The sequence below is a fragment of the Neolamprologus brichardi genome, chromosome 8, assembly GCF_056152115.1.
Source record: "Neolamprologus brichardi isolate AB-2024 chromosome 8, ASM5615211v1, whole genome shotgun sequence".
Lineage (NCBI taxonomy): Eukaryota > Metazoa > Chordata > Actinopteri > Cichliformes > Cichlidae > Neolamprologus > Neolamprologus brichardi.
This window is the reverse complement of record NC_142111.1, coordinates 17,288,275-17,360,363: the sequence shown is the minus strand read 5'-3', so window position 1 is coordinate 17,360,363 and position 72,089 is coordinate 17,288,275. Positions and strand designations below refer to the sequence as shown.

Sequence of the window (72,089 nt, the reverse complement as noted above, 5' to 3'; positions counted from 1 at the left end):
GTATTTAGGAAACAGCAACTTGGAGGCGAATAATGACCTTGGATGTGTGCCCACGTCTGTTTCACTCAGCAGACTGTGTACTGCTGCTGTGAGTGCGGCTGCTACGACACCTGAATGAGCGTGAAACAGCAAGCCATCACAATAATGTTCGGCTGAGAGGAGGTGGGTGTGCGGGGGAATTTGTAGGAGAGAGGAATCATTGATATGAAGATTACAGACAGCTCTCCGTGCAGCGTTCATGAATTCTTATCTTCGCATTACTCATTCTGACTCAAAATAAGAGCACAATGTCAAAATGAAACAAGTCATTTGTGGCGATAAGAAACAAACCCCTGTGGTGGTTTTTAATTTGTGCTCTATTTAAATGTGATCCCCAGCAGGGAATAAGATCTGTCTGAGAAAATCCTGTCTTGGAATTAATTCTGTATTTTTAACCTAGACAAATTTTTAAACTTTACTGAAATGATGAGAGGAGAGAAGCTATAAAGATGTTCAACATCTTTCAGATCTAGCTAGCTGAAAAAGCAATTTGAAGATGTGTCATAGTAAAAAGACCAAGTGATTAATCAGTTTATGTCTAAATTGTGAACAGATGGACCATTAAAGAGTCTGCTTGTGCTTTTCACGTGTTCTTTTCAGTGACATTTTTCTATTTCCTCCCAGGCACTTTGCATTAATGTCTCACTTTTGCTTTCCAGCGGTGAGGTAACACTAGGTAAGGTCAGCTTACAGAATGGAGCACTTGACCATTAATGTCCTCAAACAACCGACCGATGTTAGCCAGCTAGCTTTTGGGCTGGGTAGCTAGGAATTTGTGTTCATTTTCAAGTAAGCTAAGAAAAAAGAAATGTAGTTAAAACTATCCAGCCAGGCGGTTATGTTATGCTCAAGGGATGCAAATACACGCTTCAAGCAGCTTGAGCCCTAATGGCTTCCTGAATATTACGCAGAGGACCTTTAATGAAAACAATCATTTCCTGCAGCCAGAATCCTCTTAATCCTCATAAACCCAATACGGTGAAATTTGTTCAGTTTTCCAGTTTATATGTGAGCATAATACTCAATTTTGCCAAATTCATGTGATGGGTACTCTATGTCCACTTTATCCTCCCCTCCTTCTACATTCTTCCAGTGGTGAATGAAAGGGATTCACTGTTAATGGAGAATGTGAAGTCACTCCACTGGCAGAAGAACACAGGCTAGCACCTGGATGGAGCATCTGTGTGTGACTGACGAATTGCAGTTTGTGAAACACGGCCAGACAGACAGTACACTGGATACCAGCCATTCGATTTAATCCCACCACCATCAGTCTCATGGCCATTATGACTCAGCCACTACTACTCTGATGGAGATTTACTCACCTGTGTTCCCACTTCAGACCAGAGGAGTGGAGCCAGCTAGACGATATCTTCCTTTTCCATTTCTCCAACCTGGGATAAACACAGTCACATCCAAATGATTTGACAGCAGAAATGGATACACAGACCTCTATATCTCTCTAACAGAATAACATTTGACAGATCCCACAAGGCAAGTCCAGCAGGATGTAATTCCAGTAATACAAACCAACTAATCTTTTCCACAGAGGCTTACTTTGGTTCTTGTGCACATATGAATAGGTACATTTTCTCAAAACATTAACCTCGTAGTCTAAAGTTGCAGTATATGTCTCCATGAAAGCCCACAGTCTGTCATTTAGATGACCCATATCACCTTTCATTTGTTTTTACCATGTTTAATTCAAATACTGAAATGGTAAATGTTTCAGAGAGCAAAAACAAATCATAGTGGGTTAGTAGACAGATATTTCTTGAATAGTTTTTGGGTCATTGATAGGATGGTCTCCGCTGATATGGAGGAGAGAATGAAGGTAGATACATTGTCTGTACAAAATACCAGGTGGAAGGGAAACAAGGCCAGGAGCACTGGAAGTAAATTCAAGCTGCTGAAATTGAGTAGGGGTAATCTTGGAGGAAGAGTACATAAAGGGCACTGAGGAGATGAAGAGAGTGTCAGACAGGATCATGAGTTTGAAGTTAGAAATACTAGAGGTGATGTTGAATGTTGTCAGTGTCTGAGCCCCACAGGTTGTGAGTTAAAAGCAAAAGAGGAATTCTGGAGTAAGTTGGATGAAGTGCTAGAGTGTCCCCAGGGTGAGAGTGGTGATTGGAGCTGACTTCAATGGATCTGTAGCGATTAGAGGGGTGATGAGAAGGTGTTGGATAGGTATGGTGTTAAGGAGAGGAATATTGAAGAATAGGTGGTAGTGGATTTTGCATAAAGCATTGAAAAGGCTGTGGTCAACACAGATTTCAAGAATATTATATGGCGAAGGGGCAATCTGAAGGAGACAGGAGACTGCAAGGTGGTGTCAGGGGTGAAGGTGGCTCGGCAGCATAAGGTAACTGTCTGTTGGGATAAGTATGAAAATCAAGAACAGGGAGCAAGTGAAGGTAGAGGCAATAATTAAAGGATGAAAGTTTTATATATTGCAGAGTTTAGAGAGGAGATGAGACAGACTCTGGGTGTTAGGGAAGAGTTAACAGATGACTGGGAAAATACCACTGAAGTGGTGAGGGAAACTGCCAAGAAGGTATTTGATGTATCATCTGGATGGAGAGAAGAGGACAGGGAGACTTGTTGGTGGAATGAGGAAGTACAGGAAAGTATTCAAAGGAAGAGGTTAGTAAAGAAAAGGTGGGATGGTCATGGAGATAAAGAATTTAGACAGGAGTACTGGGAAGTTAGGTACACTGCAAAGAGAGATGTAGACTTTTAGGGAGTTGTGTGTGAGGTTTGACAGTATGGAAGGAGAAAAGGACTTGTATTAATTGACTAGACAGAGAGATTGAGCTCAAAAGGATGGACAACAGGTTGGGGTGGTTAAAAACACAGTTGGAAATGTGCTAAGGCAGGGGTCAGCAACCTTTAACACCCAAAGAGCCATTTGGACATTTGGTTTCCACACAAAAGAAAACACTGGAAGCCTCAAATAATTTTTGACATCTAAAATGAAGATAACACTGTATATATTGTTTTTTTACCTTTATGCTTTGTGTGAACAACTAAGGTGTCTTGCTTATGAAATACCTGAAGTGCTACAGAGAAAATTACATTTTATTTATGTAATTAACACATTTTGAACTCTGCTGACACCCTGCTGAACTAAAATGATCCATGTAGCAAACAAAAACTGTTATATCGCCTTTGGGCTTTTGGAGCCTTGACCTGACTTTTAAAAAATAACTGGAAAAAAAGCACTATGCTGCTGAAAAATGAAAAATAGATATTTGCAAAATTCTGCCTAAATATGTATTTTACCTGGTTAATGTGTGTGGCGGGCGTGGTCTGCAGTGCCACTGCAGGGGAGTCGGACACACCTGAGCGGCACCGGCAATCATGCCTCGCCGCCTTAACGTCTGTGCTATCTATGCTGTTGTGTTGGTGTGTGTCAGGCTGTGAGCTGAAAAGCTACAGCCGGCTGTATGCGTCAGCAACTGTGTGTGAAAAGTGGTCAATAAAGAGATGCTGAAAAGCGTGTTCATGGAAACATCGTCGGGTCTGCCGTGATATGTTTACAATGGAACTTCTGCTCCTGAACCTCTGCGTACAGCGTCTGCAAATCGGGGCTTTCATCTTTACGCAGGACTGTAAGCTGTCATCTGTGAGCCGTGAGCCGTGTTTGTTTTTAACATAGTTCACGGTGGAGAACAGCTGCTGACATAATGTGGATCCGAAGATCCATAATTGGCCTACCAGGGGTTGAAAGTCTCGATAAATGCACGGCGTTTCGGCAGGCATACCGGCTTCCGCGAGTGTGACGCTTATTTTGAGCGATGAACAAAATAATAAAATATAATTTTGTTTTTATATTTCAATATCACAATAATCTTCCAATTTAGAACTACAAGTTAAAAAAGAACTAACATAAATAAAATACACTTCAGCTAAATACTTCTAATTTATTTTCCCAAACCACGCGGAGCCGCACTATAAGGACTAAAGCCGCAGGTTGCCGACTCCTGTGCTAAGGAATGAACAGAGAGTACTGAGAAAGTTGAAGGAGTACTTTAAGGAGTTCACGAATCAGGAAAATAAGAGAAAAGACTATGGACTATGAGTCTGGAATAAATACAGATTAATTTCATTGGCTGATTAAAAGGAATGCAGATGGAGAATAGTTAGTGAATCAGGAAGTGTAGCGTATTTGCAAGGCAGAAGTGAGGCAGCTATGACAATGATTAGAAGTGGAAATGCAGTGGATTCAGATGACATACCAGTAGAGATATGGAGATGTCTAGGAGAGAGGGCAGTCGATTTTTTAACCAGACTGTTTAACACAATCTTGGAGAGTGAAAATCTTGGAATGGGGGAGTGGAGAAGTGTACTAGTACCAATTTTTAAGTCTTTTTTTCCTTTCTTTTTTAGGGATAGGTACCAAAAGTACTTGGTGAGGTTTAAGAAGTGATCGTGGTTTGTGTAAGAATATAATTAATTGTGGTCTCATTTTCTTCCAGCAATAAGGGATTAGCTATAAAGGAAATCTTGTGTTTATACCCGAAACAGCAGCAGTTTTAACTACTAAATTTGACGCCCTAGATATTAGAATGGGCTCACTTATCAGTAAAAAAATGTCAATACAAAAAAGTAAAATTAAGTACAACAAAAGCAATTTCAAAATGCTCAACTGATGTTTCACATTAAGTTAAGACAAATGTATGTTTTAAATATTTGTACAGTATGGGGCAACTCCTCATTTATTTCTTGTTTTTCCAAGGAGTCTTGTAATTTTATTATCGTATGCACTTGCCTGACTGTTGCAAAAACATTTAATTTGAACCTATTTTTTCAGTTGAATGTACAAAAATGTCAAAGATAACACAGTTCTGCAGGTATGAAGTGGTATTTTTGCACCAACAAGGTGATTCCTAAAGATTAATAAACCAAAACTAGGCATACTTGGTCACGGTGTGAGTAAAACTAACAAATGGAGGAGGAAACAAAAAACTATCTGCACCAGGTGAACAGAATCCAAAAGCCACATCCAATCCAAAGATCTGACACAGCACCTTAGAGATACAGCTGGACTTTCAGTTGATTCATCTATGAAGCCTCATCAGAAATGGTCTCACTGGAAGGGTGACTGTCAAGAAACCATTATTAAGAAAGTTAAACAGAACAAAAGGTTGAGAAATGCCAAATTAAAAAGAGCCTGGAAATCAGTGGCAACAGGTCTTATAGAGTGAGGAATGCAAATTTGACATTTTTGGTTGAATTCATCAATATGTACAGAGGAGATCATATGAGAGGTAAAACTGTGAGTCATCTGTAAAACCCTGTGGTAGATCTGCCCTGGTTTAGGTCTACATTTTAGTCAGTAGTGTAAGAATCTTTCAAAATTGATGGAATGATGAACAGAGCAAAGTATTATCAGATTTTTATCCACTATGCCATGTGGAAATCATCTGATTGCAAAGGCTTCGTTTTTCAGCGTGACAGCGATCCATAAACACTGGCAAAGCAGGAAAAGCATAGCTGGATAGAAATAAACATAAAGGAACACTATCCATTCAATAACACTATCATTAAAGCAACATGGGATCATTTTGTCAGAGAAAGGAATAACAGGCACCCACCATTCATAGAAAAGCTTTGAATATCTTTCAGGAAGCCTCGAGAACTATTTCTCAAGACTAGTTAAAGATATGACAAAAAGGCTTATCTAAGAGAATTTGCCCTGTGTTGAAGAATAAAGGTTGCCTTTCAAGCTGTAGACAATTATACTGGCTCTTGTATCAGAAGTTCAATTGTTTAAAAAAAATGATCATCAGTGAATAAACAATCTTCTTATTGGCTGTTTTGTTTCCCTGAGGTTGTCCAGTTTTATTCATGGCTGTGCTTCTTAACTATACAAAATCCTCCTTAATGGAAGTTGTCTTCCTGCTCAATCTGTGCATTACATTTTCCTTGACAAATTTACAGGCTTTATGACCTTGTGCTCTTTGAAAAGTTCTGATGATTACAGAGCTGTGGAATCCAATTTAGCTTCCACGAGCAGCCGTTGATATATGAAATAGCTGCCTTTGGCCACGGCTCGAGCATCTCTGTGTGCTCTCTGCTTTGTTAACCCACCAAAACCCCCGTGTTGTCATATGTGAAGACAAACGTGATCACACTGTTGTAACATGTTACATTCATCCTATCATGTAATGCAGAGTTTAAATCTTTTGGGTTAAACTAATTATTTGTGTTTGGTCTATAACCAGAACATCAGTAAAGCCTTGTGCTTGTCTAATCAGCTCTAATCACACTTATTTGGATGAAAATTGATATTGATTGGCAGAAACAGCCGCACAGCTGCAGTGCCACTGACAACAATGACAAGACAAAAATGTGGGTTTGAGACTGCAGGTCCTCAGCATGAATTCCTACATAAGGACAAAAGTATGCAACGGTGAAGATACACAACCAAACTGCTTCATATGAAGAAGAACACACACATGCGCACACCCCTCATTGTGCATCTGAAACACTGAGGAAAAGAGTTGAAGTGAGCTGAATGAATAATAACATGTGCATCCATGCTCTGGCACACCGCGATGCAGTGCAGAATTCATAATACTTCAAAAGAGCTCTGTGGTCTCACTCATTTCAGACATAAACACTACAGAAATATGCTCCTCAAGCCGTGTCTTTGGTTACCGAACCAGCAAGAATGGGGTTGCCATTGACTGTCAGACAAGTGAAGAAAGATGCTTAGCCAGTGCCTGAAAATAATGTGGATCTGATTGACGTGTTTCCATTACTTTGTAATAATTACTTCATCATTGCCACCTTAGTGTCTACAGTTTATTTACATGATGGTGCCTTTCTAAACCTCATTAAATCCCCAGAAGATGCAAATGAGGAAAAAAAACTTATATGTACCTCCATTGTCCTCCAGCCATTTTCCAGTTCATGTTTTTGTCTGAGTTGCTATTTGAATTCCTTTGTTGGCTCATTAAAATCTTCAGTGCCAAACCAGTGATGTTTGTTTCACATCATCTGGCATGTTTAAATTTTGGAAGACACAAGGGTGATAGTGAAAGAATTTCCTGCCCACAAAAATAGAGTTAATCTTTTATTACAACATGTGGAAATGCAGAGTCCCAGCAATAACCTGCACAACTGATACTGCCAATAACATTGACATTTTATTAAAAGGTTCCTGTTCACAGTTATTATGAAAAATGATCTTTTATAAACTGATTTCCAACTTTATTAGACACGCTTGTTCAGCTGCTCAAAACCACCTGCTGAAGTTCAAACTGATCATCAGAGAGGAGGACAAAAGTGATTAGGGTGACTTTGAACGTGGCCTGGTTGGTACCAGATGGGCTAGTCTGAGTATTTCAGAAACAGCAGTTCTGTTGGGATTTCTAGGGATTATAGAGAAGGATCCAAAAGAAAAAATATCCAGCGAGCGGAAGTTCTCTGGGCATAAAATAGTTTGTTGATGTCAGAGGTCAGAGGAGAATAGCCAGAACGCTTCTGGAAGGCAACAGTAACTCAACTAACCACTTGTCTTTTGTACAGTCATGGGTTTAGAACCAAGTTATGCAGGAGACCACACTGGCTGCCACTCCTACGAACAGGAAGCTGGAGCTATGACTTGCAGGCTCAACAGAATTGAACAACAGAAGACTGCAAAAACATTGCCTGGTCTGATGAGTCCAGATCATTCAGATGGCAGGATCAGAATTTATTATAAACAACATGAAATAGGATAATGGTAAATGGACTGATTCTTATATAGTGCTTTTCTACTCTCCCGGAGTACCCATTCATACAAGCACTTCTAAACACAAGTGCAAACTAAACTACATTCACACTCCGATGAACGCATCGGAGGGCAACTTGGGGTAAGTATCTTGCCCAAGGATATTTGGCATGCAGACTGGGGAAGCCAAGGATTGAACCACCAACCTTCCGATCAGTAGCTGAGCTGCTCTACCACCTGAGCCACAGCCACCCCATATGAGTCCACTGCACTAAAACTGCCTCCACGGTCACATTATGTCAATCCAACAAGCCACCTTAGGGATGTGGTGGAATAGGGAGAGTTTTCGAAGGGGTTGAATACGGTACTAATTAGATATAGCTAATAACGCGGTCATTGAGTGTACATGTATGCAAATACATCTCATGATGTATGAATGATAAATGGAAGAGAAAAGGGACGTTATATTTCCTTCCACAGACTTTCATACTGAGTGCTATCTGCACTGTTTGTACGTTCCAACCTCGGGTGTATTATTTCAGTGCTTTCTGCAAACATACAGTCAGTCTTGAAAGAGAATGGGCTCAAGGTTAAGATGGAGACAATTAGACCGTTTCTATTCACCTCGCTGAAACCTTTTAAATGAATCAGTGTGTCTTTGTGATATGTGACTACCACGGTTTTTGTGCTATCACTTTATTTTGAAGCAAAACACTTTTAAAGTGAGGTGCAGTGGTTCTTGTTTAAAGCTTCTTTGGATTGATTGTAATGTTTTACACTTTTTCTTCATATGTTGTCTTAATTTTCCTTATTTTGTCCGGTTAAATGCTCAAGACTCCATAACATTAAAACAACATTAAAAATGAGTCAACTCAACAACTCACAGCACTCCAGTGCAGAATCTAAACAAGGACCTCGTCCCCTCTTCCTAAAGGTGAAAGCAGAGGCATAAAAAAATCATAAGCATTAATTAATTAAACAAATGCCATTTAATTATCTTTTCCAAGTGATAACTGCAGTCATAATGTCAAAAAAAACAACCTCTTCAGCCTGCATGAGGTTATTCTGACACACGTGGAATTCATTTCTGTGTATGTATTTCTGGAAGTGTGTTGTGTTGTTATAAAAAAACAATGGGTGATGACCCTGCCTGCTAAACTGATGTATGGGATCCTGTTCAGCACTGCAGGATTTTCTCTATTGGCCCTCTCCAGAGAAATGTCCTCCTCCTGAAAAAATGGTCTTTCTACTAGACAAACAAACAGGCGCTCATAAATCAAACATGTATTTTAAGAAAATCTGTCTGTTTTCCCTGCAGTGACTCTTTTTGCTCAGCTCAGTTAACACATGATGCAATTTATTGAGTACTGCAACAGATATATTACATTTTTCCATTCATTTGATGATTCAAAAGGAGCAGCCTCCTAATGCACAAAGACGTATGACGAAGACAATGCACTGTGGCAGCTTTGGCCCAAAGTCCTGGTTTAGTGAAGTGCTGAGGCAGCAACGTTCACTGCGGTGTCAGGTACAGATGTCTCCCTGCGATTGCTGAATCAAATGATTTAGCAAGCATAAAGCAGATTAAAACATGCTGTAATATTTGTTCTTTTGATCTGGGCTATGGGTCCACATCAGCTTTAGTCATCTGACCACAGAAAAAACCCTGCTTCCTGAGAAAATCATCAACTGTTCCCCCATTCTGTGCAAAGCCATTAGGGGATTTTCTGTGATTTATTCACATGGTCTTGATCCAAAGCACTTTCCAGTATACATCACTGAAGAGGTCGTTTAAAAGTCTACAAGAAAAACCCAAACATGAAAAACCACACTTAAAAAAACAAGTTATTAAATTCTCTTTTATCTTTAACAGGTCTGAGAAAAGTGATCACTTGCAGACTGTGACTTTGATAACTTGCCGTAAGATGTGAAAAACATCAGGAAAATCCTACGGTTCCTCTCTGCCATAGACCATAATTATTGTTCAAAAACTGCTAAAACACATCAGTGAGCCAACTTGACACAAACATCATCTTCTGGAAAGCCTTATAAGAGTGTACAACATTGCCTTCCACCAAATCAAATCAAGTCGGGTTGTTTTTAACCAAACAGAGTTAGAGGGCAATGTAATCTCAGCTGTTGGACGGTGTTCAGGAAAGCAGGAACATTTTCTAAATTAAGAATATGCTTCATTTTGTGCCACATGCAAGTTTTAGGGAGATTGCCAGGGTGTATGGTGGAGATAAAGAGACACTGAGGCCCACTGTGAGGTTAAGGTTAGGAAAAGATTACTTTAAAAAATGGAAACTATTTATTTCTGACCTATTTTTAAAGATTGGCAATGTTTGGGGAATCTTTTGAATAGTAAGGAATAGAGCTGTGGCCACAGGAAGGGTAGGGAAGGCAGAAGGTATTGGGAAAAGATTAGCAAATTGATTTTATTAATTTTATTTACATTACATCAAAAAGATTTTGAAAAGATGTAAGTGGTTGAATAGTTAGGGGTGTTACATGCTTAGAATGGAAAATTACAATAACTTCAAAGAAGATAGGCGTCACCTAATTTACTTAGGCTACTGTTGCTCATCATCTGTCTTATTGTTAACAAATAATTATAAACAAATATATTCTGGGGTAATACTTTATATATATAATGGACTTTGGACATACTAGTCTAAAGTCCAATACTGATTAACCCTAATGACTGTGGGTTTTCAGCAAAATGACAAATTTTTAAAGCTTAATCTTGTTAAAATGACGTTGACGCCATAACTGCATTAACGCGGCAAATCTCCGTTAGCGAGTTAGCGCGGATCGGCCTGTGAGCTGGGTTGCATGGCGTCAACGCGTCAGCATGGTTAGCTTGTTAACACGTTAGCGCCGTGCAGGGCATGGGGCGATCTGCGCTAACTCGCTAACGGAGATTTGCCGTGTTAATGCGGTTATGGCGTTAACGTCATTTTAATGAGATTAACGGTGACAGCACTACAAATTTTATTGCAGTGTACGACATATAATTCACTTTATTAGCTACACTTTGCTAGTAGCCAAATTGAACATCGTTTTGCCTTCAAAACTGCCCTCATTCTTGGTAACATAGATTCAACATTGTGCTTAAAACATACAAATCGCCTGTTCCACCACATCCAAAAGGTGCTTGGATAGAGGTCTGGTGACTGTGGAGGCATATCAAATACAGTGTGCTCATTTTAATGTTCAAGGAACAGTTTGAGATGATTTGCGCTTTGTGACATGGTGCGTTATTGTGCTGGAAGCAGCCAGCAGAAGATGATTCCACTGTGCTCATAAAGGGATAGACGTGGACAGCAACAATACTCAGCTAGGTCGTGGTGTGTAAAATATCAACCATGCTATTACAGCAGCAGCAGCAGCCTGAGCCATTAATATAAGGCGAGATGGATCCATGCCTTTGTGTTGTTTACACCAAGTTTTGGCCCTACCAATTGAATGTTGTCACAGAAATGGAGACAGCTAAGGTTTTTCCAGTGTTCTCCTGCCCAGTTTGGTGAGCCTAATCAAACTGCAGGTCCAGCTTCTTGTTCTCAGCTTACATCTGATGTGGTCTTCTGCTGCTGTAGCACATCTACTTCAAGGTTTGACGTGTGCATTCAGAGATGCTCTGCTGCATAACTTGGCCACATTCTTCCAATCTTCTACTGTCCATTTTTGCTGAAATAATGTAAATTGTAGCTTCAATTCAGCGTTCAGAGATGCTCTTCTGCTTCCAATCAGCTTGAAGCAGTCTGGCCTTTTTCAACTGACGTCTAGCATCAACACAACATTTTCACCCAGGAAACTGCTACTCACTGAATATTTTCTTTTTTTTCTTTTTCAAGTTGGTTGTGTGGGAAAATCCCAGTACAGTAGATCAACAGTTTTTGAAATACTCAGACCACCCTATCTTGCACTTAAATCACATTTCTTCTCCATTCTGATACTTATTTGAACTTCAGCACATCATCTTGACCATGCAAGTTGCTGCCATGTGATCGGCTGATTAGATGCCTGTGTAGTAACTGAACAGGTGTACCTAACAAAGTGGCTTGTGAAGCTTTTAATAGGGAGGACCTTAATAGGTGTCCACCAAAGATTAGCGTAATGAGAAATTTGCTGAAGATTCAGTGTGTGTCAGTGTGAGGTTGAGGTTTGACCTTTTATCATTCTAGCTATGAGGCATTTGTATGAAACATTTTTAAAACGAATTCCTGAGTTAAACCTTTTACGAAATCAAACTCTAATCAGTTCACCCTTGAGTCCAAATGAATGTTTGTGTTGAGTAAAGAAATACTGCCTTTTTGTGAATGGGACTACCAACTCAAAAACATAATGCCTGAGGGCACGACTGTCACTGAGGAATAATAAAATCATTATTCAATCTTTGAAATTGCATCCCAGGGTCTTTGTTTAGTCCTCATATTGGTGCTGAACAGCGCACACATATCACCAGGGTCAGGCTGTAATCACTGCTCAGCCTTCACTCACACAACGTGAAATGAAAGAGATGAGTAATGCGCAGGCTGGAAAGAACGGCATGGCAGAAGTTGCCTGACCCCATTGGAGTTTAAACCAGACTTAGCAACAAACACATCTTCACAGAGCACGAAATAAACACAGTTTACCCCCCCCCCCCCCCCCCCCCCTTTCATGACCAATACTGGAAACAGACTGTATTCAATGGAAACCCAATCATTTATGCATGAGCTCAGCATTTATCCTTCAATTATCATGACTCATGATTTTATCAGACATCATTTCCACCCCCTCTCACCAACAGGCTTGCGCAAAAGCCTCTGCTTCAAATCTCATCTGTCTGTCCTGTTGAGTTCTTTGCAACAAATTAAACCCTTCCTATTATGCAGAATACAAAAGAGACCATGTTAAGATTTGGTAGTGCTGCGGGTCACAGATTGACTCAACGGTAGATATTTAACAGACAAACCGTGAAGCGTGTCGCTCTGTTGAGAGACTCTTTGTTGAGTTTAGTTAAACTGGGATAGAAGAAATGTTCTCATCTCAATCCAAGTGTGACAGGTACTGAACTACTGCACACCTGAAGCAGAAAGTGTAACAAAGTTATATTCGACTAAACTGCAAAAAAGAAGCTTTTCAATTTGATCTACCTTGGCTCCAATTTTGAAAATATATGAAGAGAACTTGAATTCATGGAATATTTTGTAGTCCTTTGATCAAATTTGAAGGTTTAAAGATACTGCTTTCCACTGCCCCACTGATGATTGAATATTGCAGTGACATGTTAATGCTTATAAAGGAGCTAGTCATTTCTAGCAACGCTGGCAAAAATTAGCACTTTGATCTTTGGCAAGCCATATTTTAAAAAAGCAACCCTGGGATGTGTGTGATGAAATAATAAATCGAATACCACTGACAAACTGAATTACATCAGGTTGTGGTACGAATACCTTGCCATTCAGTACTTGAACTAGCTCGAAGAAAAAGCTGCTTGCAAATGAACGCACATATTTTGAGTTACATGTGACCTAACACACAAAATAAACTTAGAAATGCAATTTTCTAAAACACAAAAAAAAAAAAACACAGGAAGATAAAACAAACAAAAACCAGCTGGTTTTTTTTTTTTTTGCATCTGTTTCCTTTTTTCTCTGATTTCCACCAGGCATAAACAAAGTGGAGGCAGTTTCTGATAGGTGGGGTGACTCATGTGCTCTGGATGACTTTCTGAAGAAAAAAGAACAGCCCTACCACCTTCCTCATAATCATCGTCATCATGTTGTTGGTCTCAGTAGTGGATTACATTAATATTATCCATGACTGAAATGCAGCCAGCTGTCAGGAAAAAATTCATATTGCGAGAAGATGAAATTCTTGAAAATCTATAACACCTATTGGGTATCTTGTCTATTAGCAGTAATGGACGTTGGAAGCTTATGAAACCAGCATGTGGAAGACAGCGTCTGAAGGCTTAATGGTATCCAGTGCAATGATTGCGATGATGATGTGATTGCTGACTCAGTGACAGCAGTTACAGAATTACGACAGCATCACTGAAACATGATATGAGACGACACATTTTCCAGCTGAGAGCTCTCTTAACTGGAACCCCACCACCACCACCACCCAGCTGCTTGCAGAATTGTGTCCATGTGCTGTACGGTCACCACAGTCAAGCTATTACCCGTTTAGCTTTGAATCCTCCAGATGCGTCACGATGAATCATCTCCCACATCTCTGGCTGAGATTGCATCTCCCTGTTGGTCTTCATCATATAAGAATGCACGCTTGTTCTTGAAACACCAAGATTAAAAATAATTAAATAAATAAGCCCAAGAACATGAATGTGTCACTTGTGGTCTTTGTGTTTTTTTTTTTTTAAAAAGTAAGTGTATTATGCTATATTCGTTTTTCTTTGGGGAAAACAGAATGCTGTTGTTTAAAGGCATCCCATTTTACACACTGTCACTCCCGTCTCTGAAGATAAAAAGCCTCACAGCAGTCCAGTGATGAATAGAACAGTAGCAGGTTTATGATGCTTTATAACACATTATTTTCACTACTATGATTACTATTCCACTTCTATGTTATTTACTACAATAATATTTCATAAAAATCTCATCAAAAGATCAAAACATTTTGCACAATCAGTTTCTCGCTGCTTTTTGTCCCTGTTGGTTTATGCCAATGCAATATTTAAACATGTTAACAAATATGTGCTTTCACATTTTCTTTAGAACCCGTTTTTATTTGTTAGGTTATAGGAAAATAAATGGAAAAAACCCATCAGAACAAGCCTGAAATTTTTCATCAGTGCAATGTCTAAACCTCAAAGTAAATCCATGTACTTCCATTGTGTTTTATAGACTCGGAAATATGGAAAACATAAACTTTTTGCCCTTTTCTTAAGATGCAGAGCTGGCACGAGTAACCTACATAATCTAGACTTGGTTATTTCACATGTTCCCATTACATACACTCCAAAATTGCTCCACCTATTCTGATTTGGTTTACATATCGAAAAGGAGTAGGAAGAAGTGCACACTTATTTAATCCCATAAATCATCAGGTAATATTTATCCAGCTTCCTTATTCATATAAATTAATGAATAAGGAAGCTGGATAAGACAAATTTGGGCCTTTTTTTTCATGAGACTCTGTGGGGACAGATTTGCCTTTGTAATCTTGCCTCAAGTGGACATTTCAGCAACTGCATTTCTTAATTATTTTTTTTGGTTCATTTATACAGTCTTTATTATTCAGCAGCAATAGCAAAATGGTTTTCCGTGTAAATCTGCTTTATAACACTTTATAATAGAACTATCATGGTACTGAAAAAAAAAACCTTTCAATGTACACTCTGCTCTATGTGACTATAGAATTTATGGCCACCACATCTCGTTGTCGTTTTTAATCTTTTGGCATTTGCTGACTGTATAAACACATTTACCGGGATAAATAGTTATTTTACATTTTATAATGTTTATTCTAGCCAATAATTAGGATGGACAAACTTTAAACTACAGCTCTCAATAGCAGAACCTTGACCTAGGGGCAGTCATGGCTCATGCAATCGATCTAACAATCGGAAGGTGGATGGGTTGACCCCGACCTCCTCCGGTCCTCGGGCACGATACTAAACCCTGAGTTGTCCCTGATGCATTTGTTATCATGTTAGTTAGCATCGTGTCAGATAAATGAATGAGTGTGGTTGGGTGAATGAAAGATGCTATATAAGTACCAGACAATTTACCTCCCATCTGACTCCAATAACTGCTTTGAGGTGGTTTATATTGCAAGGTAGAAGAAACCCTACATAATTCAAAAGAACCATCCACAATCACATGATCCCCTATAAGCAAACACTTGGCAACAGTGGGAAGGAAAAACTCTCTTTTAACAGTTTGGGGGATGAAGGGAAAAGAGAAGAGAGCAGAGAGAAACAGGACAAAAGGGAAACTGTAGGAAAGAGTTTAATTATTTCTAATGATTAAATAAAGCAGTGGTGTATAAACAGACAGAGTGTGAAAAGAGATAAATGAAGGAGAAACGCTCAGTGCATCATGGAAAGCTAGTTAGTTAAATTAGCTGGATGAGCAGCCTAGTATGATCAGACTATTTTTACAGTATTATCACTTCATAAACAGTGAGCGTGGTCTTATGGTGTTGGCTGTTTCTAGTGAAGAAGGCAATTTCAGATTCTGGGTTATTTCCCAAGGGTCACCACAGATCGATCCACCTGTCACATATTTTACACTGGATGCTTGTGTCGCCTCCCAGAATCAAACCAGGGATTTAGGTCTAAAAGGGAAATGTGCTAACTACTAGAACTACTCTTGCCATTTCTAGAGTAAGCCATTTAATTATTTTTCTTTTTATTCTTAGGGTATATTTTATTTATACATATTTATATATTTCAGTTGGATTAAAAAACACTGATTATTTTTTTGAAATTCATAGTAATCTAAACATGCTTACACTTGCTGATGTAAATCACTCATAATGAACCTAGTTAGAGAACCCGCCTTGGGGAAGAGGCACTTGAATAGGATAACTTTGTCTAGCATCGCATCATTTCTTTTGTTTACTTTGATGTCACATTTGTTAACTTAGTTCGTTGGATTTAGGACACGAGCAGCAGAGCAGAAAAGCTAGTATTTATATCAATACTTTATAACCAGTCTGCGTGGTGTAGGGCATTGTTTTGAAAATAAACATGTCCTCTCCAGTCTAGCAGGTCATTTCAGATGCTCTCTTATTTCCCAAGTGCCACCACAGCAAATACATCATGGATTTTTGGCATGTAAAGACAAAGAAGATCCCGGCAGAACCACCTCTGCCATTAAGTTATTTAAATAGTTGTGTTTTGAATTCTTCTTTAAATCGTCTTTTACGTTATTATTTGTACATTTCATGTTACATTGAAAATTATAGTAAGTAACTTTGGAAATCTAAACAATTTCTATTTCAAATTTATTTTGTTGGTGTCCGCTTATTTATAACACAATAGTGATGAGTCTTTGCAGGGTCATCCCTTCCTTTCTGTGAATTTCTGCTGAAGGTCCCAGACTTCACAGTTAGAACTGATTTCTACATTTCTTCTTAGGAAACCCGCGTGTCATCCGTTTGACTTCTCACCCAAGCACCACACAACACCAAAGAGTGGCTGAGAGAGAGAGAGAGAGAGAGAGAGAGAGAGAGGGAGGGAGAGAGAGAGAGAGAGAGAGACTGACTCCCACTGTTCGCGTCGGGAGCCTGAGCAAGAGGCAGAAGCGAAAGAAAGACTGTCACACAGCCTGGCTTGCATGCTTTAACTTGTTCTCATGTAACCGCCCGTGAAGGAAAGAAACAGAAGAAGAAAACAGAACAATTGCATGGATTTACAAATGCCTTTAAATCTCGTGACCACTGACCAGGGAATATGAGCCGGCTATGAGAAGTTGTTTGATCCGACCGGACGTGGGAGCGCTGCCGGCTCCAATAAAGAAACTCATGGTAGGTTTTATTTCACACAGCAGCCTGCTGTATTTTCACGGCTGTTTAACCTTTTTTAACATCAGTTTTCTGCTGTGAAACCTGTTGTCTGCGCCAGTTCAAAATAGTTTATGCACTCGCTTCTCTGGCTGTGTGTCTGAAGAGAGCGGGTGCAGAAATGGAAAAGTTTATGGCTGATTTGACTGTGCGCGCACAGTGTATAGCTACGGAGACATCATAAGTATAACGGACTCCTTTCAGCGCAGAGGCGCCCGCTCTCCCTTAAGGGAATGAATAGGTCACTATGTATTCTAATCAAACACAAGATTTGACTCATTTTAAAGCGGCGGAGAGAGCCGCCGCTCCTGAGAGTTACCGACAAGAGCGCCAATCGTAGGCGAACATCGTGGAGATCATTCGCAAAACTATCGAGGAAATCTTATTCAAGTCGCAATCAGTGAAGCGGTCGCTTTTATTCTAAAGTAACCACAACGAGGTCTTTGGTCACATTTCCTGCGAGAAAATGTGGCTTCCATTCATGAGATGCAGGATTTTCAACCGTGAGAGACCAAACAAAAGGATTTCCTGCTGACCAATGAGAGCAGGGAAAGCCTCTAGAGGGACCGAGCGGTCCTCTCTTTGTCCAACAACACCAGACCGACCACTGATGCCTGCCGCGAAGCCAGCGTGACCGGGGGGTGTTTGGGAGGGAGACGGCATCTTTTTGAGATTGCGCGTAAAGGCGCACCTCACAGTCAAGCAGGATCTGAAAACACCTGCACATTTATCTTTAACTGCCTGAAAGAATTTGCAGGAGGTAGACATTTAAATCAGAATATGCTGGTGCTTTATGGAGTCATGTGATGTGCTTGGTTAGTGGCTGACACATGCCCCTCGGTGTGAATCACCTCACTTTAACCTCCTTCCCCCTTAACTTTCGGCTTGGTTAAGTTAATGTGCACTATAGCTACTACAAGGGATTTTAATTACTGTAATTGAGCTTTTAATTGAGCACAGGTAGCACAGTGGCTGCAGTGGTCTCAAACGCTGAGAGAACTTAATCGGCGAAAGAGCACTTAAGTAGCAGGACAATGCAGAGGTGATGGGAAATCTGTCAAGAGCACTAGTGCTGGCTGGAGCAGTTCATTGATTAGATGAATGCCAGGGAATTAATGAAGTGTTTAAAGAGCTGAGACATTTATCAAGCAGAAATGCCACGCATTCTATAGCGACCATCAACTTAAATGATTTGTGTCACCGTACATCTCATATTTGTGGGTTTTAAGGGCAGTTAACTGTGCAAGCAATGTGAAGACGTCATCTTTTTTTAATTACATATCATGAACTACTAAGCACTCATTCAAAAAATAAATTAAAGAACAACCAGTGATGAAATTAATAATTGCTATCATCCATAAAGAACACTTATTGTTAAAGCTTATATATATCATGTCATGTTGTTTATATGGCGCGGCAGGACATATACAGTGTGTGTGTGTGTCTGTGCCAGGATGTGTAGCTGTTTGTAAGTTGACACAGTCTATGTGGGAAGCCGAGTCGTAGGCGTAAGTGTGGTGGGGATTCTCTTTCTCACTGCAGTATATTATTATACAGTGAGTGGGATGGATGATTAAAATGATTTAAATGCCTCGGCTGAGGGTAGCGTGCGTGGCCTCTAGCAGCCTCACTGTTTTTGTTTGAGCTCTTTTTAAAAGATTTCTACCCACAACAGATTTCTGGACTGACTGAAGCACTTTGATGGATTACTCTGGCCAGCCCAAGTTGATCTATCATATCAAACTTCTGACTGGTGTAGCGTCATACTGGGCTGATGAGGCATTCATTTCGCAACTTGAAGAAGCAGAGCTATGAATGAATAATATTTCTGTCAAGTATGAGAAGAAAGATTTTTTTCAATGAGGCTTTGATTACGTGTAAATGTGAGCACAGCGGGATTAACAGCTTCAAACACTGGTTTTTCTCCAGTCCTGAAGATGATCAGGCTTCTTTCACAGAAAGGATAAGGATGTGAAACATCACGTCGGCAGAAAAATGCATATAAATATGACGTGGCGATCATCTTATTGCTAAGCAGACCACAGTCTGTATGTAAAAGATGCCTCGGGTTCTGAAAAACGATGGGGAATACATGAGCAGATCAGCAGAAGCCAAGAAGACAGAACTTTAAGAGAAAATAACCCTACTTTTCTCCTGATTTATGACCTCAGTATACTTTTCTTTTGTATACATTTCTTTATTTTTGGCCTTGAAACAAGTTTCAAGCCATATTTATTGCCAACACGTTCTCACTCCCTAAGGGTTATTGCAGCACATGATAAGCAGAAAATGACTATGACAAGTTGTTACCCCATAAATGACTGACAAGTGACTCCTCATCATGGGTAAAGAGTCACTTCCACTTCCCGCCCATGACATCTGAGCAAGGAGTGGAAGTGATGCCAATGGCCAAAATGCAGAACTTATGATAAAAAAAAAAAACTTGCGGCTTAAAATGTGTCATCTCCAAACCGTTACGTGTCTATATCTCATTTACAAAATCGATGGCTCAGACTTGATGCAAACGATTTTTCTGCTGGTTATGAAGTGGAAGCTGCTTGTCCTGAACTTTGCAGCTCTCTTTTTCAGCCCTATCTTTGTTCACTGCAGTGGTGAGTTGTGCGTTTTCCTTTGTTTTTCAACCCACCGTTTAGTCCATGAATAATGCATGTTGCCTGGCTCCAAGTCTACTTTTACCAAGAATCTTGCAAAAGGGGCCGAGTTCATTTAAGTTGATATGAGATTTGTATAGATCACAGGAATGTAAATAACAAGCTAAAGCTGTTTAAGCAGGGTTTGTTTTTCCTAATGATTTTTTTATGTATTCAAAATCAAGCATTCTGTTGAGCAAATGACAAAGTCCAACTTTAACTATATTTCCAAGGATGTAGTTTTATAAACTACACCCAAGCTATAGGCTGTTATATATTGTAAGTTTGATAAAGAAGAAATGCTAACCTATCTTTGTTGGAATTTTCTCAGGAGAAGGGGATGCAATAGACACAGCAGATGCAGTCTATAGGAATTCAATTTAAGTGACCTTTACCATTACAATTACCATAGAGAATTTAAAAGAAAATAGGCAAAGGGCTGTGGTCTCTTCAGAGTCATGGATTTAAAGTCATTAGACACTGACAGTGATGAAACGTATCCCAATGTTTGGACGAAGGATGAATTACACACCGGATTAGTGCAAGTGCACAAGATGAACCCAAGTGTTTTGTGCAGTGGGGCAGCTTTTATTAGCAGAGAGAAGTGAAGACTTTCATGTGAATCGTGCCATTGTGCATTTAGTGTCACATGCATTTGCCACGTCGGTGCGTTTGTTTATTCATGCAGTTTTAATTTAGGTGTAATTTTCACTGGGATAATCCAGTCCATAAATCTTGAAACGTTTTCATATTCTGCCGAGGCCCTGGCGGTGTCATGATTTATCAAAATGAACTAGAAAGCGGAAGTATTAATGAACACTGGTGCATGGTTTGTCTTCCTGCCAGCTTCTTTTTGCCCCACATTTCTTTGTTTTCAGTGAGAACTCGTCTGGGACATTTTGCACCAGATGGGGCAACAGTGTGTCCCAGAGCAGCTCTGTCTCATCCCAAAAGCCTCTGATCAGACCCTGTGGCATTTTTTCCCTGGTGGTCAAGGGAAGCCAACTACCCGACTTTCTGTTCAGATTTTAGTAGTTATTTAAAGAAAAAAACAATCTGTCCAACAGTTTCAGTAATTCTTCTCCCCTCCTGTTATCTTTCTCACGCATCACTGAGGACTCGTCTGTAAAATGCACTGAAGCACTGTACTTCTGAATGCTGGAGAGATTGTGGCTGTTTACAGCTTGTGCAGGCTTGTTTGTGTTCTCAGTCTGTTATGCTGGGCCCTGAACATTTGATCTAGCTTTAAATGATAAGGAAGCATGGACAGTATCGTTGTACATCAGGCAAGTAAAGCAGGGTTTGTAAGCAAAGGTGCCCTGATTGCACTGGGAAAGAGAGCACACTGCATGTCGGTAAACGTCAGCATCGGGTGTGTTGCATACTCTCTGCACATCCTGTATCTGCATGTTTTGTGTAAAATGCAATCGTGTGGTTTAGGGTTACTGTTTCACTTGGCTTCCTCAAAATTGTACCTCACACCACACCATAGATCAGTGCTTTTGATATTGAACACATAGCTTTCTTTTTCTCAGTGACTCATGCATTCCAGCCCTGCTCTGATAACTGGCACCCATTTTGTTCTCTTACATGGCCTTTTTCCATCCTGTAGCACCACTGTGTTTCACAAGTGAAGCATCTGACCTCTGTCTTGTTTCTTTTTCAACCACTGCTGCAGGATGCTTTATATCAAGTTTTCACTGGTGCACCGATCATTGGACATATCAAAATATGAAAGAAAATCTGTCAAGTTTTCACCCTCCTTTCACGCTTTTTACCAAACCTTTGTTTTCTCCAGCACTGGCTGCATGTTGCATGCTGTAGATTCAGTATGTAATCAACCCTCAGCAATACGAACCCCTCCCACTCCCACAACATGATGTCTTTTCAGTTAAGCTGTGTCCTCAGGGTCTATGAGTCTGCTCTGAGGATTAGAGAGAAACTTACATTTTTGAAAATGTCCATATTTAGTATTCACCTCTTGCTTAAATAGTTTCAGTTCTGTTTAGTTTGAATTCTGCTTTTCCAATTTTAGATATCTGTGTGATTTTTCCTATTAGAGATTTTCAGTGTCATTGGAGCCCCGTTGTGCTACTGTTGATGCATACTGACACATCCACGTTTTCCTTTTAAAGGATGCTGTGAAGGCATCATCAGAAATGCAGCGTAGTACAGATTCTGTACTGTTTGGTCAGTTACGGAGTTTTGCGTGGGAGAATCGTATGAAAAGAAGCAGCCATAGCGAGATGAAAAGGTCGGCACGTGTCTTGGTCCTCGCTGTTGTTTTCCACTGTCACACAACAACACATCAAGGTGAAAAGTTGCACTGAGCCAGGGCGTCTCAGTTGCTCGCAGTCGCTCATGGCATAGTTTGGTGTGACTAAACCCACCACAGTGGAAAAACCCTATAATACCTGTCTTCCTGCAATGTGCATTCATAAACTGTACTCACGGCCGCAGAGCAGTTTTGTTTTGAAAACTAATCTTTGTGGGTTAGACACCCACTTGGCTAAGAGATTTCTGGTCAGTGTTGAAAACCCTCAAAATCTGTGAAGTGTTTACCCTCCCCTTATGTCAACAGAATATTGTCAACAAAACAAAAAACTTCCACCTTCTTTTTATTTTCTGTATTCAAAGATTTTCTCTAATTTAAAACTGAATATTTTTTTGTGTTTTCAATGTTTGAGCAAAACAAGTAATTTGAAGACTTTATATATTTGTCAGAGCTTTATCATTCAACGAATTCTATGTCCCGTGAAGACTGCACATCTCGCAGACTTTAGTGGAAACATACATGTATCTCATTAGTATGCAAAAGAGCTCTTTGCGTCACCGTAAACAAACCGGCTGTCAGAAGCTGTGTTGTTCTCTATGCCTATTTAAAAGTCTTAGGCCATTCAAGCAGTCTATCAAAAGAGACGTCGGCTCTTAAAGATGTCGTCTTCAGCTTCTCGCCTGTCACAGGAAATCCTTTGTTGCCTTTGTAAATTTTCATAAACAGACTGGTGTTTTTGTAAGCTTGCGTCTAAGTGACAGCGGGCTTCGGTGTATGACTGAATGATCTGTACTAGAAACAGTATCCGGCTGCATTCTGGCTGTGTTTTAGTGTGGGAGTTGGACTTTGAAACTAACGGTGCGTGCAGGGTGCCCAGTGATAGATGGATCCTCCAATGAAGTCATGTTATGTATTCCTGATGAGACTAGTGAATCAGAGGAGAGGATTTATGTCGCGGTGGAGGAGCAACCACTCCAGAAGATGTTGTCTGTGTGAAGTGGTGGACTGAGGCTGTTTGTCATTGTGCTGAGTATCCAGTGATTAAGCTACCATGCTGACGGACATGCTTTATCAAGTGAATGACTTGCATGCAAAATGCATTTGGCTCCAGTAAACAATGGGAAGTTTAATGGCAAGTCACATGCTTCATCTTCTTTTTGGTGTAATCCCATAAGTCACAAAGGTTTGCTAGTCAAACAGTGGTTTGTCTCTGGTTCCTTGCAAATTTAAAGCAATCAATAAAAAAAATTATAAGCTACTACATGTACTGATAAGTGGGAAAAATTAAAGGAAAGGGAAAAAAATCACATGAAAAACAACCTGTTTTCAAGCAGCATGCGAGTTTTAATGTGCAGAAATGATTGTTGTGAGTTCTTCAATAACGCAACAAACCTTGTGCTACTGAGATATCTCACTGGGACTTTGAGGTGCTGAGTATGTCTGGCAACTCACGGTTGCGTGACACTGCCAAGCTGGGGGTCATTGCTTGTATTAATGATGCATGGGGAGCTGAACTGGCTTTTATTTCCCACACCATCTGTATCCAGTTGTGCCATGTAGATGGATTTTGGCGAGCTGAACAACCCCCCTTAACAGCCAGTGGTATGATTTATGGGACTGTGGCACAAAGGGATGATGTGTGCAGAGAAAACTATTTGCAATTATGCAAATATCCACATTCACAATATACATCTTATTTATTTAATGCAAGGTTTAATATTGTGTTTTCCACTAAATATTCAAAAAGAAGTTCAGTGATTTCAACTGTTTTTGTTTAGTAAAAGCAGAGACATTTATATCTCTCAGGAGAACATAAAAACTGAAAAGGGTTAGAAAGGGAGGAAAATTTAATTTAGATAATTGAGAAATAATTGAACAACAGAAGTTTGTGAAACCACTAGGTCTAGATGTGTAGTATGATATTAAAATAAGTAGTGATAAAGAAATCTTAGAGCAGAGAGAAAAAATGGCTGATATCAAGAAATCCGACCAGTGGCTAGGCAAAGCAGGATTGAAGCACAAGAATCATGTGTATATGAAATATTTTAAAATATTTATATTCACAATATTATTGGATTACCACCATTATTCCTAAAAGCAACTCTTTTTGGCAAGTTTTCTTTAAACAGTCTTCAGGAAGCTCTCAGGAAGATCATGAAGCCTGGTTCTCCGGGTTTTGTGATCAATCATTTCTGCTGAGGCTTTAGCCAAAAGTAAAGCGGATCAGCTGAAAGCTGAGATTTATCTCTCAGATACTGTGTCTGATCTCTTTTCCTATTTCTTAAGGACATGACTTATATGTTCATCTGCTGTAAAAAGAATAGTTTTTGTAATTTTTTTTGTTCTCCACTTGGCAAATTTACAAATTTTCTTAAGGATTGGCTGCACACCAAAGATAATTCATGATTTCCTGTAATAGCTGTTTGGAATCATCTTCCCTTTTTCAAAAATACAATTTCAGGCCTGTCAAACTGTTATCTTCCACATTTGTCATTCTATTATTTCGTGCTGAAAAACTTGTCCATTGTGACCTTTCATTTTGTGACAAGCAGTCCAAACATTTCATGAAAAAATGAGAACAACTGTGAAACCTACTACTTCTCATCAATTATTCATTTTTTCATATTTGTGAAATTTTTCATGTTTGTGAAATATTTAATTAATATAAATTAAAAAACAGACAAATATATACCACAATTTCTATTAAGACTAATGTGACTTAACATATTAGATCATATCTTACTTTCTTAACTATTCAGTACTTGAGTTTGGATGAGTCCAGCATACCATCACACTATCTATATCTATATATCTATCTCTATATATAGATATTAGGGGTGCAACGATACACAAAATTCACGGTTCGGTTCGGTTCGACACTTTGGTGTCACGGTTCGATATTTTTTCGATACAAAAAAAATGTTCATGCCTTTTTATTAATTTGTCATTTATTAAATTTTCACGGCACATTCTGCACCACATCTCTGTGCGTTCATCATTTGTTTGAAGCCAGCTCACCTCCTGCAACCACTTTTCCGAGAATACGCGCTTCTTTTGTGGTTCGGACTCCTTCTGACATTTCTTTGGAGGTGGAGGAACATCACAGTAATTGCTTAAAGGAGCTTCTTCGACATCTTTAAGAGTTCTAAACAAATGTCTGTCCTCCTCCTGAAAATCTTATGTACGCAAACACGCGTTGCAACTTCTTATCTTGTGCGGGTTTTTATTTTGACAGTGAATGCGCACCTGCGGACCACTTATGTGCAGCCCTGGTTATTTAGCTCGTCATATTGCAGCCACAGAAATTCTTTTGTCCATGAAACCATAAAGCTGCACTTTCTTTTTGCCTTATAGTCTGATTTGTCATAACCTTTCCGTTTTGTCACTTCTTCACCCTGACCTGTCTTATTTGGCTCAGCAGAACTAAAATATATATCCTGCTGCTTTTACACACGCACTAACATAACGCTCAGCGATTCTCTGCGCGATCAACCTCTCACATGTTTAAGCTGCGGGAGATTTCACTTGTCATGTTTGCATAGTAAGCTAACGATTGATAAGACGATGTCAGAGGAATTGGTGCGCAAATTATCATCACTCACCAATCAGTACTGTCGCTTTCTATACACAGTTCACGCGATTGCAAAGTGAAAAGCAAAAAACAAGCGCAAATTCAAACGCGATTTCAGCATGTCACATATTGACAGTGGCCGATGCCAATGACATAATTACCCAGCTACATTTCCGAAAGAATGCAAAAGCATTGACATATATTTTTCCTTCCTACGATAGGCCGACGGGCAGGGCAGAGATAGATTTTGGTAGCCCGACTGGAAAAAAGCCCCCGGACGTCGGGCTAGCGATTTTGCGAGCCCTGTATCTGATTGAGGAATCACTCATCTTTGGAAAAGAGAGTTTATTATGGAGAAATGTCTCTTTCCAAAATAAAAGCTATACTATACGCTTCTTCTGGGCTATATTCTCAGCAGCATATTAAACATATCAGGTCCCCATAAGGAGAATCATGTGCTAACGGCTGTCTAAATGACTCGGGTAAAGTTTGTAGCATGCGTGCTTGTTTTTGTCTGCTTCCACTTGTCTTTGCACTAGGATGATGTCGGAGTAAATGTGCAGTCATATTGGTTGTGTTCCCACTAGTGCTGTCAGCCTTAATCTGAAATGACGTTAAGGTCACAACACGGCAAATCTCCGTTAACGAGCTACCGCGGATCGCCTCATGAGTGGGGCTGGAAGACGTCAACACATTAACGAGCTAACTGCGCTAACACACTAGTTCCCACCAATTGAGCATTGCTGGCACATCCAACATACTGTTTTACTTTTGTCCATGACATGCTTACCTTCAGGGTTATACATCACATGAAAACCAAAATAGTTCCAAACGCCAGATCTGAATGAGAGTGGGGGAGGTTCAATTTGCCATGTTGCAACGAGCTTAACTTCTGTCTAGCTAGCTTGCCCTGCGCTCAGTGAATCTGCGTTCGACTACTCCGCCTAGGCTGCACTGTCGAGCGCAGATCCACTGAGCGCTCAACACAGACAGCACCGTCAGAAGGAAAGTTGATAAAATAAATTAAAAATGTTGTATTGTTCGATACATATGCATACCGAACCGAAAGCACTGTATCGAACGGTTCGATATCGATACGAGTATCGTTGCACCCCTAATAGATATATATCTATATATAGATAGATGTGTGTGTGTGTGTGTGTGTATGTTGCCATGGAATTTCTTGGGGTTGCAGGGCAGTAGAAAGACAGAATTAGTGGTTCTCTGTGTGTGTGTGACTCCAGTATCTTTCTTCCAGATGTCACTCTAATGGGCCTCAGCACAGACCTGTGGGCACCTCAACAAAATAGAGCACCACAGATAGATGTGTTGATTTCCCAATTACCCCTGGCTACTCTTTTTTTGATGAGCAACTGGGAAACCTTTCAGTGTCCCAGTCATTTCTCACCTGTGAGATGAGATTTTTTTAATAACCGCACTATGCTGAAAGCTTTTGCTTTTGGTTGTGTGTTACTCTGTGTTACTTGCAATGTACCTTAACACAAGGTTAAAGCTGCAATTAGAAGTACCAACAGCAACAGCTCGGGGGCTTATTTAACCCAAAGAAGAGGATGCATCTTAGCATGCACATGCAACTTGGCAGCACGTCTGGTTTAGCTGAAAAGCCAACACCGAGTTCCGTTTACCAGACAGGTCCGAAATGTTCAGCTAAAGTGTCAGACGTACCTGTAAGGCTGTTTACTTTTTTGTGAATTTTTGGCAGTGAGGACACAGATGTGGCTTGGGTCACAAGGAATTTGTACAAATGTTATTTCCATCGCTTTAGCTATCATTTCGTGGGATTATCCCTGCCAAGTTAATTTGGAGCTGGAGTTTTGTATCTGTGCCGGCAGCTGCTGCCAATATGAACCTTTGGTGCAGCAGAGAAATTGTTACACTTTGCAAGACGGATGTGCTGTTGTAGTTAGAGCATCCCTCAGCCTGCTGCAATTCACCAGGATATGGCCAAGCAGGTAGAATTGTGTATATATAATCTACTTCTAGGAGGAACAGGACAGATGTATTACCGTGATTTACCTGACACTCAAATTACAGTGTAAGTAATCCTTCTGCTAGAGGTGAAACATAGTGACAGCCTTATAAATTAAAATATACCATGGAATTAATCCTAGCTATTAAAAGGAGACCTCTTAATGCTCACCTTTAATTTGGAAAATTAACCTGCCTGGCTGTCTGTTAAGCCTGTCCAAGCCTTCATTACTGTTGAGTCATTTGTATAATGTAGCAGGAAGAAAATAAAGCACAGCACCTTATAAGCTGAAAACCTACAGGCCAATTTAATATTATAGATCCATTGGGATGCCCTTGAGTAGCCTTCTTAAAACTGTTTACATCAGACCTGCTCCCTAGTGAGGGAGCCAACTGACTTACATTTTGTTAATTCACACGTTTTCTTGGCAGTCATAGGCTAAGACTCAAACCATGCTCATAGCTGGCAAGACAAGCTCTGACTGCTAACTAGGTGTGAAACACTATTGCATAGGCTTACCATGTATGTCTACTAGAGAAACCTGAAGAAATCAATGAATTACAGATAAAACAGGAAGCTGCTCTAAACACGTCATGGCCTTTGGTGCTTCTCCTCATCACAAGATAGTAGCAGATGAAAACTTGTCAAACTCCAGTTTACTAAGTGGAGATGGCGCCTTGCTGGGTATCAAGAGCGTCCAAGTTGTATTTGCAGAGAGAGGCTGCATTTCTCTGATTATGTCAAGTTGCTTCTGGAATCCTCAAAACAGCAGGATTTTATTTTATTTCCTCCAGCTTTAGTCAGAGTCTCACAAGTAAACAAGTTTATTTGCAGAAAACTGGAGTGGAGTGGAGAATGAGCTCAGCTGGATGTAAAATTTCTATTAAGACTAATTTGACTTAACATATCAGTTTCAGTTTTATTTAGATTATATCTTAATTTCTTAACTATTCAGTATGTAGTTACTTGAGTTTGAATGAGTTCAGCATATCATCACTATATTTATATATATCTTTTAGGCAAATACAAGTTTTCTTTTATTCAGCAGTTACAAATGAAGACAAATACCATCATACATATTACAAAAGAATCATTGACCATTACATTAGCATTAAGATAACTGAATTGAACCGGGAGCTGCAATTTGAAACAAAAAAGAAGTTAACAGTTTGTACAGCATGTTTGATAGTTTTAATTTCATCATGTGCTCAAATACATTAACAAAAACAATTAGATAAACTCATAAATCTGTTAACTACCAAAACATTTTTTTCTGATCACCAAATAAGTATTTTCTTATCAAAAGATCTGCAAAAAAGGTCTGATTCAATGAATAGGAATGGTAAGAACACCTAATTCATAGGTATATTTTTTTCTTCTCTGGGATGTTAAAGTTGTTTTTAGTACATAATGCTAGAAATGGTGGGTCATTTCTAAATGTCACTGAATATCTTGTTCAGCAAAGCAGCTCAGATAATAGTAATAGCAATGAAGCGTTAAATGTTTTCACTTAAGGCGGTAAGATGGAAAATTATGTCCCCGAAAGCTTAATAAGCAACGACTTTATAATTTTTCATCTCAAAATACACAGTGTATATAAAATAACTCTGTATATACTATATCTGTTTATGTCAGTTGATATATTGATTGATAGTCCAGTGTCAGATGTGTATGGTGAGATGAAAACACATTGATTCACTCTAAGGAGTCTGGGCAAGGCTGCACTCATATGCTTAAAGGCTTAGGTTAAGCAGATACAATATTTATGTTTCTTGAATATTACTATAATAAAATATGTTTGTAAAACTGATGCAAATATATAATAATGTATTTATATATAATAAAGAATATTTCAGGTATATTTCCCATTCATGTGGCAGTCATGCAAACCTCTTTGCTCAATCGAGCTGGGAAAAAAGGGGAACTCATTGAACTCATGCTATTATTTAATCTTTTGCTAGTTAAATATATTTATATTGGGGTGGCTGTGGCTCAGGAGGTTCAGTACAGCAGGTCATCTATTAATGGTTTGACCTCGGCATGTCAAGTATCCTTGACCAAGATACTGAATGCCAAGTTGCCCCCAATGCTTTCATCAGAGTGTTAGGAAACATTTTCTGATTCTTAAACTTGGGTTACCATAAATATTTGTATTGGTTTCCATGTCATTGTATCTGTAGTGATGATCCAAGCACCAAAAGGCCACTTGACTCAATTTGAAGTCATTTCCAACCTGCTGTGGTGAAAAAAACTAACGTCCACCGTGGCCAATACCTTTAACACTTTATCATCTAATTCTTAAAAAACAAACAAACAAACAAACAAAAAACAGACAAATCTGAGAGAATGACTGAAAGTCAAATTCACAGTGCAAAAACAGATAAAAACACGACACTACCATCAGAACCAAAAACTACACGGTTGAAAGATCTGTGTGGCTTCCTCCTGGCTCTAATTCTCTCCACCTGTGCTCTCAATGCGTCTCCTAAATAGGGCAATGTAAAACCCATTCCCTGTGGTGCTCAATTGACACTACTGCATAAACAAACAACAAAATACACTTTGAATGAGATCGAATCTAATTTAGATAATTATCTGTCCAACACTTTATTAGTTTCAGCTCCAGTCAAAGACTACAATAGTTTGGAATTGCTCTCTAAAAGCATTCAATGCTCATGCCTTGTTTTGGGGAATAAAACATGATGAAAATTTTCGCATAGGTCCGTTAATTTCTCCACCTGGACTCTCACCAAGTTCCACTGAGTGTAAACCAAACCTTAAATATATTTATGCATGCACAGCTGCTCCATAAAGTTGTATTTTAGTAGTGGTTCACCCTTTTGAAGTGTAGCGTGATTCCAAAAGTATAAAATAGCATTTACAGATGTGTTTGTTAAGAGGGTCACTGGGCAAGACACTGAGCATGGAAAAATACAACTGCAGTATTGTTTTACATCTAAATTTAGTCTTGACAGTCTTAACCACAGCATATGTTTTCTTTTTTAATACAAGTGTTATTGACTGAATATAGTTTCCCCTGAATTTTTCTGCGAGCCTGTAGGGATCAAAATCTTTTATGCCGCTCTGTGGTTTGAGAGGCATTCCATTGGAAATGGTAAACATTCCCATTGGATTAATTACCAACTCCTTTTCCTCTGTTCTGTCTGTTTCTTGTCAGAATGGAGGTTAACAGCGGAATGAACTTTGGTCCACAAGTAGAGAGTTTGCCTGTCAGGTCTCATAAAGCGCGAGGAGGCGAGTAGGACCAGGTGTTGGTGGATTGTTAAACAAGTGAAAAGTCGGATGTCTGAAAGAAGAGGTCAGATTAGGTAAAAGGGACAAGTTCTAGCATCTTGTAGTTGTTTGTAGTGTTGTCTCTTGTACAGATCTTTGAAGTTTTTACAAAAGTGTTATTGCAAGTTTGAAACTTTCTATGTCTATCTTGCATTGTTTGCGAGTAGTCTTTTTTTAAACCTAACTTATAAGAAAACAGGTGCGTTGTTGGGATTCTGATGTTGTCCAATATGTTATAGATGTTTGTGGCTTGCATTTTCAGCTTATTGCTATTTTAATCATCTACACCTTACCAGACAGTAAAATACACATAAAAATTGACAATAATATCAGCACAACAACTTTACTTTAAAATTGCAATGGCAATGTGCTGTTGTGTCACCAGAGACAGTGGGATTCACTCACTGGGGACAATGACTTTGATATTGGGATCAGTTAACAGATAGGTACCACCATTTACAGCTGCTACAATGGCTGAAAATTATAAATGACCGAAACTAGCTAATTTCGACAATTATCTGTTCATTTTTAAACTCTACCTTCCAAGAAAACAGGTGGTTTGCTCAGATTTTGACGGTGCACAATATCTTATACATGTTTATGGCTTGCATATTCAACGTGCATTGCTGGCAATTATAAATTCCAGACATAAGCCTCCACTAACAGCTACTCTCATTACACTCAGTGTTATTCAAACAGGCACACAGGGTTCACTTGAGCAGTCCACCCAGGTGTAACATCCAGCTTATAATCTAAAAACAACACTGCACATTCCTTTTGCCTTCATTTTAAACAACGTGAGAAGAAGGGATGTCACAATACCCAACTTGACACATGTGCACCGCATAGCATTAACCACTGCAAACATTTTAGCCTATGGAACGTGGGGGATTTTGTAACAGCAATGCCAGCTGTCTCAAAAGATAACACATTCAGACTAATATTGGATGAAGTTGTTGAACTGAAGCACATTCACCTTTTTAATTATTTGTTTTTACTTTTTAAATCCAAACAGATTTGGATGCTGGACTTTCTGGTGCTTTCCTGAATTGGAAGTATTTCCTCCCTTGATCTGAAAAGCATGATAGCATTGTTTACATACTGCCTTTAGGAAATAAGTTATCCCCCTGCACCTTAATATCTTCGTTATCTATGTATCGGAGTTCAGGTTCAAGTTACTGTATTTGTACTGACAGACAGCTTTAGCCTCTCAAGACCTCGAAATGAGACTTTGGAAACCAGTGGCTGACGTCACAGTAGCTATGTCCATCTTTTATACTATGAACTTTCCCTGTGCCTGTGGTCATCCTTCAGCATGTAAAGATGCAACGCAATACTTGTAGCCATATACTACCCCATTCTGCTTACAGTACCTATGATAGACAGAAAATATTTTGTGGTCAGAATTACAGTACTATAAGGTATCACAAATGTGGGTTCTGACAGCATCTCTGTTGAGATCTACCTCATTAATTGTTGCTATGCTGAGATCACCAAGGCTACAGAGCAGAAGGATAATTATCAGGTAAATTTGGTGTCCATCTGCAAAATGAGTGATTCAAACGTGCTATTTGTCCCCAAATTCTTTGCTATTAAAAGATACAGAAGAGCACCTCATGTGGTATAAAATGGTCTTCTGTACTTTGCAGCATTTAGAAGTCATGGCAGATGGCTGCCCCTCCCTGAGCATGTTTTTGATGGAGGTTTCTTCTAGTTAAAAGGGAGTTTTTACTTCCCACTGTCACCAAGTGCTTGCTCAAGGGGGGTAATTCGATTATTGCAGGGTCTTTACCTTACAATATAAAGCAGATTTGGTGCTATATAATTAAAATCAAGTTAAATTTAATTAGATAAGTAATATAGTTTATGTAGGTTTGTACTCTTTTGAACTCATCTCTACAGCCACAAACAGAAAAGCCAGTCACTGTGAATTAAACTAGTATTTCATGACATCTTCTTCCCCATTCCATGCAACTTACTGACAAGTTAGTGCTGTATTCAAGATCTCTGGATCTCTTTTATCGCAAAATCTGTCAGCAAGACGGATTAATATTTCACAAAAATAAGAAGAATAATCAACATAAAGGAACATAGACAGACATAAAACACTTGATAAAAGAGAACAGAGAAACTGAATTTAATTGACTGGTAGATTACTATTAGAAAGCTTAAAACAAAGGGGAAAAAGAACAGTAGCAGGGAAAATGCTGAAATGCACACAAGGATCTCTTCAGAATTATTTTTACTCACATGGGTATAAATTTTCTAAAGTTAGATAATAAGTTACAGACACATCACATCGAAGTTCATCCTGATAAATTATTCATTTGAAACTGCTGTGCTAACGCTGCACTGTTTTGCATATGCCCCTCAAGTTTGAAACACCATTTTATCCACACACATACACCTTAATTGTTTATTGTGTTAAAGACAGAGCTCTTCAAATAAAACCATCATCCCTTGTTCTGGGTTTGATGTAAAGTATACTCCCATCATAAGACACATGACCTGTCACTTTCCCTGTTATCATTTTCAGGCCTAGTTTATCCTCATTATTTGTGTTCTGTTTGGAGCCCAGAACAGCTCTTCACAGCATATCCATTACCACAATCAATAATTTAAATAGGAGCCATTGTTTTTCTCTGCTTTTTAATGACGCCATCATAAGCACTTATTCACCTCAGAAGGTGCTGCCACTGAAATTAAAATAATGAATAAAAGATAAGATGGTGGAAAGTGCTGAACTGGGACTCCAGCCGTCTGAGATCCCAGCTGAGAAGCAGTTATGAATGCAGGGCAGAGGCCACGTTTCTCACCACCCTCCTCGGGAGTGAGAGCGGCTGATGGTTGTGTTTGTTAATTTGACCCTGTGTGCTCATTGGTCGGGCTGAGGTCAGATTGACTTCCTGGGGATTAGATTCTGATCTTTTGGGCCACAGAGTGTGTGATCAGGATGAATGTGATGGATGACTTCTCCTTGGGTAATATGACAAATGAATCCACTCTAAGCCACAGTGAATACAGATCTTCTCCTTGTTTGTCTTATGTATGCTCGCGATTTACATGATTGAACTGGGCCACAGACCTTTGGGGGTGCTGGAGAAGGAGTGACATATTTGACAGGTCAGGGTGCTCCTGCTCACTCTATTATCAGACATCTTTGTGGCACACTGTAGACATGCAATATAATACAATCCCCTTTTCCAAGTGTTGTCTTGTAATCCCAAACTATACTAAGGAGTAATTTCATGGTTCAGTAGATAGCTTTGGTTCTCACTTTATTTGCACTAACCAGCCTTTTTCAGTTGCTTTCAAATAAACACATCAAAGTTGAAGCTAATAATTCTCTTTTTGCCTCGTTATGAGTATTTATTACATTTAAATTGTTGGTTTTAGAAAAATATATTAATGTGGGTAAAAAGGTTCACCGTCTGTTTTTACAGATTCTAACACTCATCAGCATATTAGCTCTACTGTTGTTTACTCAGATTGTATAGAAAATATATGGACATAGCCATGGTGAGGTCAAATCCAAAACCTATATGGCACCAAACTGTTAAGCTAAGTAGGTTAAAAATGTCTCTAGTGCCATTATCAGTCAAATTACTAAATGGTAATAGGTGAAATTGTGGGTTACCTTATATGAGTTGCTTCCCTCACTTGTCCAAAGTAAATTTCTCCCAAGAGAACTCGGGGTATAGTCGCTAAACCCTTTATCCATTTTGAATGTTGATACCCTCAAATGAAAGCTGAAAGGCTACATATTATGCCCACGTCCATTATCTAATTATAATTGGAATATGTTTTAGTAAACAGGTAACAAAACAAAACTTGTGTCAGTGTCTAAATATGTATGGACCTAACTGCATCGGCTGGCCTGGGAACCCCTAGACATTTCCCTGGATAAGCTTATCCATTGATAATGTCCCAGATAATGTTTGTTTATCTGATTTTTACTGCAATGCAAACTTCTTAAAGTACATTTAAAAAATAACAAAGAAATCAAAATGTTTGCATACAAAATATAATACTATTCCCTTGACCATAAATACTATCCAGAGAGTGAGCTGCCTTGGGGGACGTTTGAGCTTTCCCAGTGCTTCTTGTTGCTGTCTGTTTTTAGACTTCACTGATCAAGCCCTCCTTGTCCATGGGGCTGCACACTCACGTATCTTCAATAATGAGTAATTACATCTGATAAGGAGTTTAATACATAATAATATCAAGCGAGTAAATTTTTCACGTGTTGGAGCTTGGCGTTCCTTTCATTTAATGCCATAGGGATACTCAACAAACCAGAAAGTAATGTCATTTATTTTTCCTTCTCATCTTTATCATGTGTTTGTGCATACAGATGTCTGATAAGTATTAGTAAGTTAATGGCCTCAGGGAAGGGAGAACTAAACAGAAAAAAGAATTATTTGTATTAATTTTATGTATACTATTATAAATCCAATTTTTAATATACATAAATGTGCATATTAGGTAGTTCCATAGTGTAGTGGTTTACAAATTTTCCTAACAAGTAAAAGATCCCAAGAAGTGGCACAAATCCCTGGAGTGTTGTATCCGGAACGGGATCTGGTGTTAAAAACATGTGACACCTCTTGAATAAAGGAGCAACTAAAAGAAGCTTTAGATTAAATGAAATCTTTCCACACAAATCAGTACCAGTTTGGCTTTAAAGCCAAAGTTGTCTGAGGAAAGAATTCATCAATATTCATGTGTTTCATCAATGCCTCCAACGGTTTTGATCATGTAAATCAATAGAAAATTGTTAAAATCGAGTCAAAGAGTGAGTTCTGGTTTACTTGTGCATCAACCCAACATTGCAAGCCTCATTTGGAGTTTTGTTGCAAGTTTTTTTTAAATGATGCTGATTTGCCAAAAACAAAAGCTAAGAGCCTTTAAAACTGGGTGTATGACTGGTAGGATTCTAGTGAACCATATTATTATATATGGATGATCTCATGGTTTATAGTCCTAGCAGTACTGGTCTCCAGTAGTTCCTTTACATATGCTCTCCTTTTGGTGTCGAGCATGACATCAGATTTATCGACTGTAAGAGCGCTCCCATGACTTGGAGAACCAAGGATTGCAAACATCTAGAATTTCAAAAATGAAAATTGTTAGAGAATATTCTTATTATCTCTAATAAAGTCAAATATTTTGGACATCTTATTACAGATAAAATAATGGATAATGAAGATATTTATACGCAATGCTAGATGTTGCACAAGCAAACATCCCCTTATGTAAATTTAAGAGTGAATATTTCTGTACATACATACAAGAAACATCAGATAATATACAGTAAATACATATATTACTCCTAGCATACATCACATTACAATAACAGAAATCACTAAAAATATTCCAACGTTACCCTAAGGATGCTAATATATAAATATCGCTAATCCAATATATCTAGATAATCAGCACATGAAAATAATAGCATAAAGTTCATATAGAAAGCTACTGCAGGTTGTGAAAAATCCTTACCATACAGAGTTTAAAAGCAATAAAAACATTTTGATAGTAAGTACTGCATTAAAGTTTGTTTGAAAACAGAAAATGATGTTAACAATTTTAAGATGCATTGAAGCTTATTCCAGATTTGTGGACCTCTACAGGTCACACACAAAAAAAGTATTGTCAGTAAGTAAGTAAGTAAGTACTAGATTATACATTTCACAGGCATTATAAAAATACCTATGTAAACAACTCTATATACAACATATATGTGTGGATGAATTATAGGAAAGCAAAGTTTATGGAAACCTAATATAACTTAAAGATGTTGTTATAAGAGTTAGTTAATTGCAAGAGAAATGTTTGTAGCTGCTCGAGTCAGTACATAACTGTAATACCTTATTAAGAAAAAATAGTAAGAAACATCATGTTCTTATTAAGAAAATCATGTCCCTGCTTCTGAGAATGAGATTAGTGGTTTAATGGATATTAGTATAGTTTGAAAAAACCCACACTGTCCTACTTCCAGTAACCCAGAGTCTCACACAATTTAGCAGAAGCATGTTGTTAAACCAGGAAAACAAAATGTTACACAACATTTTCAGGTTTGAAGCCTTGCTATTTTTTTAAACCTCATCTTTTTAAAACACTCATCTGTAGATTGATTTATAGACAACATGTTAATGGAAAATTAATATTTAAATATGGGACATATGCATAATTTAATATAAGAGAGCTTCTGTCCCTTTATATCACCCTGGCAGAATAAAAAAAGCCTCAGCACAGAAGGAGGCAGTGTCATTGTCATCAGCAGCTATTTATCACAATCCCAATATGACCAATCAAGCATTTGCCGCAGTGTCACATGTCAGAGAGCATTTAATGGCTGTACCACCCTGGCAGTGGCCTCATGCTGAACTTTAATTATTGTGAGTGGCCTGGTTGAAAAACTTTTTTTTTTTTTTCAGCTGACACAGCAACTACAATTCCTTTCTTCTTCCATCTTACTACTTCTATCACATTCTTCCCCTGCTAGTACTTCCTGTGTTTTTGGTGGACTTCAACCAAATTCAACTTCCTGTCTCTTGGAAATGTTAAGAGAGGTGAGGCAGTAAGAAGGACCAGATGGTTTCACAGATGTGAACGTACAGTAAATTCACGTTTCACGTTCACATTCACGTTTACTGTCAACTTATCAGCTGTTTTTGTACAAAACACCACAACAGGAAGTTGCCTGGAGTCTGCAGGCAAGTAGGCTCATTAGCTGTCTCCTCTGTTCTTCTGTTTTTTTGCTTATTTTCTTTGGAGGGTTTGTAAGTGGTCCTAAAAGGGAAATGACTTTATAATGGTGTGTGGACAGGATCGTCCCTGAATGATAAACCGTTTCTTCACTATAACAATGGATAGTTGGAATCAGCCTGTCGAGAGCACTTCTGGGTAGCTGCCCAGAAGGACTCTCTGGACAGAATGTGCTGTTCTGTTCTCAAGGTCTCTCAAGTGACTCCACTGCAGGGTTTGCAGTCCACTCTGTCATACTGTTTTCATGTTTTATTTTTCTCTGCACCTTGAGCAATGCAATGGTATTGAGCTCTCTGGCTCTGTCGCCGCAGAGGAAAGCTGGCAGTAGATTTCATTTTTATGGTATTGTCATATTCCACTTATGTTCATCTATTTTTATACCTCCATGCTGTTGATGGCCATGGCTAGAGGCATTATGTCTTTGGGATTGTTTCGGGATTGTACATTACTCTGCCATCCATTCATTAGTCCATCCATTCTAATAAATTTGAGATATTGTTGATAGCTTCTAAATGTTCTTTACATCTGCAACAACCTTTCACTTGGACTAAACTGATTAGATTTTGGTGCACATAGTAACCCAAAAAAAGCCTCATAAAATACACACATGTCACACTTGGTGTGATTGTGTTCAATTTAGTTTTTGTTTATATAGCACTGAATCACAACAAGTCACCTGAAGGCACTTTATATTATAAAGTAAAGACCCTAGAATAATACAGAACAAACCCCAACAGTCAAATGAGCCTCTATGAGGAAGCATTTGGTGACAGTGGGAAGGAAAAACTCCCTTTTAACAGGAAGAAGACAGGACAAAAGACAACTCATTTATGCCATATTCACTGGAAAATCTATGTAATTCAATGATGATTGATAATACTTTATAAACCACAGATTCAAAGGTGAACATTACTTCCTCTTCTTTATTTTGGCTGCTCTGTTTGGAGGTCGCCACAGGAGATGACCTGCCTGACACTAGGCTCCCAATGTATCCAGACTTGGGACCGGCAGTAGGAGTACAGTGGCTTGTGTCCCACAACCGAGCCCTGGAGCTATATTCAGAGGTCAACTTTAGTGCATCATCATGCTGTTGGCCATTATTCACCAAAGCCTCAGAACAGAAGTAGAAGAAATGTCCAGATTTTTCATCATTTTGAATTTGTGAAACTAATATTCGGTGCCCACGTATTACATGTCTTTGAAGCCATCTTTACATGTACAGTGGGGCAAAAAAGTATTTAGTCAGCCACCGACTGTGCAAGTTCCCCCACTTAAAATGATGACAGAGGTCAGTAATTTGCACCAGAGGTACACTTCAACTGTGAGAGACAGAATGTGAAAAAAAAATCCATGAATTCACATGGTAGGATTTGTAAAGAATTTATTCGTAAATCAAGGTGGAAAATAAGTATTTGGTCACCTCAAACAAGGAAAATCCCTGGCTCTCACAGACCTGTAACGTCTTCTGTAAGAAGCTTTTCTGTCCCCCACTCATTACCTGTATGAATGGCACCTGTTTGACCTCATCATCTGTATAAAAGACACCTGTCCACAGCCTCAACCAGTCAGACTCCAAACTCCGCCATGGCCAAGACCAAAGAGCTTTCGAAGGACACCAGGAAAAGAATTGTAGACCTGCACCAGACTGGGAAGAGTGAATCTACAATAGGCAAGCAGCTTGGTGTGAAAAAATCAACTGTGGGAGCAATCATCAGAAAATGGAAGACATACAAGACCACTGATAATCTCCCTCGATCTGGGGCTCCACGCAAGATCTCATCCCGTGGGGTCAAAATGATCATGAGAACGGTGAGCAAAGATCCCAGAACCACACGGGGGGACCTGGTGAATGACCTGCAGAGAGCTGGGACCAAAGTAACAAAGGTCATCAGTAACACACTACAACGGCAGGGAATCAAATCCCGCAGTGCCAGACGTGTTCCGCTGCTGAAGCCAGTGCATGTCCAGGCCCGTCTGAAGTTTGCCAGAGAGCACATGGATGATACAGCAGAGGATTGGGAGAATGTCATGTGGTCAGATGAAACCAAAGTAGAACTTTTTGGTATAAACTCAACTCGTCGTGTTTGGAGGAAGAAGAATACTGAGTTGCATCCCAAGAACACCATACCTACTGTGAAGCATGGGGGTGGAAACATCATGCTATGGGGCTGTTTTTCTGCCAAGGGGACAGGACGACTGATCCGTGTTAAGGACAGAATGAATGGGGCCAAGTATCGTGAGATTTTGAGCCAAAACCTCCTTCCATCAGTGAGAACTTTGAAGATGAAACGAGGCTGGGTCTTCCAACATGACAATGATCCAAAACACACCGCCCGGGCAACAAAGGAGTGGCTCCGTAAGAAGCATTTGAAAGTCCTGGAGTGGCCTAGCCAGTCTCCAGACCTCAACCCCATAGAAAATCTGTGGCGGGAGTTGAAAGTCCGTGTTGCTCGGCGACAGCCCCAAAACATCACTGCTCTTGAGAAGATCTGCATGGAGGAATGGGCCAAAATACCAGCTACTGTGTGTGCAAACCTGGTAAAGACCTATAGTAAACGTTTGACCTCTGTTATTGCCAACAAAGGTTATGTTACAAAGTATTGAGTTGTATTTTTGTTATTGACCAAATACTTATTTTCCACCCTGATTTACGAATAAATTCTTTACAAATCCTACCATGTGAATTCATGGATTTTTTTTTCACATTCTGTCTCTCACAGTTGAAGTGTACCTCTGGTGCAAATTACTGACCTCTGTCATCATTTTAAGTGGGGGAACTTGCACAATCGGTGGCTGACTAAATACTTTTTTGCCCCACTGTATTTTTGGATTTACATGGCTGTAAAGTGCAACTTGACTTGTTGGCAGAGGCGGTACTATATAGGAAGATTATATAAAGACCAACACTACAAGAGAATATAAATGTTTGCTTTCTTCCTTCTATCTTGATTTATTCCTTTATCAGCCACATTTCTGATTGAACACATGATTATGGATTGGGTTTCCGGTGACTAATAAATGCTTGAGGATTCAACTATTTTTCATTGCGTCTTTCTGGTGATATGAATCGGGCTCGCCTGAGCTTATCAACTGACCCTGTGCAAAACCTCATATAGCATTTCGCTTCACTGCATCCCAGCCACGAGTGCAACTTCTAATCTGCCTGTTGCTTCTCCAGATAAGTGAAGTTTTAGCTATTGTGCAGTGTAAACAGCACTGAATATTAAAAGACAGTCTGACATTTTAAGAACGCCCAGAGACACAAGAGGACACAAACATATACTCAGCCAAGTTATCTTGCAGAACATCTTCAAGAGTTTCTTGCACAATGTTTCAAAGAGAAAGCATTTCCTCTGAAAACGGGTTAGTGCTAAACCCAGTAGAAACAAGACCTTTTAATCTTCTCCTTGAGTCAAAAATGAAGACAGCGATGGTATTTTAAACGTTTCCTGTGAGTTCTCCGTAGCCTGAGAAAGCACTACTGGTTTGCTTTGAATCAAAACAAAGACGGCCCATCAGCAGGCCAGCAATTAATTTCCACCATTTGAAATATTAGAGAGCTGAGGAAGTAGGACAGTGCACTCTCTGCTACACAGACTGTTTCTCCAGCCAGGTATAACAATAATTCCTTGCTGTGGTTTGAGCAACGAATGGTTAAAAGGCTGTTGAGTGTTTTTGTCATTCGCTTTCTCTAAGAACCAGACCAAAACGCATGGACATGTTGCTTTTGTGTCACCACTTTTCCATTTTTTTGTGTGTGCAAAATCAATGCCAAAGAAAGCAAATTTTCATCTTCAGAACATTGGAAAAGCTGTAGCATAGCCTGTTTAAATTTGATTTGCTACAGCCAATAGCGTGATAGTGATCGCCAACAATAGATTCAGATTGGCCAAAAAATGAGTTACACACAGCGGCTTTTCACACAAAGAAACATTTTTGTATTGACAGAAATAAACACAAAGAAAATAATTGTTTGTGAAAGAAGGGAAAGTACAAAAGAGAATAGCAATTAACTGCTGTTGTGAGGAGGGCTATTTTTTTTCCAGAGCCGGGATGGGAAGCTTGGAGGAAAGCAGACAGCAGACTTTAAACAAATCAGCCTGATTGGCTGTGCTGATGTGTCCCTAAATGACAGGGTAGATAGTATGGAGAGACCTTGCTTTCATGAGTTATTAAGACTGTGGCCAATTCCATTTGTATCACACAGGGAAGGAGCCGTCAGCGCAGCACGTACACCACTACTACTGAGGCTTATGTATTCAAAGTTAATTACAGTTATTATGAATTTGAGTTATCTGTGTGGTTATGTGTTTGATCTCTCCAGCCAAACCAGTTTTCTGACCTGCGGTCTCCCTACACGAGTGATATTTCATTTCTCAGTGCCAATTTCAAATAAAATCTGAAACTACTGTGGTATTTATTGTGTGATAATAATTTATTAAATATTTAGTGATCATTAATAATTTTACAAAGCAAGAAATCGTATTATCAATTTTATCCAGTCTTATTATTCTGTGGTTTGAAAAAGACCTGAAAATGAAGTACTGATGTACACACAAAAAGCTTTTCAACAGGTTTTATACTAGAACACGCACACAAATGGTTTTATACTATATTGCACTCAAATCTCTTCTATTCAGATAGATGCACACAATTTTTTTTTATTCATAGCTAAAACATCTCAGCCTAGTCTGATATCAGGTTTTATCTTTAAAAAACACACATGCAGTCATTTGCATTACATTTGAGTAAAGACTAAATACATAATTTACATATTTACAGATGAGATTTCTTTCTTCAAAAGAGGTTTATTCTCACTACTCACAAGCTGCAGGGCATTGGAGCCCGATCAATAGGACTCTTAGGACAGATACCAATATTTGTCAATTAAAATAAAAATAAAAATCCAATATTTCTTATGCCATTTTTCTTCTTCTTTTAATGACATGAAACATAAACAGATTTCCATAATATTTATTTGTAGTTTTTTTATTTATGTTTCACGCGATTCTGCTCAGCTGGTTGTTGTGTCTGTGGCATTTCAAACATGTGTGCTGCCAAGGGAAGCTGGTGAACAAACTATGCAAAGTCAACACCCATAATAATATTGATGATTGAAGGGTGTTTCTCTTATTTATAGATGTCAGTACAGATGGATATCAGCCGATTATATCAGCAGTAAAACTATACCTAGATTTTTCTGTTTCCTCTTTAAATTTGTTGGGTTGACTTTTGTTGTTGGTGCAGTACAGTATCAGTACACTGAATTTAATAGGAAGAATTGAACTGAATAGCTAGTGGTCAGATAATTGTTTGAGATTTTTTCTTTTAAAATATTTGCCTTATTAATGCTTAATAAAGATTAATTACACATTATTGAAAGAATTATTACTAATGCTTTAACTTAGTTGCAAAAAAACTTTTCAGCTACTTTCTTACAGGCAGTGTTCAGAGGCATTAAGGATGCTAAAGGTGGAAAGATGAATGTGACGGGTTGCCTTCAGTGCAGATAGTCTTCAAATCCACGCTTTAATTATTACAGATTTAAAGGTTTATCAGCTGAAAAGGGTCGATGATGCAACTTTGTGTTCTCTTTGTCCACTGCCCTCTACACATATTTCAGTTCCAGTTAAGCTATTTCATCATACTTGATGGACAGGAGCAACATATTTGCTTTATGAGTATAGCAGATCTGTCAAGCTGCCAGTCACCCACTGCTACAGCTAGCTGACTGATTGATTTAGATGCAACTTCCCTTGAGAGTGACATTGTTGTGTCAATGACACCGTCCCTTATTTGCCTTTGCATTTTCCATCCATCTGTTTTACCTGTCTCAATCTCTCTTCATATGTAACCCTCATGCACCATTTTTCTTTGCCTTCATCCTTGTAGTCTTTGCCATGACCCCCCATTGACTGATAAAGGAACAGAACAGAAGAGTGATACAAAAGAGTGATATGCTCATCAACAGTAATCAGTGGGCTTGTTAGGTCTAATTCTGTAAATGTCATCCTAACTTTAGTGCTGTGATTACAGTGTACAATCCTTTAACTGAAGAAGCTATCGATTGAGATCCATTATTCTGCTGACGTAAAGCAAAAACATATTTTACATCTGCGTCTTTCTTTTTCAAACTGAAGGTACTGTCAGGTGAACTTCTTGTAGGTTGGAAAGGAGCTTTTTCACAGCAGAGCTTGTTATTTCGACACCTGTTTCCTAGAAAGACTGTTGCTGTGGTGTGAACCTGATGGCCCAGCGGGGGGTAAATGACATTGCTTGAGCAGGGAGGCAGTCACTCCGTCTTCTTATCTGCTCTGCCTGCAAGCTGCTGGAATACAGAGCTGCAATGGGTAGCTGGGGGTAGACAACATCAGCAGCTGCGAGGACGAGCAATGACTCACTTCCACGGTGCCCTTATCTTATGATGTATGCGAGCAAGAGCAGGTATGGCATACATCAGCTTCAACTGCATGGGTATAATATATATATATATATATATATATATATATATATATATATATATATATATATATATATATATATATATATATATATATATATATATATATGCAGCTCCAAGTGTGAAGATGGGAAACATTTCCAAAGCCTTCAGCTATAAAATTATTCTGCTCACCCTTTTAAAAAGTATCCTTTTTGTCATCCTTCTGTACTTTGTTCAGAGCAAATCATTATGGCTTACCTTTAGACACAAAGAAAACTCATGGATAAAACCAGAAGGTAGTACTGCGAGAGCATTATCTTTAAAGATCAACATTTCTTTCACCCTTTAGACATTGGCGTTCTTTTTTATCTGCAGGTGAGTGTTGATCCAAGTGACTTCACAGTGAGGAATACTATTTTCTGATAATATAATCCCTCCTGTGGTCCAGGCCCGGCTGCGTATCTCTTATATCCATGTCCCTCCCCGTGAGAGCCTCCTAGTTTCCGGGCTGAATGTCTCTCTCATCCTTATCGTTTCTTCCATATTGTGATTCCAATGCACAGGAAGGATGGGAGGATGGACAATGAGTAGAGTGCTGCTGTAATGTCTGATTGAAACAGGAAGTTTAAGAAGTCATTCCAATTAGTTACATTTTTCTCATGATTATACCGCTTTGTTGAGGTAGAAATGTTGACATTTTGTGAGCTGCTGCAATTTTGTATTTTCTTCATATTCACAGCAGGTAATTACAATATAGCAACATAACAATTTCACACAATCAGAGAGGTTTAAATGAGTTTTATTTTTATAATAATTCTGCTCTTTTACAATATTTCAGCCAGATAATGAAAACAGTGAGATAATGTTGACTTCTAGTCATCTCACTCAGTTTTCTTTCTTTCTCTGTCTCTCTCCATTTAGTTAGCAGAAGTCAGTGGATGAGGTGGGCTGTTCTCCATAACCCATTATGGATATCAACTACTGGCTATTTACCCATCTCAAAACATCCTGTCTGAAAGGCTCCTGCTCCATAACACCTCCCTGTGTTTGAGCTGGGACGCCTGGGACTCACAGGCTGTGGACATCATGACACAGATGGACTACAAGTACAGCCTGCTGGGCTCCACGGTGGAGGACTACCGCAAGAGACCGCTACTCCTGCAGGTGGATGAAACACCTATGAACCTGTTTGCAGTTCTGCAGGTAAAACGGGATCTACCAAGACGATGGAGCAACCTGGGGTGGTTCCGAAAGATCCGTGTCTACAGCTTCCTGTTTGGCCTGGCTGTCATGTTCCTCATCACGGCTTCATACATTCTGACTGGGGACAAAAAGGGCCTTCTCCTCACCCCTTCTCCCTATCACTTCAGCAGCCTGGTCAGCCCAGGACCTTTAACCTTTAATCTCTCCTCGGTCAAGGATTACATACATATTAAAATGGTGGTCAAATCCATTGCATCTAAGGTGGAGTTTCAGAGCAGTAGACAGCTTCCGGAGCTTAAAGCACTGGTTAAGAGTGAGCCACATGTGAGTATCCAAATTATTCTATATATTCTTTTTCCAATTTAACACATGGACTTTGGCTTTGAATATCAAATGCTATCACAAAATTGATTTATTTAAAACTGATTAAATTCATACTTCAGTAATATATAACTATTTATATTACTCCTTTAATCAGCCTGAAGAGCCTTGTGCTATAATTAAATGTGTTGAAAAGGTGATTGAAATCAGCATTCCTGCCTACATGCTGTCTACCCAGGGCTGAATACGGCTACTCTGGTGTAATTCCCCATTGGCTACAGTGTCTAATTTAATTCATAAGGAGATAAACCTGCACTGAAATCCTTCTATAACTCTTTATGCCAAACCAGATAATTACATAGGTCCCCTTAAGCTCAAAGCCATCCCGAGGTCCTTCAGTATGTTGGCCTTGAGGCTTTCTTACTGTTCGTCTCACCTCAAAGCTTAGTTCAATTAATTGCTAATCGTAATGATAATGGCTTGTGCTTGGGCTATTTGCAATATAACTAATTTCTTATTGAACAACCTAATGAATTAGAGAGAGTGGCTGCAGGACAATCAATACTGCATCTGTGGATGGATCCGGCATTAATTGTCCTTAAAGTAGCCACGTCTTACAAAGTGCAAGCAAGTCATAGTGGCGTGATTATTTGCTGCCTTTGATCAACAAAAAGAAAAAAATAGCATCTTAACAATGTGAATGAATGCATGCATGCTCATGTGTAGTGCTACCAGAAAGTGTGAGATGAGATTAGAGGTTAATCTGGTTACAAAATTACCAGAATGAAGGTTAACATTTTGTGAGTTTGCACCTCCACACTTACTCAACAATGAATTTGAAGCTCTTTTTGTGAGTGTGAGGGTGGGTAATGGATTTGAGTTAGATTGTTTTTAATGGCCACAAATTGCAATGTTCCCTTCTGGCCAAATCAGTCCCTCAAACACAATTCAGTTAATGTTCGTTTTAGTTGTTCAAGACCAGACTGAATGCAAAAAAGCCTCCAGAACAAGGAAAAAGGTGTGAATGGCTGGACTATGTGGCTGAGCATCAGCAGTACAGATATGATAGAGCATAGGTGTCAAACTCTGGCCCGCGGGCCAAATTTGGCCCGCAGCCTAATTACATTTGGCCCGCGAAGCCATACCAAATTACTATTAGAGCTGGCCTACTGGTATTATACAGCTAATATATATATTGTTTAGTATTAAGCTTTGCTTGTTCCATATTCAGTTTTTCAGCAAAACGTGTTTGAGTCCATAAGAAAAGATTCATTCTTATATCTGGAGGAATAAATATATTTCAATAAATATTAACGTTAGCCCGCGACTTTGTTCCAGTTTTGAATTTTGGCCCACTGTGTATTTGAGTTTGACACCCTTGTGATAGAGTGTGCTGGTGTTTATTGGAACATTGCTCGACAAATTTAGCATGAAGCCACTTGCTTGTGTTTCAAATTTATTATAAGTCTGATCTGCCAGAGACCATATTCTAGCTGCACAAACTTGTCATGAACGCACACAGTGCTTGCCTAGTCCTACCACAATAATGCTCTGTAGGCTATACAAAAAACCCCAAACATATTCATCTTCTACCGTGCGATGATAATTGAGAGTTTACAGTTTTGCGTGAAATGTCTAAATGGCCTAACAGACTGATGCAACCTGCTTTCTCTGCATTCACAGATGTTTTCTGTTATCCCTCGCAAATTTCTGCCTGGTGTCAAGAACCCCTGCTGGTATGTGGAATACACTGGGAATATCACTTCCGACCCATACAGGTCAAACTTATATGGACGCTATTCGCGGCGCTTCAGAACAGTTTTCCAGCACTTGAGGAACACTTTCCACGAACATTTGCTTCATCACAACAGGAAACTCTACCGCATGCGGTGCCTTCCTTATTTCTATATCATTGGTCAGCCAAAGTGCGGCACAACAGACCTGTATGATAGACTAAAGCTGCACCCGGACGTGAAGTTCACAACTTTCAAAGAGCCACACTGGTGGACCCGCAAACGTTTTGGTAAGTAAGGAACACGTAATTTTGAGCGGTACGGGAGCCCAGCCTGGGACCATGACATATGCTAAGCTCAAGTCACTGTCATTATTTTGGCAGTGAAATAGCCTCAGTGGACCCCACAAAACCACTAAGTGACATAATATTGAAATTGTCTATACTATAACTATCATCATATTGTTAGATGTGTGAATTGCACAGTTTCTGCATATTTTAGTAGGTCATTTCAGTTCTTTGGGTATTGACTGACAATAATGTAAGACTATAAGAGTAAGACTTTTCTGAAACAAATACACATTTATGTATTTGTTTTTACATTTCTGATCCATATAGTTCAGTTTCCGGCTGTCTCAGATTTTCTACCAATTTCTACCCCGGCTGTCCAGTATACTATGTATCTATATTAATATATTTTATATTCCCAAGTAACCTTGGGCAAGATACTGAACCCTGATGCCCCTGATGTTTGTGTGAATGTTAGATAAAAGTGCTCTTAGTGAATGTGTGTGTCACTGGGTGAATGAGACTTATAGTAGAAAGCGCTTTCAGTGCTCAAAATTAAGAAGAAAGGTGCTATATAAGCTTTTCCCAGTGCAATTACAGTATAATTACAGGGAAATTAATACTCAAAACAAAAGCACTACAATTAACAGAAACTGCTAATTTTCTGCCTGAGAGTTGACCCAGATCAACATCCCTAATTGTATATTTACAATCTTTATGCAGCAATTTGAATTATAACCATTCCCTGTTTCCCTCCTGCATACTTTTACACCTTCATTAGACTTATACCAGTGCAACTTTCTCATCTTGGTATGTGTGGTTAAGCTTATGTGCTAACAAAGCTCATTAACAGCTCGACTAGAACTATACGCAGAAGGATCTAGATTAACTGTACTTTACTGTCATCTGTGACATAGACTTTTCTCTGTGGTAGAAAGCACTTGAAAGGAACATAAAAACAACCGAAGCTTCTTCAGGCACACTGAACCCACGCATGCTGTTATTTTGCACTTGTTTAGCACGTTAATGTTGCAGTCGCTCCTTGCGACACATCTCTCTACCGTGAAATTTGCTTCCCTCAGCTTCTAGGTGCATCATTTGGGCTGTTCCCACTGTGCATAAATTTGAATTTTATACTCTCCTTGAAAAGAGTAACAGAGCAATTATAGGTTTATTTAATTACACAACAAATCTTTCCATTTTATGATAGAGCTGTTGCATAAAGGCAATTAAAGTTGTTACTTCTTATTGGATAGAACATTGAATAAATAATGAATAAATAGTGAAAATACTGGCCAATTTCATGGAGAGTTTAACACTATCTGTTAATATATTGGCTTGTTTGTTTAGACACACACAAATTACTGCCAAAATTCCGGCTTATAATTTTGGCACTCAAGGCGTTTGAACAGGTGGTAACTCGAACAAGTCATTTGCACAAACAAAGAGAAAACCCTGTGCGTCAAGAAGTAAGAGCCGCCTCGCAGCAGACATCTGGGTCGTATGGCAGTTCTAACAGTGTGGCTGACATTGTGGTGTTCTTCCTCCACGAGCATCTGTGATGTAAAAAGAACCACCACACCATCACAGATGGGAATAAAAGCTACGCAAGACCCGGGAGTGAGACTGAATGCACCTCATGTGAGAAGAAAACCCTCTGGACACCCTTAAGTTGAATGTTAAATTGCTTGTTTGGTTTGATTTAGTGATTTTAGACACCATGAAGGCTTTACTCTATTTCCTCTTACATCTGAAATATTTTTAATTACAAATTTAGCTCATAATAAGGCTTGTAGTAAAAATCGTAAGTAGGCCAAGATTTCTTTTTCTCTCTTGCATTGTTGTCTCTAAACAAGCAGATCATCATACCTATGAGGGTTTGTTTTGTTTCCCTTTGATACTGAAAGAGTCATTATGACTCATGAATAATGGGAATCCTTCATCAGCCCAGGATGCGGACATCAGCGAGTGAGTCAGTGCGTGTGTCTCACTAATGTGTGCCTGAAATAAAGAAGTACAAAGCCCAGCAGTCAAACTGTAGGGCAACGATCTGCCTTTTGACCGATGGCTCTGTTTTCAGTTCTGATTTCAAAATCAAAAGTCAATAACACAACAACTTTATACTGAATTTTGTATATGCAGTGCTCAGATTATTTCATAATTATATTTTAGTAAATGAAGCTACGCTATAACACGAGTGCAATACGAGCGCTCAATTTTCACCGTGATTTCTGGGGATGGGGCTATTCTTCTGCTCAACAACGACTGACTTGACATTTTATTTTTCCAGCAGCTGTCTGTCTAAAAGGTTACTTAATGATTTGAATAAATTCACTCATGGCTTTGGTGTACTCCTTGTTAAGGGCACTACATACAGTACTGGCCACAATCTTTGGAAAAAAAAAATCATCCAAATTCTCACCACAAATATCAAAAGAGGCTTAAGTGTCACAGCCAAATCTATCCCTTTGAAGTTTATCCAGTTGCTGACTATGCCCCTAATCCTTTCGAGTCTCACAAAACCTAATTGGTGGATTGATCAGTCTGCATGCAATACTTATTTTAATGTGTTGGGTTTAGTTTGAGTTGATAATTATTTGAGGCTCGTAAAGCTGTGGGTTGTGGATGAGTTGTTTGCCTTAATTTGTCTGCCTCATGCTCCGTGTTTTCTGCTGCTTGTGATGTTGCATAGCAGCAAATGCAGTTATATCCCGAGGACACAGGTCCCCCTCAGTTACTGTCCCCCCTCGTTTGGTGCGCTTTCATCTTTGCTGTCACTTTCTTTCTCTCCATTCCTTCTAGTCATGAACTTCGGGCTGCTAATCAGCACTTTTCTCTTAAGACATCCTTTGAAAGCTCTCAGAATTCAAATGGTCTTGTTTTGTACTTATTTATTTCGATCCCCCTCGAGGCGCTGCTCGGTCGATGCAGTAAAAAGGTGATTTGATGCGATCCGTGCTACATAACTTTCTTGGAGGAGCATTTTGAATCTTAAGCGCATGTGTGTGTTGTGTACAGTTCCCATCAAGAAACACAGCCTATTTGAAAACTGCTCTATGCTTAATTCATATGAAACAGCACAGCGATGGGGAAAAAAAAGAAAAGCACTGAAGCAAGACTCGCCAGAGCCATCACACCTCATACAAGTGTGACCGTTCTGGATGAGTAATGATGCAGACTGGGTGTTTGGAGAGTTTACTTGAGTTTTCTAATCATGTTTTTCCTTCTAAGAAAAGGTGTTTTAATAGGACACCATCAAAGCATCGCTGAAAGTAACAGCCGCCTGAGTTACCTCATTATCCTTATGCTGCACGGATACTCCCAAGTCCTAAACCGTATCTCCACGATAGCCTACTAAATTATAATTATAATGTGCACCACAGCAGCTAAGATGGAAAACACATTTGCTAGTCCTGCATTTTAAGGATTAACTTGACATTGGCCTTTAATTGGAAACACGAGAAAGTGAGCAGAGACAGTACTCCCTGCTGAATTTGGATTGGATCTTTACTTGGATTTTATTAGGTCATCCTGCAGTCAGGACAACAACAAAGCCCTAATGACCCCCTTTAGTGTGAGCACAGAAACACATGTAGAGAAACAAGAAGGCGGGACTGAAAACACACCCACTTTTGCTTCTAGAATCCCATTTAAAGCCAACGCATCCACTCCAACAGCTTTTTAAGTGTAATAACTTAGCAAAAAATTCTAAAATATCCCTGCCTAAAGTCAACGTCTTTTTCTCTGTCAGGTATCATTCGTCTCAGTGAGGGCTTCCATGATCGATACCCAGTGGAAGACTACTTGGACTTGTTCGATCAGGCTGCTTACCAAATCCAGGGCAACCTCACAGCAAATACCAGCCGATCCAGCCAACCAGATATGATCATAGGTAAGTGAGATGACAACCAGCTCCCATTTGTAGAAATGAAACTATTATAACATATATTATTGCAACACTTCGAATTAAAATTTATTGAAGCATTTTCTAACTGGGCTCTGCACCACTAGTTGTTAGTCAGTGTGGATAACACGGATAATTATCGTCTTAGTAACATATTGGGACCGAGATTTATAAAATAGACCATGGGCAGCATGGTGGTCTTTACAGTAAGAAGGTCCTGGGTTCAAATCCACCATCTGGTCCAAATCTAGTTTAATTTCCGGGTGGTTGAAAATTCACTCTGTGTCGTTTCTACTTGGTGCTACTGTAACTTGCTAACAAAGGCTTTAAAAGTTCTACAATGGAAGATTATAAGCTTTAGAATTAAACAGTCACCACAACTGAATACCTACATATACTGTAGTTGCCCTATGCCTACTGCACAGCAGCCTCCAGTGGATGTGAGCAACATTACCTTCCTGGTTTATGTCCCATTGCAGTAATTTAATGGATCTAACAAGGACTGCCAAAGAGCAGGGAAAGGTCATAAAACCTGGTACCCATTGCTCAGATGATTAGCAGCCATGTGATATAGGTACTAACCACTTGGCAATTGGTTTGTCACGCATTATGCAAAATGCTGGGAGCAGGAGCAGAGATTTAGAAGTGGAAGTTTCGCAAGCAAACAGAAATGACTTGAGTGCAACGATATAGAGGTTCGGTTAGAGGACAAGATGTCTGTGCGGGCAGCAGTCCATCTCAGGGCAGACATACAATTTTGCGCAGTAGAGGAACAAATCTATGTGGTTTATTTGAGTCCAAAGGCAAAGTTTTGAAGTGGACTGTTGCAATATTTGAACAAGAAAACAAGAACTGATGCTCTCAAATGAAATGTCTCTTGAATAAATACACCGTGAGTAATATGAGGTGATAGGAGCAGGTATAATTCAAACGAATCATACCTTGATCCAGTTCAAATCTAACTGTCATCAAAACCTTCATATTCCAAAGTGACCCAGCTACATTTTGCATTTAATATGAACTAAGATTGCGCAGAATGCAAACACTGAATATCATATTCTGCCTTTTGTGCTGTGCAAGCACGGTAAATCAAACTTTGAGTTGCACATTATGACAGGAAGCTGCATATCAGCATTTGCCCACACAAAAAAATACCCAACTATTACAGACTGATTATCGTCAGAATAACATGTTTTTGGGTAGCTAAGCCAACAAGATACAGGCGATAGTGTGTAAAACATTGCGTGACTTCTTGCTAATCGCATCTCTTGGTAGTTTTCTAAGCGGAAACATTTCCTGTTGAGTGTAACCTCTGTCTTCCTGTTTTCTTTCACACCTTCAGGGAACAGCTATTGTTCCCCACTCTCTACTGAGAATCTTATTAATTACTCGGGTCATGTATCTGTTGTGATCCATCTATAGAACGTGGTCCAGCAGCATTCTGTGCCCTCGTCGGGCTGCAGCCAATAGCATTGGGCCTGGGGTGACCTGACACTCACTTTAAACTTCGCTTGTAATCTTGTGTCCAATATTACAAAACTACTATTAAAGCAGCAGGTAGTGAGGATAAAGCATGGGGCTGCTCTGTAGCAGCCACTTTCACTTCAGTGAGGGAAGGTATTTCTAAACGAGCTAGTGACTCAGCCTTAAAGAGAGGCTCTAACAGCTTAATAATACTGGACTTCCTTCTGCCTCACTTAGCCACTTCACTGAAGTGCTGTATAAGGGAATCATTGTTTTGTGTGCGTGTGTGTGTGAATGTATGTGTGTGTGTGTGTGTGTCAGGACAGCAATAATACCCGCAGTGGGGTGGTGAAGTCTTACAAACCTCCTTCCTCTATCTGCATATCCTGTCTCCAGCCTCTCTGCAACTATCTGTTTCTGTCTTTTCCCCCCCTCCATCGCTTAAACACCGTGTCAAAGAAATTGCTCGGTCGCAAAGAAAAACTGATTTCAATTTTCAACAACAGGCTTTTCACACTTGGCTCGCTGCATTGGGTGCAGCTTAGCATGTTGCACTGTTTTGTTTGCGATTTCAAATAAATAATCCTAGTTAGAGGGGTGTGGGGGAGCAAAACCCCACTCAGTATTCACACGATGCCCTGGGAGAGCCCAGCACGGCGCAGGCCTATGGCCAGGATCTTGGGCTTCGGATTCTTTTCAACCCCCGGCCAAGACCCAGCCACTATGAAACACCAGAGAGACCAGTCTGGCTCCTGCATTTGTCTGTCCTGTACAGCCCTCCTTCTGGACCAAAATGAGCCCTTTTAATGGATACAGAGACCTTTAAATAGACTTGATCACAGTGTGTATCATTTTAGGTGTTAACAGCATTAACAGTGATCCTGTTTCGCTCTCACCGTTTTCATTGCAAAAAAATAGGCCCTGGCTATCGTCCCTTTTTTCTGAGGAAGGGAGGCAGATAAGGCTCCTGTTGTGTTCCTTCCAAATACAGCTTTGCTTCACAGATAAGAGGATAATGAAGGCGCAGACAGTCTAATGAAACCAGGATATCATTTCTCAGCTTGGCTTGATAAAGTTTATGGTCCTAAATTGTTTGAGAAACAATGTCCTCTGACTTGGTATGAGCACCAGTCTGGACAAGGATTTGAAGACTGCAGTCATTGTATTATTTAGCTTCCCTCGCTGTTTGTCTTTTTTTCTTTTTCTTTTCTCCCATTGAGCACTTGCTTTAGAACATCTCATTTTATTGAATTTGCTTTCATGTTTTACTTCAAGCTTTAATTTAGAGGCTGTATGTTTCAAGTTCTAATAAATCTCTGAAAATCAGATAAAATCATAACAACGTGCGATTTGAATCTCAGACAATCATTTGCAGGTAATGACAAACTAAAACGGAAATGAAAAATGAAAATAGGCTTAAAAATAGTTGCAAAAACAACAACAACAGTTGTTTTCCCAATACATGCCCATTATTTCTTAATAACCAAACTGTTTATTTTGTATTACCCACCATCTAAAACCCAACTTTCAGTGATTAATAACATTTGGCCAGTTTACATTTAAGCCAAACAAGATACCAAATTCTGTTTGTTTTTTTTTAAATATCAATCAACATCACATTTTACAATAAAATATGTTTATGGTGATAAGAATAGTAACGCTAAAATAACAATACAAAAGTGTATTAGTATGATGTTTTTATGTTGTTGTAGATTATTAGGTGTAAGATAGCATATATAACAGTAATTTGATGTAATTTAACAGGGATCCTGTACTGTGTATATTTGGTAAAAATATACAAAAAACACAAATAATGAGCCTTACACTAAAAACTAAAAGTGTCTGTGACTGCACAATATTTTTGTGTATGTGTGCATGTTTTTACTTGAAGCACTGTGGCTGTATTTTCCAGGAGAAGCCAGCGCATCCACCATGTGGGATAACAACGCTTGGGTATATTTCTATGACAACACAACAAAGGGAGAGCCTCCCTTCCTTATCCAGGACTTCATCCATGCCCTGCAGCCTGATGCCCGCTTTATTGTCATGCTCAGGGATCCAGTGGAAAGGTGGGAGAAATCTGCTTTGCTAGCGATGATGCAGATCTAGTTCTGATGTGCATGTCTTTGCACCCCTATCATAAGTGTTTACACTGCTGACACAGACAGACATTTTCCAGGTTCATAAGAAACAAAAGACCTGTTGTCACAAGAGATGTGTTGACTTTTCCTCAGACAGGCTGCCACAAAAGTATCATTATGATGCCTTTATCAGACATGTGGAGACCTTACAGCTGAATGCCTGTGTGATAATGTGTTTAGACGGGGGTGGGGAGGGTTCTTAACGCTGTTAATGTTGATTTTTACTTCTGAGAATGCCTAAGCATGCTCTGTAATTGCTTCTGTCTGTCAAATCGTGGCCCGTGGAACCTCTCCCCCTGAAACAATTCTAGGAAAAAATGAGTTGCATGCTCAATTAGATTAGCTGTGTCATTTTTATTAGGTGAGATCTGTTTACACCCTGTACCGCATTTCCTCTATACGATCTTACATTTCAAACTAAATTGCAACTTAGAGTTTATATGGATCATTGTCGCCACAATTCCCTTTTCATTCTCATTTGACAGGAAGCAGCAGAAACATGTTTTCAGTCATAGAGTCAACCATTAAGAACTGAGTTGAGTTCACTGTGAATATTTTTGGTTGACTTAAAAAAAAAAGCCTAAATACAAAACATTAACAGATTGACTGGAAACTACAAAATACCAAATTGTAGGTCCTAATTTGGACATCTGGGTTTCTCTGTAAAGGCCTGTCAATTCTGGAACCCATTACTGACTGATCAAATTAATTACAGAGAGAAATGTTTCACAAGGGCTGGCTGAAAGCAAACAAGAGTAGCAATTTTTAGTAAATTGAAACCCAAATGATTATTTTGATTCATTTAATTGTCACTTAATCAGGCAGCTTAATTAAAATCGAAATATCTTTTTTCATTTTAAGAGAGAACAACAGAAGTATAATGGAAGCACTAAGATGACAGAGATAAGAGTCAAGACCAGCGCCAGCATCAATAAACATCTGGCTGGCTTAACAAGCTAAAAGAATTTGCTGTCAGAGGAGGCTGAGGCACTGGGGATTCCTCTTGCTGGACCAATATGATGACTGTCTGCAGTTTAATTAGGAGACATATTAAAAATACCAGAGAAGAAGAAATATAGCTGTAATATTACAGCTTGTAAATGCTTGAAGACAAAAACCTGAAACATAATGAGGTGTCTTTTCCATGTTCAAATTTGTCTCTTGTCTTACAGGCTGTACTCTGACTACCTTTACTTTGGTAGTGCCAATAAGTCTGCAGAGGATTTCCACGAGAAAGTGTCGGAGTCACTGCAGTTGTTTGAGGGGTGCCTTACGGAGTTCACAATGCGCTCCTGTGTGTACAACACCACCGTCAACAACGCCATGCCAGTGAGTGTTCCCCGCCTCCTGCTTTTGTCTCAAAGCCCCGCTGAAAAGCGGCACTTAGTGACCAGTTTATTAGCTGGTGGGAACGAAGAAAGTAAGAAAAGACAGATGGAGAGAAGTCCGTGCTTCATTAGCAAACGCTAAAGTTCGCAGGACAGACTTAATGGAAAGGATTGGCAGCACTGTAGGACCACTGAGCAGTTCAGCACCTCAAGCCTCTTTGTGTACTACAAAAGCTTGTTTACCATTCCTGTGAACTTGCTTCTTACTCATGGACCACGTATTAGTGCCAGCCAGTGCCCGGGCCGGTGTTAGGTCAGCTTTTCTCATAGCACCCTGAGGCAGACTGTGTGAGATGGGGATGAGGATTGTCCTCTTTTGGCTTTCCCCTTATGCTGCCTTGTATTTAGAGGTTCTCCAACCGTCTTTATGGCCCTTCATGAGCATGTTTGCTCTCTAGCGATGGCCTAATTGTTCATCCGCAAATATCTATAAGAGTTATTAGCCCATGTGAGAAGCATTACAGCTGTCCCTACAGCAGACTCTCATGCCTGTGGTTTCTTGATAAAGGTTTTAGAGCTTGGATTAGTGTCTTAGAGAAAAAAAACAAATAAACCCCAGCATGAGAACACGACTGACCTAAACTGTTGTACCAAATTGATTTAACAAAGAAGGAATTGCTGAGCTGGCTTGTAATCATCGATTCTAAATGGCCTTTCAATTTTCGCTAAAAAGGCGAAAGGACATTGTATTGTGTGCACACCTACTGTTCTGCAGTGAACTGTCACAAAGGAATCCAAAAATCAATTTCAACAAGGGTTAGGCTACGAGCAAATGCTTTGATGAGATCTCACAAAAGATCAGGGTGCTCATTTATTTCTGGGGTTGATGAATTGTGTAGTGGTTTAATCTACGTCTCAAATAAAACCTCAGAAAATTAAAAGAAACGTCTATCCTGTGTTCCCAGAGCCCAAGTTGAGATCTTTAACATACTTGTTTTGACCAGAAAATAATTTAAAGATTATTAAAACTTTAGATTATTTCAATTTGCACTTTTACAAAAGAGGGAAAATCACCTTATTATGATGCAAAACTCAATTGAAATACTATATAATGTTTGGCCGTAAAGTATTTAGTTTGGTTGTGATGATGATGCAGGTTTCCCTCTTTCTTATCTCCCTCTATCACGTCCAATAATAAACACTACACATTTACATGCCTACACAGCATCTAGCATCACCGAGCCGAATTCATGGAGAAGACAAAAAAGAAAGCAGTTAAAATTTCCTCCTTCTGGCCTTCCCTCCCTCCACCTGTTTATCTCCTTAAAGAAGAGGATGCATGCACCACTTTGCTAAGAAAAAGCGCCTTGCATAGGAATTTCTCATCTCATGTTGACTTTCTTCTTCTGTGCCCTCAGGTCAGATTGCAAGTTGGCTTATACATTGTGTACTTAATGGACTGGCTGACCATCTTCAGCAGGGAACAAATTCTGGTCCTAAGGTTGGAAGACCATGCCTCTAACAGGAAATACACAATGCATCAAGTCTTCGAGTTCCTTAACCTGGGTAAGTGAACAAGTGAGTAAGTGTAGTCATGGGGACTCTGATCAGTACAGTTCCAAACAGTGCCCTAGATACATACAAATATGGATATGTAGTGTAGCGGTGATTGTGATTATTAGAAAAACGAATGCGCTGACCTAAAACCTGTGCAAACAAATGTCACTTTAAAATGGCACGCAACAATATAATTAAAATCTGTCGATGCAGAATACGGGAGTATAAAAATCTCCACTTAGGAGTAATCGTGAACAGTTTACCACACATGCACACAGGTTTGAGTGTATGAATATGACAGCCAAAAACAGCCCCTTCCAGCTTTGTGGAAGCTTCCTTATCTGAACTCACTGGTTTATCCCACAGTGTAATTGCCCCAAAGCTCAGACTTAGCTCTTCAAAGAGCTGCCAACACCATCTAAGGTGTGATTACCTTCCAGAGAATCTTTTGCCTTTCTCACTATTTTGTTCCATTTGTTTAGTGCTGCATCAAAATAAGTGGACCAGAACGAGGGGGTGTGAAAGAAATGTTTCTGTGTTTTTCACAGGGCCGCTGACAAAAGAAATTGAGTCAGAAATCACAAGAAGCCCGGCGTCAAACACCAGGAGGCCAGCTGACAAAAACCTAGGACCCATGCTGCCCATCACTAAAGACATCCTGCGGGACTTCTACACGCCGTTCAATGAAAAATTGGCCAAAGTGCTGCAGAATGACTCCTTCCTCTGGGAGAATAACTCTAAACTCTGAACATCCCAACATCACAACTCTTGTTATTTTAGAAAAAGAAAGAAAGAAAAAAAAATACCACTGATGTGTCAACCAGCCCCTTTGGACTTCATCTCTCTCAAGTGCCCATTAAAAAAAACAAAACAATAAAATCTATGTTTTTTTATTTAAATTATTTTTTTAAGTTATAAAAGCAGAGATGAATCAAAGATAGAAAAATAGCACAAGCAAGTGTGGTGGTTTTGTGTGAGAGTGTGTGAGAGAGAGTTGAGTTGTTCTTGGCCCTGATTGTTGTTGTTGTTGTTGTTGTTGTTTTTTTAACCAGATGTACAAAAATTAAATAGTGAAACTGAAGATATTACGTTGTCTCTTTATGTTTAATTAATTTAAAGAGGAAGAAGTCCGACAGGACTGAAAGATGAGATGAGATCTACTAGTTTTGGTCCTTTTCTTCCAAGATAGCTATACTCAGAGAGACAAATTACTTTGATTTGTACTGTTTATCAGAAGGATTGTAAATATGGCATAGTGAACCGAGCTTGTAGGGCCACAATGGATTAGTGAAACAACAGCGCCCTCTACTGTGAAGAAGGTGTAACTGCAATCTTAAAATTGGCCTCATTCAAGACTAAAAGGTTAAAAACACAGATGTGAAATAGAATATATGTTATCCTCAAAATTTAAGACAATGGTTTATCTTATGTTAAATGTTAGCAGAGATTTTAACAGAAAATTAAAAAAAATAGTTTCTGAATTAAATTGAAGGACTTATTATCTGGCAGATGACTTCCTGCCAGATAGTTATATTGTATTATGCATAATAGTCCATGTGGTATGAAAGATTTCCTGTATCTGTTTTTGTTGCAGCAGAGTTTAATCAGTCTGTTAGAGAAGGTGCTCTGCTGCCTGTACGGTAAGAGGTGCAGAGAGTCAGGATAATCCATAATGGATAACAGTTTGTTCAGTAACCTCCTCTCCATCGCAGCTTCTGGGCTGGGTCTGTACAGTCACAGACCAGCCTACCTCATTAGTTAACCAGTGCTGGAGTCACTACCTCCTTTGCTGCTCCCCAAGTAGATCTCAGCAAAGTACAGTACACTGATCACAGCAGACTGATAGAAAATCTCCAACATTTTGCTGTACACATTGAAAAATCATCTCTTCCTATAGAAAAGAAAGAAGAGCCTGTTCGTACCTTTTTGGCATACAGCCTCTGTATTGGTTCAGCCTGCTGCTGACATGGATGTCCAGGTACTTCTCCGCCACATCAGCATCCTGGTCCACAAGCTCTATAGCTGTCCTCTGTCCTTTATTTGCATCCACAAGACAATTTCTTCAAGACCACTCCACAAAATTATCCACTAGTGCTCTGTACTGCTCCTCATTCCACTTCCAACCTCATCCAACCACTGCGGAGTAATCAGAGTATTTCTGCAGGTGGCATGACTCAAACTTACAAAGGAGTTCTGAGGTTTGCAAGGTGAGCAGGAAGACAGCACAGTCTCCTGTGGAGCTCCTGTACTGAACATCACCAAATCATACAGAGCACTGCCCAGTCTTACATGCAGTCTGTCTTGTCGGGTCATCAGTAATCCATAAGCAGCATGTAGACGATTGCAATGTCCACTCCTCCACTTTTGGATTTTCTCTAGGGCAAAAAAAAAAAATCTTTTAATAAGTGGTGCTGAATGAGTCACCGCTTTGCCAACGTCTGGAAGAAGGCCTAAACTGTTGCCCCCAGGGCGAGGGAAAATTGATTGATAGCATTGTTTATTCTTGGACTTCTGTAGCTGCAGAGTGTTGCTAAAACACATAGCTCAAATTAATTTAACAATGCAAATCATTTCACAGTTTATACAGAAGCACACCTACAAAGGAGCAAAATGTTACCAGAAAAATTCCCCCCAAAAACAATATTTCACGTCTTTAAAACAATGTTGCATGACTTCAATTACGAAAATATGAGACTGTGAAAATGAAATTCGAGCACAATCTATTCTCTACACCAGAGGGCAGACAAGACTTAACTATACCTAATTGTAACTTAGATTTTAGCAGGATGTTTAGTAAGTTACAGCAGTACAATTATTAACGCCATCATTAATGAGAATATTATTATTAAACATTGTGATACTTTAAGAAAATGTACCTCAATTTTGAATATGGGTTAAAAAAACAGAACAATCATGCAGTAATTTTTCTTTCCTGACAATATTTATAGTTTTCCATCTTAACTTCAAGACAACCTGACCCAAATAGCTATGAGAAACTTGAGCTTAACAGTTTAACGACATGAGATCTTCTACTTCTCGCTGCTGTTTTTCAAAAGGTAATGCAGCCCTTTCACTCTGCAATGCCAAAGTGCCAGCAATTTTGGCTACTTTATCCTCACTGAAATCAAGACAATCTGAATGGAAAAATAGCGACTCCAAGTCATTTGCATACTGTGTTTAGAGTTGGATGTGTATATGACTGGCTGAAGGAGTTTGGCTTTAGTGAGAGCCTCCAACCAATTTCAGTTGTCTTTGAATTCACAAATATTATCAAAGTATCTTTCATCCTAATCTGGAATACAGATTACAGTGACCGAGAAGAAACTGAAGAAGAGACTTTCTGAAATGCACACTTAAATCGCACATTTCAATTTTCTTAATGAATAACCAAACATTGAACAGATTGGCATTTAGGTTCTGATCTCAACACTTCCAGGTTTCACACTTTCCCACACTAAAACTAGCACTGCAGAAGCTGGAGAATGAGGAATTTAAACTTTAGCTCAGGGGAACTTTGAAATTTAGCCCACAGATGAATCCTGCTGATATAGGTGGAGTTTATGAAATGCTGCAGTGTGCAGCAGAAGAGCTGGACAGAGCAAGCATAGCAGGGCAAAGGGCAGCAAAGACTAAAAGGGGTGGCTGTAGCTCAGGTGGTAGAGCAGGTCATCTACTGATCGGAAGGTTGGTGGTTCGATTCCTGGCTTCCCCTAGTCTGCATGCCAAATATCCTTGGGCAAGATACTAACCCCAAATTGCTCTCCGATGCGTCCATCGGAGTATGAATGTGTGTGAATGTCAGTTAGAAAGCACCTAGGAAAAATGTGCTTGTGCGAATGGGTGTGAATGGGTGAATGCACAAGTTGTATAAAGCGCTTTGAGTGCTCAGAAGAGTAGAAAAGCGCTATATAAGAACCAGTCCATTTACCAAATACAATGCACTAGTGTGCATGTGGGTTGTGGTCATAAGTTACGACCCTGGCATGTAACAGTATGTAGACTACAGTATGAAACATACACTTATCATGGGCATGAAAGGCAATTTTGGACTTTTATTGAATTTTTTTTAATTGATGTTCTTTTTCCAGGGTGCAATAATTTTAGGGTGCAGTTATTTTCTAAAAATAACTTTAGAAAACAAGAATTGGGTGCACAAGGTTGAATTTAATTTGGATGTTTTGGATTACAATAACAATTAATAATAATAATAATAATAATAATAATAATAATAATAATATCAGCTGTAGATATTATAACATCTAGAAAATATATTATCAGCATAATTATCAACACATAAACACTGAGGGTTGGAAGGAATCCAGCTAAATATAGAGTATCAAGTAGCATTGGTCTAAGTTGGATTTTTGAGCTATTATTTGCCTGATTCTTAGATGACATAAGCATCAGGTGAAATATTCTAGCACAAGCAGTCATATTTCCATTCCTAGAGTCAACACATATTACTGTCCTTTAGTGTTGTGAGCCAAAAAAACAAAAACAAGACAGCAGGAAATATACAGCAAAATGAAACAACACAAAACATACTCAAACAAACCAATAACATAAATATTATATTGCACAAATAGGAGACTAAAACATAGAAAGTTAACTAAAATAAGTGTAATAATTCATAAATGATTGCAATATTAATCCCAGAGTTACGTCATGCAAGAGGTTCAGCAACACCGGCCTGCAAGTGCTAGCGGCTACTAACAAAACTCCAAGCTAAGTCACCAAGAAACTCATAACACGTATTACAAATAAATATTAGCAAATAAACTTACATGCGTGAAGACGTAATTCCCCACAGCTCCTTCAGGAAAGGTGGTCACTAAAATCCCAGGAAGGAAAAAGAAAATCAGATTCCAGGTTGGTGAAATGTTGCAAACAGTTAGCTAGTAGCATCAAAGGCTCTATAATTGTTTCTTCTCCATACTGTCCGGATGCAACATTATTAGCTTTCAGTTGTTTGCAGGGTGGTTTAATTATAAAATAGTGTCATAAATGATAACGTAGTTTACTTAGAATATGATGGAACAATATCAGTAAAAAAATGACTATAGAAATATGCAGTAGGTAGATATACGCTAACTCACTTTGTTAGGTACACCTGTTTAACCTCTTATGGCAAATACATGGATGACCTGCTGAAATTAAAACATCATAATGGGGAAGAAAGTTGATTCAAGTGACTTTGAACATGGCATGGTAGTTATTGCTAATCTGGGATTTTCCCACAGTCAATGGAATAGTCAGAAAAGGAGAAATATCCAGTGGCCAGTAATTCTCAGGGTGATAATTCCTTGTTAATGTCAAAGCTCAGAGGAACAACTGAGCCAAGGTATTCAGAAAACCATCTGTGAACGTATGTAATGTCAAAACTTGAATCTGATAGGTGACAACAGCAGAAGACCATACCAGGTGTGTCAGGCTTCTGCTGTAGATGTGTTTCTCAACTTCTCTGCTAGGGTGGGGTCTGGACACCTGTGCCTTCCTGGAGCCTCACCCTCCTACTCACCTGATGCTGGTTCTGGCTGATTGCCCCTGACACCATTTAAGGCCTCAGTGGAGTGGTGGTCCTTGCTGGATTGTTGTGCTATTTTCAGTTAGTGTAGCCCAGCTCTCTATGATATTTTTCCTTGTGCTCCCTGGTTCTGCGGCTAATTGTTGGTTCTCCATCTCCTCCTGCACAGACCTACCTGGACCCTAGCCTGCCTTCCCTGGAAACCCTTTGGTTGAGCAAGAGCGTGAGTGAGGAACGGTATGGACATCTGGACTGAGTGTGTGTTTTTCACAAGCGGATTGAAGAGGACTGTGAGCGTGACTGTTCCCCAACCCTGGACCTACACCTGGAATCCCTCGACCCCTTTTCCTCCCTCTCACTGTACATATGTAATTATTCCACCCACTGCTGTAAATAAACCTTGTTCTGTCTGCACAGTTCTAAGTCCTGCACTTGAGTCCAGCCTAGTCACCATGACAAGGTGCCACTTCTGTTAGCTAAGAACAGGAAACTGAGGCTACAGTTTGGATGGGTTGACCAAAATGGGACCCCATAGAAGATTGGAAGATTGGTCTAATGAGTCTCAAGTTCTGCTGTGACACTGGGATTGTGAGCAGTGTACCCATCAGGTTGAATATGAATTGACTGTACTCAAATGACCTCTACAGTCACCAGATCTCAATCTAGCAGAGCAACTTTTGGATGTGGTGATTTGCATAATGGATGTGTAGCCTACAAATTTGCAGAAACTTCTCATGTCAATATGGACCAAAACCTCTGAGGAATGTTTCCAGCACCTTGTTGAATCTATGAATCCTGGTACTAGAAAGGTGTAACAAATAAAACAGATGTCCTCATGTCCTGTGAGTGAATATATGGCTCTGGTATAGTAGCAGCATCAAAATACGATTTTTCAATTTTATGGTGAGACCTGTTGTCAAAAAACATGTAAATGAGACAAGTTGCTACACTGTTTTTTATGCTTTTTGTCTTTTACTATAAACGCGTCCACTCTCTTATTTTCAGTCAGTCTGCACACATAGATCCCCACTGCCACTTTGTGTTAGAAGCAAAGGTTTGTGTATAAATCAGTGGGCGGGTGTCTAAGTTTTACAGACAGGCTAGGAAGGTTGGAAGATAATGAGAGGTTAAAACATTATTTTATATGATTTGTTGACTAAAAGGAAAACATGAAAAAAGAGGAGTTGGGGGTGTATGCCAGCAGCATGACGATGCAGACATCGTGTTTCTGCTCACATTTATGATATTCACTACAGGACCTTAGATGTGTTTGGGAGACCTTTTCTCCCCAGGTCCATTTCTTCTCTGTCAGTTTGGATAAGCTTCAGGGCTTTAGCAGTGAGGGCTCCCTGTTTTACACCATCGTTTTTTCTTTTCTTCTCATCAAATATCTCTTAACTCTTTTGCTGTCCTCCTTCAAGTCGTCTGCTGTCCTTCTCAGCTCTCTTAAGTCTTCTGTCAAATTAAACTTTCACGGATCTTCCGGGATTCTTAATGCTATAGTGGTCCTTTAAGTTAATGTTAGACCTTCAGACTTTTGACCAACTGGGTATAAAATTATATTAGGAACCTTACTGCTGCTATTCTTGCTCGTAACCATCCTTCATACCCTGAAATGAGCTGAGAATAAAAGAAAAAGTATATTCTTTTGAATATTCTGTGTGTCTCTATTGTCTGTAAGAGAGAGCGCCACAGAGTTTCTTGGGACAACAAGAAAGAAAGACTGGATAAACAACTTAATGCAACAAACATTTGCAATCCATCATGCTAATTGAGTGCTCTGATAGCCTGCCAGTTGTATCTGAAGAGGCTGTGTGAGGCCCAGTTATGCCCACTGACGTTAGAGAGACTGAGGAATGCAATCTTTAAAATAAAACCATTGCCTCAGTTAGGTAAAATATAGCAATATTAATCAGTTAACTTTGTTAATAGTATACACAGGAATGCAAAAGTAAGCTGATGATATTAAACAGAACAGTCCTGTGAGATCTTTTCAGCTTTCTGATTTGTTGGAAGGGCTCAGCTGAAAACATCTGCTTGCGATATACAGTGCTATGCAGTTTTATCTGTTTTGGACACACATAGAAATAGAAATGGTCCTTGGCAGAGATTGTTATTACTGATTGGCCTGCTTATGTTTTTTTCTCCACATAGTCTAAACTAAGCTAAGACACTATAGTGATGGCACTGTTAGAAAGCCGTTTCTCCACAAATAAGGGAAGCCACTGCCTTTCATGCTTGTTTACCTCCTTGTCCTGATATGGTTCTGTTTAGTGTTGACAAGTCTCCATATGGCATATTTGTCACTTCAGCTATTTTTAATCAGGGCAAATTCTTAAAAGTGGAGAATGTGTTAAACCAGATGTTACTTCTTTGCTTCTTCTGTCCTTCTGAGCCTCTTGTGCCCTTGAAATTCTGTCATTGTTCAACAAGGTTCACTGGATCTATGGTCGTTGCTCTGCATTAGCTTTCACATCAGACTCTAGCCAAGCATTTGAGAACAGCACAGAATTCTAATGTGGTTACATCTGTGTCCGGGCGGATCCTCGTCTTGAAGCAAAACTGACACATGTCCTTAGAGGTGCCCACTCTTGAACAGTGCTTTAGTATCAGTTCACTGGATGCAGCTGCAATATTAAACCAGTTTATTTCAGTCATTCATTCATTCAAAAAACTCTCTCTTTATATCACTGACATTAGATGTGAACATCTGGCCTTATTTTGGTCACATCCAGCTGGAATCTGCCCCAGTCATAGCCAGGGCAGATTTAGACAAAGAATTAGAAACACAGGTGTTCAGGAAGGGAATCTTTTCTGGGAGGAAACTGAGGGCGGCTGTGCTGAAACACATCAGCGCAGCAACAGGCTCCAGGCCACTGTGTTATAAAACTGACATTGCTGAAGAACAGCTTAAGGTCTAAGTATGTGATAAATAGATAAAAATGCTTTACAGGTCCCCAGTGGGGCGACATTCTGAGCTTAGCAAACCAAAAACAGAAATAAATTTCACGTAATTGCAGAAATAAAATAAATGTAATAGTTTCTACAGTAACCACGCAGTGCTGTTATATGAAAACACGATCAATGTGAAAGTAGAAAACCAAAAGACTGGTTTGTACCTGATAGGTTTGTAGCATAAACCTATTCGCTGGAACGTTAAGGACAATTTAATTACACAGCAAAGCAAGACACTAGTAGGCAAAGTTCTTCATGTTTCTCATGCACGGGAGAGAACTGGACAAACGCCGTTCCTTTGCTTGACCCCAGTTGCTCTCATCTGCTCCCCCGTAACACTGCTCTTTTATTGAGGTTACATGAATATACATAGGTTCATTAACATATGACGTCTACATACACACAAAGAGTACCTTGCCTGTGCGTTGTGTAAGTGTGTGTGTGTGGGGACAGAGTGTGACCCCATAAACAACTTCCCTAACCCTGCTGGTTTGGAAGTCCAACAGTTCATCTAAACAAAAGGCACTTAGCATAAAACAGATATAGACACGTTTATCCTACCATAAAACAATAAGAGAAGGTACGCTCTCTCCCATGCTCTCAGAATGTGGGTGTGAATGCCAGAACACTCTGGAATGCACACCAAGCCTTTGCAGACTATTAAGGATCACACATCCCATCACTACACAATCGACTATACACCTCTAAGCATATATGGTTAAATACCTCTAAGCATAAATGACAATAATCAATACAAATCTAACATTACCCAGTGTGAAAGACAGATGTCCAAGTATATTTAGCTGGCTTGAATAAACCAGACACTACACACAGTGACAAACCACTATTCACTTCCAGTTTAAACATTTGCTTTGAGGATTTAGAAGAAGTAACTTTAACAGATTTTTTAATTGAGGTCAGTAATATTTAGCCCTGAAAGTATTGTAGTTAGTTAACCATGGTAGAAATAAGCTATAAACAATGTATAATTGCATATAATACTAATACTATATTATGAATTATGAGTATTCACTTTGCTTTGCACCAACTAACTGCTAATTTTAAGAAATGGGGTGTATTTTTTCTGGTAGAATTAACTGCTGACAGCTTCTAGAAATAATCCAGATGAAAAAGCAATCAAAGCAATGTTCAAAGTTGTTGAAATGCTGTGTATAGAAACTGCAGGACGTTTCATGCTCCAGTCCAGACAGGGCAGTTCTCCTTTAGCAATATTCTCATTATAAAGATTAGGAAAAGATGCCACTATGCTGCACTAAATATAATTTGATTTAATATATGAATAAAAACAAAACTGAAAGAAATGAATCATTTGAATGTCATCACATCAGTCCATCCATCCATTTTCTTAATCACCTCATCATAAACAAACATATAATACATTGTGGAGTTATTTTTAAAGCAAGGCAGATATGAAATGGTAAAGTGAGATCCGAGGAACCCCCATATATAATTCCCTATATGCCTATATATTGGCAGTACAAACGATACCAGTAAGAAACTTTGTTTTAAATAGCTCTGTGTAGCATTATTATCAATTTGACCTTCAGATCAAACTATTGACCTTAAAGAAGGGGTCAGAGGTCAAATGTGACATGACATTTTAAGTCTTTCGATTAGTTTACAATATACACTACTCATGTAAGAAGCATAGTTTCTAAGTTATAAGGCTTTCCGTCAATTTTCAACCAGTGAATCATTAAGGTGACCTTAGTTGAGGGCCTTGGTGGATGTAAGTCAAATTTTAGTGGATTATTAACATGATCCCACTCTATACCCCAACAAAGATGTAACAGAATTCAATAAAAACCTTTGGTGCTACCTTGTTTTCAAACAGAAAGTGTGACACACATGCAGACACGCATACAAATGGTACCAAAAACATAACCTCCTTGGTGGAGGTAATTAGGAAATTCCTTACCGAGGTCACAAATCAGTTGAGAAGTGGGTTCATTTTGTCACTGTCTATATAATTGGACTTATCTTTGCAACCACATAAGTCATCTTCTACATGCCATTAAAATATTAATATAATTCTAAAGTATTTCTATACTGTCTTTATATCCAGAGGCTAAAGCCATCTGTTCAAATCAAATAAAAGTGAAAAATAGAGAGTAGTGTTATTTCATTTCATTCATTCATTATAGCATTACACAACGGCAAAGAAATCTCACCACCTTATGTGTGATGTGATCCCACTACCTAAAGCAAGATTAAGCATTGGATCTATTGGCTGTAATCAGACCAGTAAAAATTTGCTGGCATCTTGAGTGGTGAAACAAGCTGAGTTCCATGAAGGACACCATGAAAACATAAGCTGACACAGACCTCCAGTCTCAAAACAGACTGCTCTGCATGTGTGCTGGTCGAGCAAATTGACCATTGCCACATTTCTCACAGTTTCCATGGACACAGAAGAAATATTGCTAAGACCCAGCACTGGGCTGTTACCTTCCTGTCACACTATGCTGTGATGAGAGATATTCACCACTTAATTTCGTCAATTTTATTGAAACAGACACAGTTTTTTAAACTTTTTTATGTGGCAGACATTCCTTTTTTATGGATTGTTAAATATGATCATTCTAATATGCATTTCAAGCCTTGAGAGTGTCAAAGCTCTACTGCACTTATTCCTGCATCATTTGGATTAATATAGCACCGCTTTTACATTCAAACTCTGACAGCACCAGCCTCATCCTTGTGTGGAACACATTTACCTTTCAGTGATTTAGCTTTCCGCTTTAGCTTGCCGCTTGTCAGACGTAGTGCCAAGATTTGAGAGTCGTTCCTAATGAAATGTACATACTTTAAAGCAGTAAATCCCAAGGTTGCAACATGCCCTGTTTTGAATCTATAAATGTGTCATATCACATTTTGTTTTACATGCAAATAAATAAATAAATAGGTCAAGGTGGGTTTGTCCCGCTCAGGCAGGATAAACTCTTTGGATGTGAATTTAGTAGAAATATGGGGCACAAGCCAGTGTGGCACATCCAAGGTTGTTTTTGATGGATGATCGCTGAAGGTGTTTGCATGCATACATTTCAGCCTCTTTGTGTGAGACTTTAAAACATTAATAAGGTTCTCTCCTTGCACGAAAAGCAAAGCACTCTCCATTTTAAGCACTCATTACAATTACCGCTGTCCACCAAACTTGGCCTTACCATGCCCTACTGTACCATTGGATTCACAGTCTCAAGTCAGTGTCCCCTTTTTCATCAGTTACATAGTGTCAAAGCAGCAGCAGGGAGAAATTTGCCATTGAGTTTCTAACCTGTCACTCTAGGCACTGACGCCCAGTTAATGAGAATTCAGCCAGGGGATTTTCTCCCTGTGAGAGATTATGGAGAGAGGCAGAGGCCATCACTCCTACCTTGGGTGTTCTTCACTGAGAAAGACAGCTATTGTCACAACATTGCTGCCTCAAGCTGCTCTATACTTCACAGCCTGATAAGCAGCTGTTTCATCAGCCGGCACCAGATCAGGTATATTAAACTCTGACGTCGAGTTTAGGAAATCATTTCATGCTTTAATAAATGTTAACCAAGATTAAATAGCGTCTACGCTCTAATGTATACGTTCTGTAGGTCACGTTTCTACTGACAAATGAAGTGGAAGATTACATAAGGGTTGTTGGGCCTTTTTGCTATCAGCATTTCATTTTGAAAGCTGCACAGCAACAACAGCGAAAACTAATTTTCAAAGCAAACCACAGGAGCTTGAAAATAAAACACAAAGACAAGTGGAGTAGTACCTAGATAATTCTGCAGACTCCAGACCTTCATTTTAGTCCACATACACACACTCTCTTCTCATAATATTAAATTATTATTACTTAATCAAACCTCATCCTAAAAGCTGCCATTTCCCCCAAAATGTTTCTAATGCTTCTTATATGAAACTTTGCAAGGTGAACCTGTTGAGACTGCCAAAATGATCTGTCCACTGATGTCACAAATATTATAATGCACCGACGCCAGTGGTAAATATTTGAAGAGCGTGTTTTGTGCACCATGTTAAAACAAAAAGAAAGATGTGCCTGAGAATAAAGATAAGGACTCAGCTGATGTGCAGAGGGATAAAGGGGGATATTTAATTCTTGCGTGCCTATTTTGCATTTAGTAAAACAAAATATAGCTTCCTTTTAGTTAGATTCAGTTACAAAAAATATAACTGGGCAACACAACTTGTTGAGAATGAAAGCTGAAATCCTAGAGGCTGTTTCAAAGAAGCGATCTTTTAATACAAGACATTCTTGTCTGCAGAGGCATCACAGCCACGGTGCGGTCCTGCATTTGAGAAACTCACTGACAGTTGTGGTTGCTTTAGCAGAAAGGGCTGACATTTGTCTCAAAGCCTGTGCAGTAAAGTTTTATAGTCCTTTTTGGATGCCTTCTTCTCATCCCTCCTTCCTTTCCTCCCATACGGCTCAGGATGGGTGTAGTCTAGATGAGAAGTGGGCGAGCAGTGAATGGCTGCCTAGCTGGCGAAGGATTATGCCAGCTGAACAGAGTCTTCCAGCCCTGAGCTGTCCACCCACTCCAGATCCTGTTCTTCTGTGATTAGCCTGCAGCTTCTGCCCACTTTAGCCTCCGTTCGGAGGCTGTCTCAGTCTCAGGTGTGAGTGATTTCCAGGCAACCTTTGCAGTTTTCTGTCCATCTACATGAGTTATGTGTAATGAACCAGCACATTTAAATTGGGCAGCATTCAGGCAGGCCACCAGGCTTGTTAGGGATTATTATATCTGCCTTAGTTTGTCTTGCCTCAGCTTGATGAAATGTCAGAAGCTGTAGCTATTAGTCGTGCGAATCCTTGGTGGAATCCCCGCTCCTTATGACTACATCTTTTAAGCCCAAGGCTAGACATTTCTTTTCTTAGCATTAACACAAAAAGCACACACTCAAGAGAAAACCTTTCTCTCTATCTCTTCCCCCCCCCCCCCCTCTAATTTTACCTAAAGAAAAATCTCTTCAGCGAACAAATTATGGTTTAATAAAGAATCTGCCAGTTTGACTCTCGCTTTAGGCTTTGTTATCATCTTGTTATGAAAGTGAGGCTCCATCAGCTGCTGCAGTCATGGCTGTATAAAAGCGAGAGAGAGCGAGGGGAAGAAAAAAAAAGAGGAAAAGCTTCATGATGTGATAAGCAGTGACACACAGGGCAGCGCTCCATCCCTGTGTTGGAACATGCCTGAATGCTCCACAGAGACTGTGTTTTGTTAGATTTCCACTGCTTGTTAACGTGCAGACTATTGAAGAGTCCACACGTCTTGGCTGAAGCAAAGGATGTGTAATGGTCGCTGATTCTGAACCCGTTAAATGCACTTTTACTATCGGATGCACACACATTTGTAACCGACTCGTCAAACTAAA

The 72,089-nt window shown here is 39.3% G+C and overlaps 1 protein-coding gene across 1 annotated transcript; it reads left to right on the top strand.

The window, feature by feature from the left end:
- The first annotated feature begins 17,004 nt into the window (after positions 1-17,004).
- chst15b (carbohydrate (N-acetylgalactosamine 4-sulfate 6-O) sulfotransferase 15b) lies at positions 17,005-59,297 on the top strand. Its single transcript, XM_006791066.3, has 8 exons — positions 17,005-17,248; positions 45,200-45,805; positions 47,486-47,825; positions 51,574-51,714; positions 55,103-55,259; positions 56,504-56,660; positions 58,078-58,225; positions 58,765-59,297. The coding sequence occupies exons 2-8, from the start codon at positions 45,365-45,367 to the stop codon at positions 58,962-58,964; spliced, it is 1,584 nt and encodes a 527-aa protein (XP_006791129.1). The 5' UTR covers positions 17,005-17,248; positions 45,200-45,364; the 3' UTR covers positions 58,965-59,297.
- The last annotated feature ends 12,792 nt before the right edge of the window (positions 59,298-72,089 follow it).

Coding starts and splice junctions, on each gene's coding strand:
- chst15b (XM_006791066.3), top strand. CDS start 45,365: ATGACACAGATGGACTACAAGTACAGCCTGCTGGGCTCCACGGTGGAG. Junction 45,806..47,485: donor TGGTTAAGAGTGAGCCACAT/GTGAGTATCCAA, acceptor CTGCATTCACAG/ATGTTTTCTGTTATCCCTCG. Junction 58,226..58,764: donor CTTCGAGTTCCTTAACCTGG/GTAAGTGAACAA, acceptor TGTTTTTCACAG/GGCCGCTGACAAAAGAAATT.